This window comes from Nannobrachium achirus (genome assembly GCF_963921795.1).
Source record: "Nannobrachium achirus genome assembly, chromosome: 20".
NCBI lineage: Eukaryota > Metazoa > Chordata > Actinopteri > Myctophiformes > Myctophidae > Nannobrachium > Nannobrachium achirus.
In genome coordinates this window covers 13,052,382-13,124,470 of record NC_137827.1, presented here as the reverse complement: position 1 = coordinate 13,124,470, position 72,089 = coordinate 13,052,382, and the positions used below count along the sequence as shown (strand labels likewise).

At 42.6% G+C, this 72,089-nt stretch overlaps 3 protein-coding genes across 7 annotated transcripts; 2 read left to right on the top strand and 1 right to left on the bottom strand.

Moving 5' to 3' along the window:
• Nucleotides 1-18,137: 18,137 nt before the first annotated feature.
• LOC308305939 (kazal-type serine protease inhibitor domain-containing protein 1-like) lies at nucleotides 18,138-23,641 on the bottom strand (the record flags this gene model as incomplete). Its single annotated transcript, XM_080750838.1, has 5 exons — nucleotides 18,138-18,241; nucleotides 19,968-20,115; nucleotides 21,481-21,641; nucleotides 22,207-22,381; nucleotides 23,336-23,641. The coding sequence occupies 5 exons, from the start codon at nucleotides 23,639-23,641 to the stop codon at nucleotides 18,138-18,140; spliced, it is 894 nt and encodes a 297-aa protein (XP_080606964.1).
• Nucleotides 23,642-36,303: 12,662 nt separating this feature from the next.
• Nucleotides 36,304-51,450, top strand: gale (UDP-galactose-4-epimerase). Of its 3 annotated transcripts, none has more exons than XM_080750148.1 (11): nucleotides 36,304-36,469; nucleotides 39,159-39,315; nucleotides 39,874-39,983; nucleotides 41,830-41,943; nucleotides 42,882-43,058; nucleotides 44,144-44,257; nucleotides 45,659-45,725; nucleotides 46,814-46,899; nucleotides 47,590-47,667; nucleotides 48,523-48,637; nucleotides 51,017-51,450. In XM_080750148.1, exons 2-11 carry the CDS (start codon nucleotides 39,189-39,191, stop codon nucleotides 51,079-51,081), a joined length of 1,053 nt encoding a protein of 350 aa, XP_080606274.1. In that variant the 5' UTR covers nucleotides 36,304-36,469; nucleotides 39,159-39,188; the 3' UTR covers nucleotides 51,082-51,450. The 3 variants fall into 3 exon arrangements, with proteins under 3 accessions (XP_080606274.1, XP_080606273.1, XP_080606272.1); XM_080750147.1 differs by having other exon boundaries at nucleotides 39,871-39,983; XM_080750146.1 differs by having other exon boundaries at nucleotides 39,868-39,983.
• A 975-nt stretch (nucleotides 51,451-52,425) lies between these two features.
• Nucleotides 52,426-63,205, top strand: zbtb8a (zinc finger and BTB domain containing 8A; the record flags this gene model as incomplete). 3 transcript variants are annotated; one of them, XM_080750161.1, is made up of 7 exons in its annotated part: nucleotides 52,426-52,545; nucleotides 56,016-56,364; nucleotides 56,737-56,996; nucleotides 59,282-59,458; nucleotides 60,150-60,316; nucleotides 61,653-61,822; nucleotides 62,849-63,205. In XM_080750161.1, the coding sequence occupies exons 1-7, from the start codon at nucleotides 52,493-52,495 to the stop codon at nucleotides 63,203-63,205; spliced, it is 1,533 nt and encodes a 510-aa protein (XP_080606287.1). In that variant the 5' UTR covers nucleotides 52,426-52,492. The 3 variants fall into 3 exon arrangements, with proteins under 3 accessions (XP_080606287.1, XP_080606285.1, XP_080606286.1); XM_080750159.1 differs by having other exon boundaries at nucleotides 59,270-59,458; XM_080750160.1 differs by lacking the exon at nucleotides 52,426-52,545 and adding an exon at nucleotides 53,067-53,153 and having other exon boundaries at nucleotides 59,270-59,458.
• Nucleotides 63,206-72,089: the final 8,884 nt, after the last annotated feature.

Below are 72,089 nucleotides of genomic sequence, written 5' to 3'. Positions count from 1 at the left end.
ATGGACAAACCATGGATCTGACTGACGCCGTTCTTATTAAACTCAGTGGTGTTTCTGAATGGATTTAGAACCAAAAACGATCAGCGGCCATTATAACGGCATCAAAGGAGACCAGGCGTCCCCTTCCGTCCCGTCCATCCCCCTCCGTCCTACACATGCTGTTGGACAGTTTTGTCCCCCAAAAAGAGGACGGATAACTTCTTGATGGGACCCGTCGAGATCCGCTCTATTATCCGTCAGTGACAGCAGGACCCGTTGGAGGGGACAGAGAGGTACAGGGTCGACAACGCCCCAATCCATCTCTGTCTGCCATGGCGATTGATTGTGATTTAGTGGGGGGTGGGTGTTGGCCGTGGGGGTGCCACTCTGATGACTGATAGAGGGGGGACCCCTTTGACTCCCAGCACATGGCGAGCAGAGGCAGCGGGGTCAGGGGCAGCTGGTGGGGGGAACGGGGTTGGATCTGGGGGTTGGCTGGGGGCGGTATGTGTGTGTGTGTGAGTGTGTGTGCGTGTGAGTGTGTGTGCGCGTGCGTGTGCTTGTGTGCGCGTACTTGTGTACTGGTGTTTTTGCGGGCCAAATGTCCCTAATGAAGTACAATTTGAGAAATAGTGACAAATTGTGATGACAATTCTCCTGGTCCTCACAAGAGAAATGGTGGCTTTATGGTTAAAAAAGGTTTTGAGAGAGAGTTTTACAATTAGAAGGATTAGGCATTTATAGGTTAGGTTTAGGGCATAGGGCTTAAGTTACAGTATACCCGAGTTATACTATATATCGTTGTTGTCGGGTGGAAACCTTGTATGTCCAAAACCGTTTGTTTTGTATTTATCATTTTTAAAATTTTAAACTAGTGAAAACAGCCGATCTACAAGCACACAACGCCTCGCACCGCTAGGCGTTGTGTGCTTGTAGATCGGCTGTTTTCACTACTTTTGTGCGACGGCCTTGTGTGATGAAGCAAGGCCTTACTTTGCGAAAAGATTTACAAACTTGAAACACACTGATGGTTACAGATAAAAGCCCGGAATTCAAAATGTGCGTGAGTAAAAGTATGAAAGTTTTGGCATCAAAATGTACTTAAAGCACCAAAACTAAATTGTACAAAATGTTTGAAAATAGCAGATCTACAAGCTCACAACGCGTCACGATTCAGCACGTTGTGAGCTTGTAGATCTGCTATTTTCAAATAGCCAAGGTATAAAATAAGATTAAAGTGGTTTGTGTATGTTTTATAATATTATAATGTATATCTGCAAAGTAACTAGTAACTAACTTTTCTATATAATTTATAATATTTGCCTCTGAGATGTAGTGGAGTAGAAGTAAAAGTAATGGACAATGGAAAAGTACAAATGTACCTCAAAATGTTACTTAAGTACGATACTTAATGTATAATAAATAAATGTACCTAATTACGGTACTTTACACCACTGGCTGATGTTGTGCACCGGCAGTGTGTAGGACCTTTTTGTGTTATCCCTTTAGCCTTAATGTGTGACTGTATAGGCCTATCTACATTTCTAACTAATAAAGTATTCAATCAATCAATAAAAAATACAACATAAAATAGATGATCTATACAAGCTTGAAGATCTGCAGAATCTTCTTTTTCGGCTATATTCCTCAGCTATTTTCAATGCTGTCCTAAAATGTTTATGATCTCGCGTGTGTGTGCGTGTGTGTGTGTGTGTGTGTGTGTGTGTTGGGGGGGGATGTTCCCTGGATGGATCACAAGATAGAAGGTGTCAGAGATGCGGGACAAAGCCCCCCCCCCCCCCCCAACCAACCGCCCCAGTCTATCACTTGGCCCATCCATCACCCCGCCGGCTTTGTGGTTAGCCTAACGGTTGCTAGCTAATCGTTTCATCATCGGGGGGATAATAGAGATGACAGCGAATACAGACTGGCCCTACTATACCAGCCACGAGGCAACTCCTCCTGCCCACTGTGTTCTAGGAGATGATATGGCCTACCAGCTGCAGGAAATAAGTGACCATGTCCCCGTCCCTTAAAAAATGTGGGTCACTGGCTTCCTTTACAGAGAACTCACCTTTCAGGAGGCCAAAGGCCGGGGGACGTAATTATCACTTCTTATAGACAGGCAACCCCCCCCCCCCCCCCCCCCCCTTCTGACGATATTGCATTATTTGTGTTATTTTTGTATTTGTTGATGAATTGGACTACATAGGACCCCAATGGAAACAAGGTGTTTTTTGGTGTAATTCTTTTACACCAAGTGTTTGACTTGATCAAGCAATCAATCAATCAAAGCGACGGGTTGTGAGCTTGTAGATTTTGGCTATTTTGGTGTGTGTGTGTGTGTGTGTGTGTGTGTGTGTGTGTGTGTGTGTGTGTGTGTGTGTGTGTGTGTGTGTGTGTGTGTGTGTGTGTGTGTGTGTGTGTGTGTGTGTGTGTGTGTGTGTGTGTGAGATGAAGCAGTGGCCCCTTATACATATTTTATATACCTTTTCTTTAAATTCAAATATTAATAGACTTGTGTAGCATTGTGTTGGATTCACGTTGATGTGTATTCTCCGACAGTTACACACAGACCTCCATATACAAGCTCACGATCGAGCATGTCGATCTCATATTTTTGGCTAATGTTCCCCCTCGAAAAGGGTTGCTTTTGTGTTCAAGAAGTTAATGTAAAACACAAAGTTCCTATCACGCCTTGGCGGGCCCCCTGTAGTAACTCCGAGGACCCCCAGTTGAAGACCCCTGATGTCATTATTTAAAGATACGATCTTGGACACATTCCATTGCTTTAACCTACAGTATCTGAATGGTAGAATATGTTAAGCACATCTGCAGTGGTTGGAGGTGGTCTCTCTACTCTTCCATTGATAAATCTACACCCTGGTGTCAACCAGTAGTCATGCCAGTAGATTGACATGGTCAACCTGCTGCTGGTTGACAATGTCAATAAAGTTATTTGAAGCAATTGGACTGACAGTTATGCACCACCATCTTTATTTGTTGCTCAGGCATCGTTTAAATGACATGTCTCACATCGGTATGCTGAGTATGGATGGAGCTCGATACACAAACCTGTTAGATACTCGATAACAAATGTAATGAGTACTCGGTATCAATAAGATATCGAGCATGTAGCGTCCCATGACATCATGTTCAAACAATCAAGACAAGACATTTTTACAGTACTATTTCTTTTATCCACCTGTTTCCGCGGGAGTTTACTGGAGATTATTTGGACCACACTTCCGGTTTAACAGCAGACATACAAGCTCACGTCGCGTCGCAGATGCAGCCGTTGTGAGCTTGTAGATCACACTCGGCTGCGGCGCCGGAAGCTCGGTACAGCGTCTGCGCAATGCACTATGGGGCGTTGGAAACTTGTGGATAAAGACACTTATTGCAAATGTTTTTACTTTTGTTAATTGTCATCTTCATAGATGGTGGCCAGCCACAAACTCACAGTCACAACAACTGGCCAATAACAAAATATACCAGTTCTATTCAGAATTTGTCATCTCATATCTTTCCACAACATATTAGAAAATGCTCAATAGTGGGCTCGATAAAAGCCCGGCTCAATAAGCAGGATGGATAAGGTGCTCATTATCAATAAAACTGAACAAGCTCCATCCCTAATGCTGAGGCATAAATCTGACCTCTGACTATAGCGATAAGAACTTGTTTAGCATTGAGAAAACAACTTGGTATATCCTCTCTGCTCTCCACCTTTCCAATATTCCCCAACTCTTCCAAACATCTTCCCATGGCAGACATATACATTTCGTTGGGTGGAAGCCAAAAAAAAAAAAAAACTTTTCAGATTACGAGCTTGCGGACCTACTGTACTTTTGATGTTTTTTTTTGTGACACTGTAGTATGATCAAGTTGGCAATGTTGTTTTTGATATCAAATTTTGATTTAGTTTTAGTCATAGTCTTTTGAATAAAATGTCTTTTAGTTTTAGTCATAATTTAGTCACCTGAAAAGTTTTAGTTTTAGTCTAGTTTTAGTCGACTAAATAGGCTATACGTTTTTAGGCGACTAATTCTACAGTTGATTTTGTCAACTAAAATGTATTTTGGCAGGCCTTGATGGCATTGTAATGACTGATTTTACACTTGGTTGCGTGCTGAAAATAGCCGCTCTACAAGCTCACAACGCATCGCGCTGCGAGCTTGTAGATCTGCTATTTTCAGCACGCAACACCTGAGAGCAACCAAATGACTCTCTTCTCCATTAGTCCCTCCCTAACATTTTAGTCTAGTTTTTATTTTGTTAACGAAATTGTCAATATATTTAGTCTTAGTTTTAGTCATCACAGCTTAGTTTTTATTTAGTTTTCTTCTGTGAAAAAAATAAATAAAAAATAAAATCGCAGTCGACAAACATTTTTCGACGAAATCAACACTGCAAGTTGGGCATTCATTTACAAAAGAAGCACAAAACGTTAGAATATGGAGATATGGATATTTCTACCCGACAGCGACGGTATCCTATCCATAATTTAGCTGGGGAACCTCCTGAAAGCCCCTCAACGACCCCTGGCCCTGGGGGCCCCCCGTTACCCCACTGTGACAACAAGCTTTGGGTGTGGTATTGGATGCAAGCTGTCCTTTTAAAGGTTGTTAAGAGCAGGGGTGTCGCAACAAATTCTGGTCCCTGGGTAGGTACAAGGATTCACTGCAGGTCCCCCATGAGTGTTCTTCATAGGGGGAGGGCGTTTAACCTATTTAGACTGGGAACGCATTATTTTGTGCGTTAACAATTGAAAAATAGCAGATATACAAGCTCACAGCGTGGCACTCGGTGCTGCAAGCTTGTAGATCTGCTATTTTTGAAAAATCTTGAAAAGTCTTTGAATATTTCAAATCCTTCTGAGGTTTTTTCGAAAAACCTATGTTTTTATGTCAGTGGTGCTCAAACATTTTCATGTCAAGGATCCCCAAAATGATATGTATTTGGCCACGGACCAACATTTAAAAATATTTAGTTCCAGGGACGCCCTCAGAAGCAAAATATGAGTTACAAATGTTCGCTTAAATATACATATATTCAAAGATTTGCACATATGTTCACGACTTTTCAAAAATAGCAGATCTACAAGCTCGCAGCGCGGCACTCGGTGCCGCGCTGTGAGCTTGTATATCTGCTATTTTTCAATAGTTAAAGCTTAAAATAATTAAGGCCCCTCCACCTTGGGCCCTAGTAACTCAGTCCCACTTCCACTGCTAATAGCTTAGCCTCCTTAATCGCCTCGAGAGGCCTCATTAGGGCCATATTTGGTCTTGAAAACAATGGACTGAATTCGGGCCGGAATATTGTTGCAAACGCAATGTAGGATCTGCTTGTTTGTTTTGTTTCTGTTTATGTGTGTGTCTCACGCACACACTATTTGAAATCGTATCACAAGTCTCACATACCACAGCAATTAAAGGGAACCCAGCCAATCAGAATCAAGGAATGGAACTAGCCGTTTTAGAAAGCTAATTTAATGCTTATATCTCAGGTGAATAAGAAGAAATGCCAACATATCCTGACGAAAGCCTATGATGACATACAGCCTGGTTGTGCACAGAGAGCAGCATGAGGAGACCTAGCAGCATATTGTCACAGGCAGGGGCGTCACAAGGGGGGAAAAAGTGGGACTGACTTACTAGGGCCGAAGATGGAGTGGCCTTAATTATTTTATACTTTAGCCATTGAAAAATAGTAGATCTACAAGCTCGCAGCGCGGCACCGAGTGCCGCCCTGTGAGCTTGTAGATCTGCTATTTTTGAAAAGTCGTGAAAATGCGTGCAAATCTTTGAATATATGTATTTTTTTAAGCGAACATTTGTTACTCAAATTTTGATTCTGGGGGGTCCCTGGAACTACATATTTCGAGATGGGGGTCCGTGGCCAAATACATATCATTTTGGGGGACCTTCACATGAAAAAGTTTGAGCACCACTGACATATAGAAACATACAATAGGTTTTTCAAAAAAACCTTAGAAGGATTTGAAATATTCAAAGACTTTTACGCATTATTTTTGCTTTAACTGTTGAAAAATAGCAGATCTACGAGCTCGCAGCGCGGCACTCGGTGCCGCGCTGTGAGCTTGTATATCTGCTATTTTTCAACAGTTAAAGCAAAAATAATGCGTAACTATGCTAAATGGGTTAAACCCCCTCCCCCTATGGAGAACATTCATGGGGGGCCCGCCGCAGTGAATCCTCGTACCCAGGGCCCAGAATTTGGTGTGACACCCCTGAACCAGCAGCAGCAGCATATTGTCGGCCACAGGAAGTGGTCGGTCGCCAGGTGAGCGTGTGTTGGCTGCATGGTAACCTGATCTGCATGTTGACAGAGTGGAACAGGTGTTCCCGGCCTGCTAATCCATACGTCCACGCAGGACACAGGTGATCCATTAGGGCAGATTGATTCAAAAGCTTTAAAAGGCTCTCCTCTCTCCTCCTCCTCCCCCGTCCCCCGCCTGCATCACGGGCCGGCTTTAGCGCTGCCCGCCGGTTGCCACGATACCTCATCTAGCCCATTTAGGCCCAGAATTATTTCATGCTTTAACTATTGAAAAATTTTGATTTTTTTTTTGCAAGTCTTTGAATATATATTTTTAAAAGCAAACATTTGGAACTCAAATGTTTGCTTCTCCGTGGTCCCTGGAACAACATATTTTGAGATGGGGGTCCGTGGCCAAATACCTGTTATTTTGGGGGTCCTTGACTTGAAAAAGTTTGAGAACCACTGCTTTAGAAGACATTTATCCACCTGTTTCCGCAAGACTTTACTGTAGCATTATCTGTGGGACACTTTTTGGTTAACAGCAGACATACAAGCTCACGTCGCGTCGCTGATGCAACCGTTGTGAGCTTGTAGATCACACTCGGCTGCGACGCCGGAAATGCCGCTCGCCTTCTGCGCAATGCACGATGGGATGTTGGAAAGTTGTGGATAGAATCGGGTCAAAAATATTCAAAGACTTGCACAAATGTTGACGATTTTCCTAAAATAGCAGATCTACAAGCTCGCAGCGCGGCACTCGGCACCGCGCTGTGAGCTTGTATATCTGCTATTTTTCAATAGCTAAAGCATAAAATAATGGTTAAAGTGGTTCAAATCGAACATGACACAGATTTGCCTTCAGGCCTAACTGGCCTAGTCTGTGATTCAGGATTGGCCTTGCCTCGAAAAACAGGGAGAGGAATGCTCCAGTGTTTGCTCCGCTAATGCTGGAAACATTTTGTCACACAAAGTACCCGCGCGAGAGCCGAGGGAGGAAATCGTTCCACGTTCCTGGAAATCCTCTCTAAAACCTTTTTAGAAAGGCATGAAATGGCTAGACGGCTTGACCTTCTCCGCGACACAGGTCGTCGTGTACTTTTGATTTAATTGAGGTTTCCTCTTTTAAAATCTTTTATGGTGCATATGGGACTCGGGGGAAGCGACTGTGGGAGGCGATACCGACTCGTACACTTAAGCCCCTTTTCGACAGCTTTAGCACCACACCACACGACACCACACCACATAACAATATCCACATTTTCCATTACACAAAAGTACCCCTACCGGTAAGACCCTTTTAACTGTGATTAAGATACAATATAAATTTGGATTACAACTATCCTAAATTATAATACACTATAATGGATTATAACTGTGATTATTAGCCTGACACTCAGCCTTAATTGCATTTTGTTTCACTCCATTATTCAGTACTGAAAGTGCTTCCTACTACAGCAGTTTCTGGGATGGGCGTTGCCAAAGAGGCAGTCTTCTGCGATTGGTTCACCGTCTGACCAACACAACAGTAGCAAAGCAGATGACGTAGTGTTGTTATGTGGCTGGCTGTTGCTTTCTAGTGCTACTTGCTAACCAAAGAAACAGGCAGAATAGGAGCGCTACAAACTAGTAATCAAACACAACATAACATGTCTGCTACTGATGTTTCATAGCGAGATCGATACGATCGCATATTACCGCGACGGGCGACGCAATGTTTATGTTTGGGAATGTGCGGTCCGGTCCGGCGGCGGCGCTGGGTTACATGGAATCACACATGAGTTCTTGGAAAACCCCACCCACGCTGATCACAAGACGCTGATTCACGACGCTGATTCGCCGTAAGGATTTCCTAACGAGGAAAACCTCTTCAGTGAGAGCAACACCAGACTCCCTGAATCGTCAAAACAAATTTTTAAAGGGTGTGGCTAGCGATTCAGCGAGTCTGGAACCAGGCTATGTGATTATAATACACTATAAAGTATTAATGTATTACTATGATAATTATAATACACTATCTATAATAGATTATAATAGTGGTTATAACACAATAGAATCTATTATCATGTATTACAACTATATCCTGGTGGTCTAAATGAAAATTCAGTGAGTGATCGGTCATTATGAAGTGTTTGGCCCTGTTTGGCCTAGCTCAGACCTACTCTAGATTGGATACTTTTTAGTACCACGTTTAGTACCACTTTCACTTCACTCTACCCAGGTCCTTGTAGTGGAAAACCTGGCCCAAGTGGGCGGTGTGGTGTGGAGTGGTGTGGTGTTGGGGCTGTGGAAAAGGGGCTTTAGAGTGACCGCCGGTAGGTAATAATCCCATAAGTAACAATGAAGCAACTGTGGAAAGAACAGCCAACGGTGATTTATGTTGACACGCTGTCATTATCAAACCAACACTCCCCTCTCTCCTCTTCTATTTCGTTGTGTGCCATGCACGCGGTTCCCCCAAATGCCATATAAAGGTTTACAGGCCCGGGCGCCAGACATCTGCTGCTTTCCGATTGGCCAAGGGGACCGGCCGGCGCCCATGCAGGCTCACCTGTTATCCACAGCCCAGTGCATGATGGTAAACACCCCTGTGCTCGGACCTGTGGGAGATAGAACCCCATCTGGTCAGCAGCGTTAACAAGCAGCCCCTTAACAATGACTTCCAGCAGGGGCGTCACAAGGGGGAGGGGGGAAGTGGGACTGAGTTACTACTAGGGCCCAAGGTGGAGGGGCCTGGAATTGTTTTATACTTTAGCTATTGAAAAATAGCAGATCTACAAGCTCACAGGTGCCGCACTGCAAGCTTGTAGATCTGCTATTTTTGAAAAGTCGTGAAAGTGTGTGCAAATCTTTGGATATGTATTTTTTTAAGCGAACATTTGCAACTCAAACTTTGCTTCTGGGGGGTTCTTGCACAAATTGTCACAATTTTTCAACAATAGCAGAGTGCCACGCTGCGAGCTTGTATATCTGCTATTTTTCAATAGTTAAAGCACAAAATGTGAGTGAATCCTTGTACCCAGGGCCCAGAATTTGATGTGTGTGGCACCCCTGCTTCCAGGGAACAGCACGAATAAGGGCAGACCGGGGACCGTATCAGCCAATAAAAACAGACCGTGCATGACATTTAAACGCCTGATGTTGTGAGGAGGGCTTAAGCTGGTGTACAGGTCCCCCTGGCCTGCTGTCCGCGCTCGATCTCTCTCTCTCTCTCGCCCCCGTAAGCAATAAAACAAAAAGGCAATCTCAAAAAGCGGAAGATGACGCCTCATGTAAAACCGGTGGGGCCGCGACTGTGGCTGTCTTGTTTGCGTTTTGAAGTGTACAGTTCAATGCAATAAAGTGGGAGTCATTTTCACGTAAATTTCAAGTGCAAATAGACAATATTTTGGCTAGGACACCTTCATAATGTCATGAAGGGGTCATTGGGGGGAGAGGCTCGCATCACACCGAAATATTTAAATAAGGGAAAAAGCAGTTTGATGAAGTGTAAATATGACATTTGAGATAAATGAGGAGGGGGGCGGGGTCAAGTGAGAGGAGAGAGTAAGGAGCTGTCCAATCAATGGTGCTGAAGACAAAACACTGCCATCTTGTGTCACATAAAACTACCCTGATACAGTTCACTTTACAGCATCTTTAACACTGAGGACTTTACTCAGTGTTGCCATGTCCGGTTATTATAAGCGACTTTGGGCTTATGTTTCTGTAAAGTTGCTTGTAAATATTGATAGTTGCGGGTTGCATTTTTTGGGGGATTGTTTCTAAACTGTAGTTCGGGTTATTAGAAGCCCAATTGTTTGGGCTTGCTTCCAACTGTTTTAATTATTAATTAAACCAGTGCATGGTTCTCAAATATTTTCATGTCAAGGACCCCCCAAATTAATGTATTTATTTTGTCCCTAACCCCCCAGACCCGTGGCCAGCCTAATCAGCGCTCTCTGCCAGCTCTCTCGAATGCGCCTCTCTCCAATCGCGCGCACGCAATTCTTTCGGGTTTTGGGGTGTTTTTAGTCGGTTTTGGGTCGGTTTGGGTGGCTCATTAACTGTCGGCGGCGCCCCCCTTGAGATTGCGCTCTAGGCCGTCGCTTATACCGCTTATACCGCTTATACCTTATTTACATGGGGTGGCACTGTAACACCCCATGTAAATAATGCTTTGTGCCAGGGAGCCCTCCGTACCATATTTGTATTTCGGAAACCTTCCAAACATTCCACATTTTATTTCGAGATTTCTTTTGAAAATAGCAGAGCTACAAGACCACAGCGCGTCGCGATTGTGAAAGATCATCTGTTTTCAAATAGCCGATGTACAGTACCACACAGGTTTAAAGGGCCCACTGTACATAATAATCACTTCTTTTGGGCTTGTTTTCCTGGACCTGGTTGCTTGTTTTTCTGCGTATCCAAGGACCATGGCTGCACTACACAGTGCAAACAGCCAGGCCTGCATCTGCAGCAACGGGTCAAAAAAAAACCCAGAGGAAATTAGATATGTGATGGGGGGCTCTGGCTCTGTTTTTCCAAACGCTGAAACATGGCAGTCGTCTATACATAGCGTACACAAAGATGAGCACAATAATGTCTCTAAATGAGCTGTGTGGGGGGATAGAATATAAAGGGAGATGCTGAGTGAAGGAGAGAGGCTTGGGCTGTTGGGGTGGAGTTTGAACAACAAGCGATGGGCTCTCTACAGCTGCTGGCTCTAATGAGCCTAATTACCACAGTAATAACATTAGCCTATCTGAGGGAATGGAGGGGCAGGACAAGTGGTTGTGTGTGTGCACACGCGTGCTCGCGTGTGTATGTGTGTGTGCCCAGGGGTGTCACAACGGGGGTAAGTGGGACTGAGTTACTAGGGCCCAAGGTGGAGGGGCCTGGAATTATTTTATACTTTAGCTATTGAAAAATAGCAGATATACAAGCTCACAGCGCGACACCGAGTGCCGTGCTGCGAGCTTGTAGATCTGCTATTTTTGAAAAGTCGTGAAAATGTGTGCAAATCTTTGAATATATGTATTTTTTTAAGCGAACATTTGTAACTCAAATTTTGCTTCTGGGAGGTCCCTGGAACTAAATATTTTGAGATGGGGGTCCGTGGCCAAATACATATAATTTTGTGGGTCCTTCACATGAAAAAGTTGGGGCACCACTGAAACCTTAGAAGGATTTGAAATAGACTTGCACAAATGTTCAAGATTTTTCAAAAATAGCAGATCTACAAGCTCGCATGTGAGCTTGTATATCTGCTATTTCTCAATAGTTAAAGCACAAAATGTGAGTGAATCCTTGTACACAGGGCCCAGAATTTACCCCTGCACACACGTACGTGTATGTGTGAGTGCGTGCGCCCAACATGCAAGCTCCTGTGTTTGCGTGTATCCTTTCGCGCACACATACATGAAAGTGTCTGTGCATGTGTGTGTGTGTGTGTGCGCGAGCAAGCGCGCCGGTTCATTCTGTCTCACTTGCAGTCCCTCTGCCTCATTCCCCGAATCTCAATATCTCTTTGTTAGCCCACAATAATTCTATTTGGGCCTCATATCCGCCATATCAGATTGTAGTTTGTACAAGGTAATTAGCAGAGGAAAGGAAGCCTCCACACCCAGGGGCGTCACAAGGGGTAGGAAAGGGGGACTGAGTTACTGGGGCCCAAGGTGGAGGGGCCCTATAATAACTTTATCTATTGAAAAATAGCAGATATACAAGCTCACAGCGCGGCACCGAGTGCCGCGCTGCGAGCTTGTAGATCTGCTATTTTTGAAAAGTTGTGAAAATGTGTGAAAGTCTTTGAATATATGTATTTTTTAAGCAAACATTTCTAACTCAAATTTTGCTTCTGGGGGTCCTTGGAACTAAATGTTTTGAGATCGGGGTCCGTGGCCAAATACATATCATCTTGGGGGTCCTTGACATAGGTTTCTTGCACACATTTTCACGATTTTTCAAAAATAGCAGATATACAAGCTCGCAGCGCGGCACTCGGTGCCGCGCTGTGAGCTTGTATATCTGCTATTTTTCAATAGTTAACATTCATGGGGGGCCCGCAGTGAATCCTTGTACCCAGGGCCCAGAATTTGGTGTGACGCCCCTGTCCACACCAGCAGGCAGGAGGGGGGGAAAAAGAAAAGAAAAACGCCCCCGGTGACATCATCCTGACTCCACAGCCACCCTCCTCACTAGTTTTCCTGTCCTTTCCTTCTCTTGGCCCTTGTCAGAATCACAACCTTTTTTCCAATCTGTATGGTAGAGTATGTTTTCAGGCCAGGGACCCCTTAGTTGAGAGAGAGATGAAGCAGGGACCCCCACAACCTTCTCAGAGATTCCATAGTTTCATTATTTGACCGCACAATCGTCAGTGTATATTGGATTCATGTCAAGTTGCGTTTTCAGATATTTAACCACTTGAACCGTCAATACTTAACAAACTTGACATTTCAGTCTGCTCTTTTTCCCCCTGTAGTAAAACTGGGGACCCCCAAGGAGTCCCGGACCCCCTGTTGAAGACCCTTGACTTATACAATCTGTATAGGGTAGACGGTAGAGTATGTTAATAAAATATACTGTAACTTATACAATCTGTATGGTAGAGTATGTTAATACAATATAACTTATACAATATGTATGGTAGAGTATGTTAATACAATATAACTTACGGTATACAATCTATATGGTAGAGCATATTAATACAATATAACCTATACAATCTGTATGGTAGAGTATGTTAATACAATATAACCTATACAATCTGTATGGTAGAGTATAATACAATATAATTGGGGTGGTTGTATTTGGTCTCCTTGCTCTTCTATACTGAGACGTTTAGATCGTCTCAAAGGTCATGTCTCACCCATAGACACAGGATCTGACAGGAAGTTTGACCCTGATGCTCAATATTAAATTCATCCCCCGAGCAAGCAGGCAGGCTCTGTCAGCTCAGTGGGAAACATTTCAGCACTTGCAAATCCGGGGTAGAAAAGGAAAGTTACATATTATGTGACGGAGAGAGTCGCAGCCCCAGCCTGAAGCCTCAAAACTCTAGTATCTCCCCCGTAACCAAAGGGATGGCTCTTTGGTCTGTGTGGTTAAGATGTTAGACCAGTGTTTTCAACCACTGTGCCTGGGGACCTTTGGTGTGCCCCTGAGAAGGGTCAAGTGTGCCCCTTGAAACTGCTGAAAAGCCAGTATTTATCATTTTAAAAATGATTTAAACTAGTGAAAACAGGCGATCTACAAGCACCAAACAATGTTTGGTGCTTGTAGATCTGCTGTTTTCACTTCTGTTGTGCGACAGCCTTGTATTATGAAGCAGGGCTTTACTTTGTGAAGAAACGTACAAATTTGAAACTTGGAGATACAAGGTTTCTTCCCGACAGTGACGATGAAAAGTGTGCCCATGCAGAAAAAAGGTTGAGAAACACTGTGTTAGACACTCAGGCGAGAGGCCCTGGTTCGAAGCCCTGCCATTACACATAGTGCAGCTTTAACTAACATGAACCATAGCGTCCCTAGCAGGGCAGGAATTTCAGGTAGGCCATGAAGGCCATGGCTGTCGTTGCCCCACAGTTTGGCCTTGTGCCCCTCAAACCAATGGCATGCCTGAGGCCACAGTGGCCTTAATGCCCCAGCAGCTGACTGTACGTATACTTTATCCTCTGTCTCTGTCTTGTCAATATGTAGACACCAGTGTCTCTTTCTTGTCATGTAGACACCAGTGTCTCTTTCTTGTCATGTAGACACCAGTGTCTTTTGTTGAGTCCCCATTTTTAAACCAATCCAGTATCTTTGATTTGTGCAGGGCTGAGCATGAATCACATTGTAAATACCAATTTATTTATTTCACAGCAGATAGTCTACATATTAAATTTAAAATCCTTAACCCTTAAATTAAATTAATTATTTCAATGGACTAAAATCTTGTTTTATTTGATGGCCTTCCTGCCCTGGCATTTGGCCTTTGTGCCCTCAAGAAATGGACAACACCAAAGGCCAAGTGGCCTTGCCCCTAAAATGACGAAATTCCAAGCCTGGTCCCTAGTGTAGAGGGCAACAATGAGGAGGCCTACTGATAGACCCGAAAGATTTAAAATAATCCTTTCGTTTTATGTTCATTGTCTTCTTCTCCCGACAGAGATTGGTGTTTGCAACTATGTCGGTACTACAACATAGATGTCGGCACGTCTACTGTACCTACTTCGGTGCGGCTGTCTGCTTCAAATAACTTTATTGACATTGTCGACCAGTAGCGTCTAAATTCCACAATGGAGAAGGGAGGCCACCCCCAGCCTCGGCAGATGTACTAGTAGGCTTTCTGAACTAGTAGACCAAATGGTATATTATCATGAGCAACAGTGATGACCAGATATATGAAGATAAGGTTGAAAATGGGTGAAGTCGTCCTTGAAGGATGGGACGATCTGAAAATTCATGTCACGATTATGTGACCAAAACAATTCCCAAAATCCATTATCCTGGGGCGGAACATTTGCCCCAAAATAGCCGATCTACAAGCTCTACAAGTGGTACCGGATATGCAGCTCGGCAAATAAAAGGTGAATTGATCCCAGTGAATGACAGGGGACGATTTCACGATAAATGAAATCTCCACAATACGATTATCATGAGTGTTTGTATCACGATAAACGCTAATAGCAAATATGGTCCCATACCTATAGACATCCCTAGTCTGCATCATGCACGCTGCGACACGCTGTGATCTCCTATAATATAGGCTATTTTGGAGAAGAGGTTTGGTGAAAGAAAAGAGTGTACCAAGGCCCGATTTAAAGACACTATAGAGGGTTTTTAAGCGGTTAAGATCAAAGGAAGGAAAGAAAAGGGATTCCTAGGGAACAGCGACGATGACATTGAAAACAAAAAGCGAGGTAGAGTTTTGGCCTTCAGAGGATTTGGGGATGTAAAGGAGACAGAGAAGGTGGTTTAGGACATCATGTCAGGCTGTCTCTAATCTCCAATCAGCAGAGACTTAAGACCTGGGAGGAAAGTTTCCAGCCAATCAGGAGGAGACGTTGTATCCAGCAGGGAATCGGAGGGGGATGAGGGGGATTAAATGGCACTCAGCTAGAGAGATGAAGAGGAACCACACGTGTGTGTGTGCGCGCGCGTGCGCGTGCGTGCGTGTGCGTGCGCGCGCGCTGGCACATTCTTTTTTTTTTTGTACCAAGGCCAGTGATTGGGGTGTGGACCAAAAGATATGACATAATCACATAAAAGTAAACTGTTTATAAGGTGATCACGAGTAACAGTCAAAGACAACAGCAGTGGTATAACAATATTACTCAACTACAAGTGAAAGTTGCTGTATTGAAATGTAAAAAAACTATATATATTTGAATGAGGGCTTGTTAGTTAATTCATAATGTAGCCTACCTTTCCTCCGTTGTCTTTAAATGTACTGGAGTGAAAGTAATTAGTCTAAAATGATCAACTAACTACAGATACTCAAATGTACTTAAAGGGGCACTCCACCACTTTTCAACCTATGTTCATATAATTGGTACTCACTCAAAAATAGCTTTTTTTTTTCTCTCAGAGGAGGGCTGTGGGCAGGTCAGAAACCCATCGTCTTGTGACATCATCGATTGCCAATCCAGCTTATAGAAACTGCAGGGTTTCTATTCCTGAAAAGTTGCAATTTTAAAGTGGAAGCCATTGTTCTCGCGATAATAAAAATCGAAATATTTTTTTCAAAAATATTGATAAAATGTTTTTTTTTTTTTAAATGATGATGTCACAAGACGATGGATTCTGAACTTCCCACAGCTCTCCTAGGAGACTTGGACTGAGTAGAAAAAAAATTGTGATATTTTATCATGAACATTAGTGAGGACCTATTATATGAAGACAGGTTGAAAAGTGGTGAACTACTCCTTTAACTACAGTACTCATGAAGTGAATGTGCTGGAACAACAGGGTTGTGGGTGGGAGAGCAGTGGACTTCCAACTGGTGACAATGGACTGGGATGTGGCGCCCACTTGTGTCATACATGTGAAACTACATCCAACATGTATGGGGCTGTTAAGTCTGATCATTTTGTAGGCAGAGGAGAACTTTTGGGGCCAAAAGGCCCCAGCGCCCGTGAATCTTTTTACTATTTTTACTATTTACTCATTTTTCTTCTCTTTGTTGTTGAAAGGAAAGTGGTAGAATTATACTTTAGTCATTATTTTTGTCTCGAATCTGTTGAAATAGCGAGGGACATATATTGATAGATATAGACAGATATTGGAGGTCTGACTACAAAATGATGTCACGGCTTAAAAGCCCCATACCTTCACTCAAGGAGGCTAAGTAAAGGGAACATTTTGTATTGGCTGTTAGTATTCAGTATTTGAATGCATTACTTTTATTCTAAAACATACAACATTATAAAAAAAATAAAAAAATAAAAAACACACACAAAAAAAAAACACTATCCCATGCAAAGAATTGGCCATGTTAAAAAATGTAAGCTGGCTGAATAAGTACAGTATATTTTGATTGATTGAATACATTATTGGCCAGAAATGTAAACAGCATGTGCTACAGTAAGACATTAAAGCTAAAAGGATACATGAAAAAGTCCTATATGGAGACTTTCCATAGGGGTCCTGTACGCAATTCATCAACATACTGTAGCATACAAAATGAACACAATAGCCCAATACATGTCATCAACAAAGACAAATGCAATGTGTACAAAAGAGATTGGTAAAATTACATTTACCTCCCCTTTTGGTCTCCTAATAGATGTGTTTTCAGGCCAATTTTGAAAGAAACCTTTTAAGCGATGGTGTCAGGGCATTACACATTTTGGTGGCATTACACTATAGCAGTAGAATTATGTTTGTTCTAACGTATGTTTGGGAGGTACCAGATCATGGTCGCTCCTAGCCTCGTAAACCAGCCTCCAACAGGAAAGCTACATTCCAATTGAAAATCGAATCAGAATTTCAGAAGGAAGCTGGTTTAGGAGGCTTGGTCGCTCCCTTTATTGTTGTGGCTGTGGGTGTCACTTTGCCTGGCGTTGCCAGCCTCTATCACACACTTCGTTTTGGGAAGAGAGTCTGGGATTTCAGGAAGAGTTTTAATTTCTAGGGTTTGCCCCAAACCACTTGCCCCAAGCCTACAGAAACCACGTGCCCCAAGCATACAACCCTGATTGGCCAACCCTTGAAGCTGGTTGAGGAAATAGAATCTCAATGGATCGGTGCCAGACCGTACTACAACACCACTACCACCAGGAGGTGTTGTTGTGTTCGGTCTGGTTTATTAACCAGGCAAGGTGTCACTCACTTTGGCGAAGTGGTGCGACAGGTATGAGGGTATGCATATAATAATGATGATGACAATAATAATAATCTTCATTTTTATAGCACCTTTTATTTTTAGGTTATTTTGTGGCTTATTTTCTGAGCTTTCTGAGCTTACTTTAATAGAAATACTCACAGACAGAGTAGTGGTTCGGCCAGGCAAGTATAATGGAACCGAGGACTGTCAAGCATTCAGAGGCCGTATGTGGTACCACTCATCTGTCTGGTCGCCCTATTACACGTTAGAAAATACTTGACATAGAAATCAAACGAATATAATTGAAAGAAACATGAAACATTATATCGTCTCTGTCGGGTGGTAACCTCACATATTTCCAAAGCTGTTACATTTTAAGATTCAAATTCAAAAATAGCAAATGTTGCGAGCTCTGCTACAAAAAAAAGAGAAAATAAAAAGAAAACACAAGTTAAAATATGGATATAAGAGGTTTCTGCCCGACAGCAAATGTATAATAAATATGAGAGATAATAATTTTCCAGTCATTATATCTGATCGCACTTGGCTGTGTCTGAGGTGTCTTCTCGGACACATAATACTGTGTTCATTGCAGGTAGTCTCCAGAAGAGCCATCGTCACCACCATCATCATCCTCCCAGACGTCAAAGTTCTGCTCTTCATCCACCGTCGTCAGCACCACTGTGCTCACTGGTAACGAAGATGAGGAGGTTTGTGTTGTTGAGTTGAGTTGAGGCAGAGCAGCTGTGTTAATGCATTGGGAAAGACATTGTATTGCCAAGTTAGCCTGGCAAGCCAGCCCTGATACTGCACTCACTCATTCCTTCCTTCCCCATTATCATATTGTGGGGAGGAACGAGTGAGTGAATGCACAGCATGAGGCTGGCTTGCCAGGCTATTGCCAATTACCAGTGGGGGGAAGAAGTACTTAACATCATAATTTCTATTATTAATAATGTAAATCTGCAAAGTGACTATAGAAATAAAGCAGACAAATAATTTTAGCGCACTAAAATGTACAACTATGTTCGGGGCCGCGAGTACTGATTTCACCATGACTTTGAAAAATGGTGACGCCCCTCCTGGCTCAGGACGCGGTAGCAAACAGTGGGCTCTATTTTGATTGTCTTAACCGCCACGCTGCCGCGCCGCCCCGAAAGTACCAGCTCTTATGCCTTAACTTGGGGGCGGCATAGCTCAGGGGTAGAGAAACCGTTATTAGAGCACGAAGGGTTCCCGAAGGGTTCCCAGTTCAAATCCGGGCCTGAGTTAATGTTGAAGGGTCCTTGAGCAAAGCAAGACTCTGAACCCCTAATTGCTCCCAGTGAGTAGGTTGGTGCCTTGCATGGTTTCCTCTGCCACCGGTGTATGTGTGAATGGGTGAATGTAATGCACAATCTATGTAAAGCGCCTTGGATAAAAGCGCTATATAAATGCACCATTTACCATTTACCATTTTAAAGGCCTGTCAGCGACCACCAGACTTTTCGTCGGAAAGGTCCGGTTCAATTACAAAATGACGCATCTTCTGAAAAGCATTACCCCGAATTAGAGTTCGGAAAGCTGCACGTCGGAAAGTCGGAACTCCCCGACGAAAAGTTCGGTGGTCATAGACAGTATGGACAGGCCTTTAAGTTAAGGCATAAGAGCTGGTACTTAAGACAATCAAAATACAGCCTAGCATTTAAATGGGGATTGGGGAAACTAACAGGAGGGACCAAAACAAAGTGACGCCGCTTCTTCTTCCTTTTCCCGATCTTATTTCCGGTTTAGGCCACGCCTTTAGGCCCGTTTAAAACGAATACCAGGCTTTCCTCCGAGGTGGAAAGTCTGGTGATGCGAGGTTAATTATGAACAGGCTATACTTAAAGTTGTACTATGTAACTTTTTTTATAAAACAAATCTTAAAATTCTCCTAACTATTAAATCACAAAAGTTTTAGAAGATCCGCGCCGTGAATTTCAGCCTGTAAAGCCTTCTCTGTATGTAAACTGAGATCCTTGCCGTGGACCGGATCTCGCGCCAAAATTGCGTCATCACACTACCGGCCAATCACAGCGAGGGTTATACAACTGCCGGCCAATCACAGCGCATCTTGAAGTGGGGTCGCTATGGCAGCCATATTTGTTGTCGCCCGTTTGTACCATCCCTTCTCTAGGTAATTTCGCCTACCAGGCAGGGTGAAGGAGTCCGTATCTCTGGAATTACTGAACGCACAGGAACAAGGGACCCCTTAAAAGATAGATCTCAGCGAGGTGGAGGCAGACGCGGGGGTCTGAAGGTACGAAAAACGTCCGAAAGACGCGGACGCGACCGCGGTTTGCTATAGGGCTAATGACCACTAGTTGGGCATCTTACACAGTATGGCTTTAAACTTGGACCCATACAAAATCACATTCCCTTCACGGACACTCACCCCGTCTCATGACAGTGAGTCGTGCATGTGCGGACGTCCCTCCCAAGGCATTGTGGGAGATGCAGGAGTAGATGCCAGCATGAGAGAGTTGGAGTTTCTGGATCTGCAGCCAGCTGGACGTGGTGTAGCGCTCCGGCCCGCCACGGAGCTGACAGGGACATACATACATATGTACTGTAGTTCATTTAACCACGTGACATGAACCCCAGTGTCCCAATTCTTGTTTCAAAAATATAGCCGTTGTCAAAGTTAACAAGTCACATATAGTGAGTTACAGCCGAATAGTCCAAAAACCTAAATGGGGCTTAAAGGAGTAGTTCACCCACAAAATATTTCTTTCCTATTGATTACTCACGCCATGGAGTCTTGAGTTCAATAATATTTTTTTGTATTTGTCGCATTCCTAAAATAATAATTTATATTATAATAAATGTATCTACATTGATTCCATCCGGAATCAATGGGCATACAAAGAATCTCCTCAAATTATTGGCTTAGGAATGCAACAAAAACGTTTTTTATTTATTGAACTCAAGTCTCCATAGTGTAAGTAATCAACAGGAAAAAAGTTATTTTGGGGGTGACCTACTCCTTAAAGTGATTAAATTGTTCCTAATCTTTGCAGGTGACCTCCTGGAACCCCCTCAAGGACCCCTGGGGGTCCCCGGACCCCATTTTGAGAACCATTGGTGTTAGCATATACATAGAATGGTTGACGCCTCTTCTGGCTCTGGGGAGTGTGTACAATCAGATACCTACGGGACTCCCTCTTTCCCAGAGGCACTTGCTATGGTAATGTAAACGTTTGTTTCCTCATGCCAATAAAGCTGCTTTGAATTTAATTGAAATCCCGGAAAAGATGATTGGCCAGTATAGTCACTTTGAGTGGCAGCGTCATACAGTAGACAATAGAAAGGTAGACTCCTCCTCCGACTCAGGGGCGTTGGTAAAAGAGGACTGGCAAGCTTCTGGAATTCTGAAGGATGCTTCCTTGTGCGTCACAGAATGGGATGCTCGGTAGGCCAATCAGATGCGGGACTCCCTCTTTCCCACTGCAGGGGGCAGCAGAGTGCCTTCCACAGTTCCGCACTTCCGCCAGTCCTGTTTTACCAGTCGCTCCAAAGAACTGCAGCGGCGGATGAGGTATCTAGCTTTTTATATCTATGGTTTTTAGACGAGTATTTTTTGCAGGTCTTTAAGTGTATAAAAAATGCACCTCGGTTAAGCACCGCTGTTCCGACCAGTTTAACATTCACCAGGTTAGCATTCACCAGCGTCGGCAGGTTAGCATTCACCAGGTTAGCATTCACCAGCGTTAGTTTCACTGAGGTTAAGGTTAGGGTTAAGGTTAGGTTTAGGTGTATCTCCGTCCCCCAGACTTTTGTCACCTCCGCGCAGCCAATCACAAGCTTCGGTCTGCCTTAACCGAGGTGCATTTTTGATACACTCGGACTTAACAACCTGCAAAGAACACTCTCCCTCTCACTGACACTGACTGATGACATCATCAAACCTGGACAGAGATGTGAGGGTCGTCCCCTGGCAGGAAGTAGCCACTGCCCTTCTTCTTCCAGCTGAGGGTTGGCAGCGGGTAGGCTGAGACTTCACACCCAAACACCACCTCGTTGCCCGTGAAGTTGGACACGTCTCTGGGCAGCCTGAGGATGCGGGGAGCTGGTCATAAGAGGAAGGAAAAAGCAACCGAGGAATAAGGATGAAAGAACACTGACAATACGTTGAAACAACTGGAAACTATAACAGGGGTTTCGATAACTTTTACCCCAAATATTCACAACCCTTGGCCCCTCTATTGTGAAATGGCAGAGAACAATGTATTCCCATTCAAGCTTTCTTTTTGCATTTGAAGACAGCTGTGGAGGAGTTTTTCTTTCAGTAAGTTGGGGCCCTTGTTTGGTTTTCTCCTACGCACCTGTCACCTTTTGTAGGTATGCAAAAGACTTGCTTTTTAAATAAAAATAAGGGAAATTGGCAGAATTAGCCATTTATATCTCCCCATCCAATTGCCCCAATTCCTTTTTATTGGCAACATAATGAATATACGTATGGTTCATGCTGGTACTATTTAATTGCACATAATTACAAATAACGTCCCTGGTTCAAACCTGGGCTGCAGATGTGTGTCGCATGTCGTTCTCGACCCTCAGCTATCTGTCTCTCTCTACACTCTAAAACTGCCTGGAATTAAATATAACATGAACATCAAGCTGAACAGATGCACCTGAGTAGCATGGTCCTTGTCCGGTCAGTCTGAGTATGGTCTTGCTCCGGCTGGCAGCCTCTCTCAGTTGACACACGTTGGTGTAGGTCCACCCGTCAGAGCCACACACCGGGCCGTCGTCCTGGCACACGCACGTGGGCTCCGGCTCGGCCCTGTCCTTGGCCCTCTGACCTCTCTGCGTTGTGTTATGGAAAAGGTATATCTCCACACTCAGGGAAAAGAGCATGAAACAACTAACACAGCAGGATAGCCAGAGAGGCCTCGGCATGCTCGACTTTCCCTGTGTCATATCTGCCTCTCTGTGCTCCTCTCTCCTTACTTCTCTCCAGGAGTGTTTTGGTCGCTTTATACACGATACTTTGCAAAACAGGTTCACCGGTGAGCGTCCTCATACATGCATATGACATTTTTAAAATACTGTTTCCCCGAAGGAAAAAAAGAATCACCAAACCACTGCTTCTCTACATCACTGTTTCCCAAACACTGGGTCGGGACCCATTTGTGGGTCGCAGACACATTTTTATGGGTCACGAGTAAATATTCCTTTATTTCTTGTTTCCTAAATTGAGTTTTTATTATTATTTCAAAGCATAAAAAAGGAAAGAAAATCTAAAAAAATCCATAAATTAGAAAAAAAAAAGTAGTGAAAATAGACAATCTACAAGCTCACAACGCGTCGCGATGAGACGCATTGTGAGCTCGTAGATCTGCTGTTTTCACCAGCTTGTGTCAGAAATTCTCTTTTGGGTCTCCAGCTAAAACGTTGCTCTACATGACCTCAAAACTATCCTTTTATACAATCTCACAAGTAGGGGAAGGTCATATTGAGAAGTGAGTAGCTAGGCCCAAAAACCAAGAGTTCACGCAAAGGAGGACTAATTAAAGAATGCCCCCCCCCCGCCCCCCTGGGCTGGGCAACGGATAGAATGCATGCAAGCAAGTTTGTCTTGCTTGCATGCCTTTGAATGTTGGGGTAGCCTACCACCCTATCATTCTGGCTGGACAGGTCTGGACAAAGAAATCGACACCTCTGCCTCGGGCTATTTTGTACATACCAGAGTGAGCGACTGATAACATTTGTTGGAAGGCTTAGAATAAACAAATATTAACATTTGATATTTACCACCACAGACGCTTTCCTCTGGCAGACGAGACCCAGTCCGCAGCGCCCGTAGAAGTTCTGCGCCCCGTCGGGGTCACACTGCTGCCCCTCCACGTTGGCACACTGCTCGCAGCATCCGCAGTCGTCCCGCACCCGCCCCGCGGGGCAGCCGCCGGGCGCCCGGGGGCAGAGGCTGAGGTTGCACTTGCCGCAGCCCGCCCCTTCCTCCCACAGGCGCAGCCAGCCGCGGTGCTGGGGTGGGACGCCCAGGGAGACGCCGATGCACGCGCCCAGGTAGACGCAGGCACACAGCCACGCCGGAGCCGACGGCATTGCCTCGGCCTGTCACACTGAAGAAGGTAGAAGCCAGACTCTTTATCTTCAAAAATAATGACAGATAGTGTTGACAATAATTAACCTTGGCGTACCTTGGCGTACCTTGGCGTACGTGACAGGGCCCCAAAAAGCAGGTTCGAAGCGCGAGACGTTTGCCACTTGTGAGTCCAGAGCGCAGACTGCCTCATAACATTTGGAAAGATATCCCTTTTCCTGCCGGACTCTGAAAGTGGAGTGGCCCTGTGTGTGACGTTCCCCCTCTGAGGTTTAAATGAATCCTTCTGTCTTCTGGGCCTCACGGTCTTCTCCTGAATAGATGTTTTTCTTTTATTATTGTTACCACATAACCGGTCACATTGTATTCCCGCATCACATTTCTTCATCAGCTGTGGCTCCCTGGTAAACAAAGTGACGAGTAGAGTAAAGGTGGTTGCAAACTTCATCTCCTGAATGTCCACCTCTCGTCTCCTTCCGCCTTCTCACAATGCTGTTGCCTTTCTTCGTGTGCCAGTGTCTCTGGGCAGTGCCAGTGTCTCTGTGAGTGGGCAGGAGCAGGGGCGTCACACCAAATTCTGGGCCCTGGGTACAAGGATTCACTGCGGGCCCCCCATGAATGTTAACTATTGAAAAATAGCAGATATACAAGCTCACAGCGCAGCACCGAGTGCCGCGCTGCGAGCTTGTATATCTGCTATTTTTGAAAAATCGTGAAAATGTGTGCAAGAAACCTATGTCAAGGACCCCCAAGATGATATGTATTTGGCCACGGACCCCGATCTCAAAATATTTAGTTCCAGCGACCCCCAGAAGCAAAATTTAAGTTAGAAATGTTCGCTTAAAAATACATATATTCAAAGATTTTCACACATTTTCACAACTTTTCTAAAAATAGCAGATCTACAAGCTCGCAGCGCGGCACTCGGTGCCACGCTGTGAGCTTGTATATCTGCTATTTTTCAATAGATAAAGTTATTAGGGCCCCTCCACCTTGGGCCCCAGTAACTCAGTCCCACTTTCCTACCCCTTGTGACGCCCCTGGGCAGGACTGGCGAAAGGGCTTCAGAAATGACACGGCATATAAAAGAATCTTACTCAATATGTCACTCGTGTAGGTGTTAACCGCATGAACCCCAGCGTCCCTATTCTGTGGTGAAAATAGCAGATCTACGAGTTCACAACACTACGCCTATAGTGAGCTTATAGATCATGGCTATTTGTTGGCGAAGAGATTTGGTGTATAGGGAGAAATACTAGTGACCCTAGTTAGGGGGCTCTGGTCAGCTATAGCAGTGGTCCTCAAACTTATAGTTCAAAACCCATAAATATATTCGACATTTGCCTGGGACTCAAACTAGTGAAAATAGCAGATCTACAACCTCACAATGTGTCATGAAGCTTGTAGATCGACTATCTTCACTATTTCTTCTTTTTTTTCTCCAATTAATGGAACTTTTTAGATCATGTGTTTGTTTGTTGGGGGTAGGGGAAAATAGTTTGAAATATAATATGTGGGAAACAGTATATAGGGTATTAGTGGTAAATAAACAGACTTGCTACTGCTGTCTACATGACTGTGAAAAGCTCTTCATATCACTAAAAGACATACATGAGGATGTAGGAATCAGGATATTGCAAATACTGGTTCTATTGTGTGAAATACGGCTTTTAGGCCAGTCATATGATGTCGATTATGGACTGGGAATCGGCTAAATTGTTATAAATGTAATTCCACTTCCAAGGCACTCTAAAAGGTCCCTAGAAACACCTCCCTTAGGGTTCGCACTGTACTCGATGGAGAAAGTGGTTTTCTGGGCCACGCCCACCTGGAGCGTGGGAAAATTCGTAACTTTGCCCAGGAAGGGAGTAGAAAGGCAAATGAGGGCACCAAAATGTGTGCAATCGTCGCATTAGTGGGGGTAGAGCACATAATTGAGTCGATATCTCGAAAGATAATTAAATTAATTGGGCCACGCCCATCTGGAGCGTGGGAAAATTGTGAAATATCAGTAAGATGTTACAAAAGTAATGCAATTTTTGTTTCGTAGTGATCGTTGAACATTCTTGTAACTTTCTTTTTAGCTTCTAGTCATGATGGACAATCGCTGTTGTATCTGTCACGGGGAACATCTTTGCCGAGCGCACTGGATGTTGGAAGTCCTATCTGCAGAGTGTACGACTGATGTTACCGTACATGGCTGCTGCCAACCGAAGCAACTACACTAAAGTACTGAGGTGGCTGCTTGATGAATTTGACCAGATGCCAGAGGCCGTAAAGACACAGTTCATGGAAGGCGGTTTCGTGGTCAGGACTTCCACAGAGAGCATTTATGGCTGTCAACATGGTGACTACACCATCGAGACCTTCTTGATGGACCCTTTTAAGGGAGTTGAAGGACTGACTAGAGGGCGCCGGCTCGATGCTTCCACTCGGATGATATGGATACTGACCCGCCCAAAACTGGGTGAAATCGACCGGAGAATGAGATTGATGGCTGGATTGTTACTGGACAACACTACATCCCGTCACCTCAAGAAGCCTGTAATTGAGAGGGAAAATCGATGGACAGATGAAACGGTCGAGTTCTTTGAGGCAAGGTGCGTCCTGAGACGAGAGTCAGTGTCACAGTTCCCCAAAGTGATCAACATTGGCTCGGGGTACGTGGCTCCTGAGTCTGTGAACGTTCACAAAGCTGTGGAAGTCGGCACTAAGATCCTGGAACGCATGAACGGCGTCGCTGTTGATGGGCAGTTTAAATGGAAGAAGAAGGAGTGTGCCATACAGATGCCGTCAAAACCTCGCATCAGAGCCACGGCTGATGGAAAGAAGGAGACTCGATTCGACACAGAGCTGGCTCTTCAGAGACTCATGATCAACAAAGAGTCTGCTCTGGAAGCCTTCAACTATGAAATGGCCGACTATCCGCCTGCTCTTTTCAACGCCGATGGCCTGATGAGACCGAGTGGGAAGAACAAGTTCTCGAACTACCTCTGTGACACCTGGGGCAAGGGTTCAATTGTCGAAGAAGCCACCCTCACTAACCCCAACCCCGTGATCGTCTACGACGGAGGGATGTTAATCCAGAACCTCACCAGCCTTTGGACACGGGGAAAGACGCTGGGTGGCATTGCAAATGAGTACGTCTCTCACCTCACCCGACAAACTAGAGACTCTCAGGAAATCATCGTCGTGTTCGACGGGTACGAAGAGGAGACACCGAAAGGATACATTCAGCGTCAGAGGAACCCCACTAAGACCCTTGATTTCGTAGTCCAAGACGGGACTGTACTTGATCTTGAAGCAACGGTGTTTCTGACAAACCCGAGCAACAAGCAGGGGTTCATCAACCTCCTGAGTGATAAGATCAATGCAAAGCCCAGGCTAACTGCTAAGAAGTGCACTGGTGACGCAGACAGGCCTATCGTCGAGACCGCGTTGGAGACACTCAAACTCCACAAACCCGTACTCCTCAAAGCTGATGACACTGATGTGTTGGTGATGTGCCTGGCCGAGTCTCAAACCACGGGCCTGTACCTGAAAAGGGGAGGAAAACTGTACAATGTCGAGTCATTCCAATTCAAGATCGAGCCTTCGGTGGTCAGGCAGAACTTACTCGTACTCCATGGGTTCTTTGGGTGCGACTGCACCTCAGCATTCTTCTATCACCCATCCTACACCGCTCTGACGAAGAATTGGGACCATTTTTCCAGGGATCTGGCAGTCTTCAGGGATAAAAAAGCCACCATCCCCGATATACACGCGGCTGGTATAAGGCTGGTGGCCGCGATGTATGGCTGTGATACCGACCTGAACGGGGAAAGAGCGCAGATATTCATGGATCTCTGCAATGACAAGAAGAGGAAGAGAAAGGTAACCCTGGATCGTCTCCCTCCAACTGCTGATGCAGTGGGGCTGCACGCTCAAAGGTCCTACCTCCAAATCCAAGAGTGGAGTGGAAACTCCCTGAGGCCTGAGTCGTACGGGTGGAAAAAGGTTGACGGTATTCTGGAGCCCATACCGATGGGTCAGGAGCCTGCACCACCCTTCTTAATGGAGGTGAAGAAGTGTGGATGCACGTCAGGCTGCAGAAACCGGATCTGTAGATGTGTTGCAGATGGACTAGCCTGTACTGACAAGTGTAGCTGTGGGGAGACCTGTGAGAACCCCAAGAACTCTGAGAACAATGATGATGCAGATGATGAGGTGTTTGATGATGCACATAGTGAGAGCTCGGATGAAGAGCGTGACTGATGTGCGGACTGATACAATGATAGAGTGTAACTTACCTATTATATACTAATAAAACTCAATCTGTACTACAGGCTGTAAACTTGAATTTATTTAATTTATGAATGCAGCGAGTTTATTGCTCCAATACCCCCTACCCGTTTTCCTAATCTGGCCCTGTGAACATTCCCCGATTCTGAAACGAAAATTGCAAGATTTATGTTGTGCAACGTAAAAATCGGCCTAATTAGCCAATTAATTAATTAAATGGGCCAACTATCGATCACTAGAGGGTTCATGTATCCCATAAATAATCGACCAGCGACTGCTAGGGGTTTTTAAACCATTTGCTGCACTCATTTGTACTCGTAGGAAACATCTTACAGATATTTCACAATTTTCCCACGCTCCAGATGGGCATGGCCGAATTAATTCAATTAGCTTTCGTGATATCGACTCAATTATGTGCTCTACCCCCACTAATGTGACGATTGCACACATTTTGGTGCCCTCATTTGCCTTTCTACTCCATTCCTGTGGAAAGTTACGAATTTTCCCACGCTCCAGGTGGGCGTGGCCCAGAAAACCACTTTCTCCATCGAGTACAGTGCGAACCCTAAGGGAGGTGTTTCTAGGGACCTTTTAGAGTGCCTTGGAAGTGGAATTAGATTTATAACAATTTTGCCTTTTTCGCGGCATCATATGACTGGCCTATTATCTACTCCATCTAGTCTGTAGCTTGTGGAGTGGTGTGACATTCCTGGCTCTGGAAACAAACATTGTTGAGTATAAATCTGTCTCAGGTTTGGAGAATGGACACGATTAAAGAAACCTTGAGAAAACAATGATGGCCTTGGCATTAGATCTTCTATGCACAACAGTGTGTGTGTCTGTGTGTGTGTGTGTGTGTGTGTGTGTGTGTGTGTGTGTGTGTGTGTGTGTGTGTGTGTGTGTGTGTGTGTGTGTGTGTGTGTGTGTGTGTGTGCGCGCGCAGGCCCACGCGCGCGCGCAGGCCCGCGCGCCTGTTTTCTTGCAAAATGTGCAATGTCTGGACCTGTTTTTCAAAATTGTACCAGCTTTCAGGTCCATGAGGAATTATGACCCTATAACAATTCTCTTAGTATCCACATAGTATCCATGTATGACATATCATGGCGTGTTATGACATAGCATGGCATGATATCGCATGACATGGCCTGAGTTACTGTAAGTTTATTTGTTTTATTGGGCGAATTCAAAGTGCTTTAGTTTACATAATAGGCAGGGCATGCATTGCATAGGCATTAAAAGCACAACAGAAGGAATCAAATAGAACATGACATTTTGTCAGGGTTAATTTGTGCTTTTACTCATCTTAACACTGTGAAGAAAATGTTTTATTTGTGTACAATATGTGAGACTTAGATAGATTGAATTTCCCAAGGGGGAAATTCAGTACTTACTGTAAATGTGCCAAAGTTGAATCTACCCCTGTTCCAGGATACTACTACTCCCCCTACAGGTACAAAGACTATTGGTACCAACCTCTTTAATGGAAGATCATGTTTATTTTGGGTGTCCTTTGGCCTACTACAACACAGTACTCTATCAGAAGCAACAATACACAGCTTAGATTCTAGGCCAGGGTTGAATTACTTGTCTTTCCACACCCAGAACCACACAGACATCCATAGAATTGTACATTCTTATCATTCAGTACCATCTCAGGGAGTTGTTTTTGACTGGAAATAATAGATGTCTATTCTTTGTGCTCCTGGTTATCTATCAAAACGTTGAGTAGCGTATGTCAGTTTAACTCTTTCTCAGCCCCCTTAAATCTGGCTCTAAGTCTCTACTGCCGGATTTTTCACTCATTTTGGGGGACGATTACGCATCGTCTGTAGAGTGTATTGCACACCACACCCATATGACTGGAAAGGCCTGCTCGCGCTCTTTCCGATACATCAAACTAGAAAATCTGTATCTTGTTCTATAGTCTAGTAAATGGCAACTTTATAAAGATTGTTTTGCTATCAAAACAGCCTTTTTGCATAGACATTTTGAGATAAACGACTTTTTAGTATAATAAATAGAATATCTATTCATTCTACTGTGAATATACCAACTTCCATATACGTATGGAAAGATCAATTCGCCCTCTTTACAAATCCGCCAAGTAGTAAGTTGCTATCATTTTCTATTGTTTAGAAATAGGGCTGTTTGTAGGCGATGTAATCACCAAAACAGCTTTCTGAATACATGTTTTCGAAAGGATGCTATCAAACATAACTCTTTTCAGCCTTCTATTTTTGGCTTCAATGATGCATCAGGCAGTATGTTTTCAAACAAATGGGTAAACAAATACGTGTTTTACAGACTTTTCAAGTATAAAGGCACATTTCAGCTCAATCCCTCAAGTTATGTGGACAATAGACCTATAAGGGCTCTGGTCCATAGCAGTGGATGCAGGCCTAATATTATAACTCTATGATGCAGGCACGCCTGTCATCCACACGGCGGCGCTGTCTATCTCAGAATGCAGTCTGATGCATGTCTTGAGTTTACATCAATAAGCACGCAACGTGCATGTGTTTACGTTGTGTCACTGTCTCTCTCTCTCTCTCTCTCTCTCTCTCTCTCTCTCTCTCTCTCTCTCTCTCCCCCCCCCCCTCTGCAACGTGCAACATGCATGTGCACGCGAACATGGGCATGCGCACGCACACGTGCACTCTTACTGTTTTCTTTTTTGTTTTTCTTTACATATCTACTGCATAGTACTGTGTTCTATTTGTCTGTCATTCAATGTTATATAAGATATATGGTTTACTATGGAAATAAGCCTAGTATTTTCATGGATCTCCTTTTAGTAGACCTTGTACCAGTGAATGAAACTGTACCTTTTCCTATGCAAACTTCTAATAAAGTCTTCAATCAATCAATCAATCAATCAATCAATCTCTCTCTCCCCAACTTTCTCTCTTGTATCACGGCTGTAAGGTTTATTCTAATAAAGCTCGGTGGTCCCTGGTGGCCTGGTCGATGAACCATGACGATCCAGTAAAACTTTTCAGATCACGTAACGGCTGTAGAAGTATAGTCCTCAGTAGTATAGTAAAGCACTAAACTAAACCCCCCCCCAAAACACATGGCTGATGCTTGCCGTGATTGCCGTCCATCCAGCAAGTCCTCAGTAGTAGACTATAGTAAAGCACTAAACTAAACCCCCCCCACCATACACATGGCTGCTGCTACGTGAATGCCGTCCATCCAGCAATCCCAGGCCTGGGGAGGACGGTCATGTACCAAATCACCATGGTAACACAAGGTAACACAAGCTGATTGGCCACACAATGGTAACCATGGTGATTTTAGTCATTCCAGGGCCCAGGACGGCTGAATCCAAGCGTCAGTGATACATATGCTCCTAATCTTGTAAAGACATTCCAGCGTCAACCTTAGCTTTTTCTGAACTGACGCCGCTGAGCTAAACGCCCTGCTCGATCGGCGGTGGTCCGCGGACCACGGCCGATCGAGCAGGGCGTTTAGCTCAGCGAAAAAAAAGGTATGGCAAAAAAAAGGTATGGCAAAAAAAAAAAAAAAAAAGCTGTCTTTCACGCGCGCGAGGCCCGGCGTGCAAGACACCAGTCATGTTGCCATACCTTTCCAACAGGCACGATTACAGTACATTTTATTATATTCCCCCTGTAGCCAAGGTATGTGAGCTGCCATAGCTTGCCATACCCAATTGACGCCTCTCTTTTAGCTTGGCTTGTGAGACCTGGCTCACACTACCAACAACAACACTGGATCTTACTTTTACTACTGTCTGTTACTACTACAAACTATGGATGGACTATACAAAAGGTAAATATAATTATGATGTGTTTTTCTGTGATCTGAGACAGTTTGTTGTGTTTGGGCTGGTGATTTGAGACTTTACTGTGACGATCACCTCAAACAATGTCAGCTGTTGGGGAAAAAGAGAGAGAGAGAGAGAGAGAGAGAGAGTGGTCGAGAGACATAGAGACACGGGGAGTGAAAGATTGCTTACTGAGAGAGAGAGAGGGAAATTAGAGCAAGAGAGAGAGAGAGGTGTAGCAGAGCAAGTGGTCGAGAGACATAGAGACACGGGGAGTGAAAGACCGCTTACTAAGAAAGAGAGAGAGGGAAATTAGAGCAAGAGAGAGAGAGAGGTGTGGCAGAGCGAGTGGTCGAGAGACATAGAGAGTCTGCTACACTCTCTCTCTCATCCTGGGCCCTGGAATGACTAAAATCACCATGGTTACCATTGTGTGGCCAATCAGCTTGTGTTACCTTGTGTTACCATGGTGATTTGGTCCTCCCCAGGCCTGGGATTGCTGGATGTACGGCATTCACGGCAAGGATCAGCCATGTGTTTGGGGGGGGGGGTTTAGTTTAGTGCTTTAGTATACTACTGAGGACTATACTTCTACAGCCGTTACAAAAAGTTTTACTGGATCGTCATGGTTCTTACTTTTACTACTGTCTGTTACTACTACAAACTATGGATGGACTATACAAAAGGTAAATATAATTATGATGTGTTTTTCTGTGATCTGAGACAGTTTGTTGTGTTTGGGCTGGTGATTTGAGACTCTACTGTGATGATCACCTCAAACAATGTCAGCTGTTGGGGAAGGCTTTGAAGTTGAAAAAAAAAAATACTAGCTCTTTCTCTTTTTTCCTCTCCTCAAACACACACACACACACACACACACACACACACACACACACACACACACACACACACACACACACACACACACACACACACACACACACAGTGTCTCTCAGTGTCTCTCTCTCTCTCTCTCTCTCTTTTTATCAATCAGCCATCTCAATTGCTCTCACTCGGCTAGAATGCCAAGACGGTTCCCACAGCTCTTGTGTCTGGTGATTGTTGTGGTAATGTGATGTGATTTTCTCTGATCTGAGACAGCTGGTTTGTGTTTGGGCTGGTGATTTGAGGCTTTCCTTTGATGTGGTTCACTCCAAACAATGTCAGAAGTTGGGGAAGGCTTTGAAGTTTCAAAAAAAAAAAAAAAAAAAAAGTGCGTAAAAGTGCGTGTCGGCTGGGAGGCTCTTGCGCAAAATTGCGTAATAGTGCGTTCAGGCTGAGAAAGAGTTTAAGCTCCATTTCATAGAAATAAATGTTCAAATTGCTCTTTACTATAAATAAATATAGTATATGCAAATATTTACTGTACATGAATGTAGATTGAGCAAAACTTTTGGCCATAAATATTGTCTACTTTATACACACATGGGACAGTGACTGAATGCAAAAATTGTGTGTGTACAGCACGGGTGGAGGGAAATCACTGGCACACTGGCATAAGTGTGAGAGAGGTTTTTTTCTGTTAAAATTAAATATTCAAGGGGTGCCCGCTGGCCTACTGGTCCGGGCGCATACCACTTAGGCATTGCCACATAGGCATTGATGCCTGGTGGTGTCTAAACCCTCAGCACTACAGAAAAATCAATGACCATACATGAAGCTAGTTAGCATTTGTTTTTAGGTTTTTAGAACTTTGATTATATTGTGTTTTTTTCTAGATAGATATCCATTTGCACCTGTTATATTGCTGTTGATGTACTGACTTATTATCTTGTGATGTTTTGTATCTGCTTATTGTAAATCGCTTTGGATTAAAAGCGTCTGCTAAATGCCTAAACAGTAAACTGTAAACTGTGTCACCGGTTCGATTCCCGAGCCGGACAACCTTTGCCATGTGTCACTCCCCATCTCTCTCCCCATTTCCTGTCAGTCTACTGTCCTATCAATAAAGGCATAAAAAGCTCAAAAACAAATCTAATTCTACATTCAATCCAACTCCTAACTCTGACTGGTACGGAGTATGGGAGATGATTTTCTGATGTGAAAATAATTAAGTAAATACATGCCTATGATGCCCTATAGACAATCAAAATCAGTTGGAATTATTTAATGTTGAAGTGGTGCCATAATTAAACTTAATGTTGATATGGCACACTGACTATCAAGAAAATGAAAACTTGACACTTCATGTCAAAAAGGTTGCTGACCCCTGCTATATACACTGTCATATACAGCAGTGGTTCCCAAACCTTTTAGCTCGAGACCCAAACGTGTGTGAAAACAACAGATCTACAAGCTCACAACACGACGCTTCGTGCAGCGTTGTGAGCTTGTAGATCGGCTATTTTCACTACTTGTTAAAAAAAAAACTTGTTTTCTAATTCATGGAATTTCTTAGATTTGTCATTTAGCCTATTTATTAATGATATTACTAAATTAGAAAAATCTTTGATTCTTTTTTCCATGAAAATCTTAGCTTTTTGGGTAATGTTTTTTGAAAATATGTTTTGAAATATAATAGCAATTACAAACTAAATGTATGAAACCTATAAGGGACCCCATGGGTCCCAACCCAGTGTTTGGGAACCAGTGCTATACAGTGTAGGCTATTAGCCCTGAAACATGGCTAACAGTGGATAGGCCTATACATATTTTTTTATGAAATAATTATCATGATACATTCAAGATGCCATTTAATAGTAACGTGGCACAGTGGTAAAAGTGCACATGTGGCTTCAGTCAGCACTCCTACAATAACTGCACTGTTCGGAATGAAAGGCGTGGTTGTTGGGTGAGTGACTTCTGACGTCAGAGCATGTGAGCTCTTCCTGGTTTGACGTCAGCAGCAAACACCGAAGGAGCCGTCAAGTCGTCGTTCGTGTACAGTTTCTGTATCCGGTATCGCTTGGCAAATAAAAGTCTCACATGGTGTAATTCCGAGAGAAAGAACTGTGGTGGGAAAAGTACTCAGTTCTTTTTTACTTGATTTTAGAAATACTCTGTTACAAGTAAAAGCCTGGAATTCAAAATGCTGGGTATTTGAGTAAAAGTACAAAAGTATTTACTATTGGTATAAAAATGTTACAAAATGTTTGAAAATAGCAGATCTAAAAGCATTGTGAGACTTGTGAGCTTGTATAGCCTAGCTAGGTGTAAAATATGGCTAAAAGTGGTTAATGTGTGTTTTGTAATAATTTATATCTGCAAAGTAAACTAAAGTTTTCAAATAACTGGAAAATGGAAATACTAAAGTAAAGTGCAAAGACCTCAAAATTGTAGTAGGGGAGAGCCGCCTCAATTGTAACGCTTCATAATTGTAACAAGCACATTATCTCCTGATTGGTCAATGCCATCATGACGTCATCGCATCAGTTTGTGACCAGGGCCGTAATGAACGTCTCCAGGAAGTAAGAACTATTTGTATCCAGCCTAGACCGAGTTATTGCAGAAAAACTGGTATTTCTCAAAATGCGTAAAAATTTTCACCTTGAGTATCTTTGGTCTGCAAATCTTTTCTTTAATGTTGCGGAGATAAAATCTAGATGGCTGTCTGCATGTATCTGTTCTTCATTAGTTTACATCGTTTTAACTTGCTATGCATGTTAGTTCTGTTCTGTAGGCAACGTCAAAGCAGGGGTGCCAAAACGGTTCAATTGTAACACAATTTAACATGATAATATCATATTGAAATATTTGACATATTGGCCAATATTGTGTTCAGTCAGCTGACATTCAATTACAGTGTATTTTAAGTCAGATTAGGGATGTATAACATGTTGCATTAATCAAACTTGCTATTTATTTAGGTAATCAATGTATTTTCCCATGGAATTCACTCAAACGCTTAAACTGGTACATCTTGTAATATTTAATATTTTCCTAAAGTATGATATAGTATCTTATCACACGCTTGGCATGAAAACAATGTAAAAGAGTTGCTTGAATGAAATATAATTGATTTAAACAAAAAAATATTTGTTTATTAAGGTTCTTTAGCTGTGTTACATTTGTAAATCATGCTGTTACAATTAATCCTGTGTGGGCTTCAAATGTAACATCGGAACAGCGTCCACTCTCGGTTTAATAACTCATGACCCGTTTTATCAAATGAAAAACTTGAAGTGGTTTATGATAGCAGACATGTGTAGGTCCTTTGCCTGAAAATATTACATATGTAGGTGAAAGAATCTCTGAGTAAAATATTGAAATGTGAAAAACGTTACAATCGTGCAGGCTCTCCCCTACTTGAGTAAATGTAGCCTACTTATTAGTCACTACAATAATACACCACTGCAAAGTACAATTACTTTAAATTAATTAATTAATTGTACCAGTGAACTGTACTGCCATGAAACTGTACCTTTTCCTATGCAAAACTTCTAATAAATACGAAATACCTTGATCAAAAATAATAATAGGTCTAATAATAAAAAAAAAAACAACAACCAGACTTTCTAACCAGAAATATAATGTGTGCTTTTATTTTGAAAGCAACCATCCAGGACGTTATGGCTTAATTTGGGTGTCTTTCCGGATCCATTCAGTTCCACGTCTCCCTCCCAGGAAGGAATGATGTTCAACTATGTGTTCAACAGACAACTGAGCAGCTCTGCTCAGATTCAGAAGATCAATCATTGGTGTGATTGATAGACGCACACTGGCATCTCTCGAGGTTTTTTATTTATTCTGATATTCACGCTTTCTGCGGACGCACGTCATTCTGGCTTCATCTCTGCTGTGAAAGAAGTTGGGACGAGTTTGAGTGAGTAACTGACTTATCCTGGCATTTAAAACCATATACATCAGGGCTGTCACGATTATTATGACATTTTACATGACGATTAGTTGTCACTCAAATAATCGTGATCAACGATTTAATTGCGTTTTTGGCGTTGACAGTTACATTTCTGTTTGGCTTCTTGTAGGCTTTGAAGTTGCACATGCATGGCAGATATGACACATAACCTAAATATAGAGCTACAAAGAAATTACTGACATATTTGACAACCTTATTAAAAAGAACATTGATAGTGGAAATAGCAGATCTACAAGCTCACACGGCGTCGCGTTGCGATGTGTTGTGAGCTTGTAGATCTGCTATTTTCACTATTTTTGAAAATGTTTGATTGTTTTGATTTGTATTCCCCAGTTCGCTGTCATGTGATGTTGTCTGTTCAGTTTGATATGAGCAGCAGTTCTCTTATCTTCAGCATTCAGTGTTCCCCTTTGCCTTGAACTGCAAATCACAATAGAAGTAGTCTGATATCTAATGGTAGGCTACTCTTCAAATAGACTGCTGCTCTAATAAAAGAAACATTGTTATTTATGTTGCTTTTCAAAAAAGTGAGACCACTGAATTACCAGACAGTGTTTTATTTCTTTCAGTCTATTTGAGAATCTCCCAACCGATGTTGCTTTATTTGCTTATAGCCTTCCAGTTCCAAGCAAATCCGGATTTAATTATAATTAAGCACAATGTAGGCTATAACATAGCTTGTAGTTATGGGAACATTTGACAAGACAGTTGACATGGTGGGTTAAAGGATGTAGGATTAGATAGGCCTACTTGTTGGAGTTGATTGTACAGTTTTTAGAAGTGAGATGGTCAACATTCTATTTCACAGCATTAATATGACTATGCTGACATCAATATTTAAAGGTACATATGAAAAACCTGAATATTAGGTTCGTGTGTGAGTATGATTTAATCATTTATGTTGATGATTGATGAATATTTATAAACAAAAGTTGAGTATTGAGTTGAGGATTCTCAGTTGACCATGTCAATATTATTGAGGACAGACATGTTAAATCAAATGTAATGTTTGCAGTAGTTACATAATCTTGTACAATTAATATTCAGGTACAGTAATAGAGTGCTCCAGATGCCACCAAATGTGATCTGTAGTGTAAAATTCACATAGTCCATCTGCATCCAGCCCATGCTGTGTCCCCCCAAACAAGAACATCAAGAAAGACAAAGCAGTAAGCCGAGGGAAATCACTGGAATGTAGACCGTCAACATACATTTCAAAAACTATTATGATTTAGACCAGTGGTTCTCTAAAATGGCAGATGTACAAGAAAGAAAGAAAGAAAGAAAGAGAGAGAAAAAAAAAGAAGAAAAACATTGTTTTTTAACAAAATATTCTCTTCTGGGGGTCCCTGGCACTAAACATTTCAGATGGGGGCCAAATACAGTACCAGTTTGGGGGGACTGTGGCAAGAAACAGTTTGAGAACTACTGATTTAGAATTCGGCTAGGTCTTAATGGGTTAAGAACTGGAGTGCATTGTACTCTTTGGTGTAGGCCTACTATTGTAGCACAAGGTCTCACAAAAGATAAAGAAGTGCAACAAGAAGTGTTCTTATTTCCCTCTATATTATCTACTAGTACAATAAGCTGTAAAGTTTCTTCTGGTCTGACAGGTAGAGTTTACAGAAGGTGTGGTGGATCCACTTGTGCGCCTATTGATGGGAATACGTGTGGCCATATCAGCTTCTATTATGTAGGATGTAGTGAGTCAAACAAACAATACAGCATATCCTGTTCACCTCTGCACCACAGACAGGCCTACATACAGTACATGATGGCTTACTTAGTCTGTTACAGGTGTTCCCAAACCTTTTCAGTTTGAGACCCAAAACAGAAATTTGGTGTATTTCCGGAACCCAAGCTTACAAAATACATTATTTTCAATTCAATTCAAACTTTATTCCAGACACACAGGAGGTCCATAGAGTACATACCAATCATATCACACATAACAAATTGAACAATTAAAAAAAAATAAAAGCATAAAATCATAGTCTGTTTACGGAGCCTGTACGAGAACCGGAGACAGCTCTTCCCAGGATTGACTATCCTCAATTATACTGATACGGGACTCATCCAGGCGAGACATGAATCCATTTAAGAGAGCCTCACATGTGTGGATTCCACTTCCCCCTTTACAAACCAGTGACAAGCTGGCACTATGCCAATATGCCATCTAACCTTAAGTAGTATCCTCAGGGCATCATTGTTGGCCAAATAAGTCTCTGCATGTGCGCCACAAGAATGCTGTATATACATTGGAGTGCAGAATGCTTAAAAGGTGCACACTTGACAGGACATGAATACTGTACATACTACATACTGAACCTGCGAAGCAACATATTGATTATTACTTGCGCCAGCTGAGCACGCAAGTACTGTGTTCGGTGGTGTATCTGTCTGTGTTCGGTACGCCGGTGATGTCGCCATCAACAGCCAATGAGGGACCAGCATTCTTGGTGACGTCACCCTCAACAAGTGCGACCTTATATAAATAACAAGGCGCGCTCTGCTGGCTCACAAGTAGGCCATACATGGCCACCTCGACAGAGTGCAGACTAGTATTTATTATTATTATTATTATGAATTAATCACTCAAAATATATATTTCTGTCTTTTTTTCTTTTTTTCATAGGAAAGGTTCAAAACCAGGAACATTACTCACATGAGAATGGCAGAGAAGGTCCTGGTCACCGGTGGAGGTGGCTACATCGGCAGTCATTGTGTCGTGGAGCTCATTGAAGCGGGCTATTGTCCAGTTGTCATGGATAACTTCAGCAACGCCATACGAGGTACAGTAAGTTCCCTTTAAGCATCATTTATACTCTGTAGAGTGTAGATCGATGGTGTCTGTTGCCTGAAAGAACAGATCTTCAAGCTTTCCTAACAGAACAGTCTTGTCTAAAAGAACAGTTCTTCAAGCTTATTTAAGCTTGAAAATCCGTTCATTTAGGCAAGCGACACAATCGGGTGATTGAGTAACCGTTGTGTGCCGCCAGACCAAGTACAGGTGTGCCTTGGGATATTGTGACGACCACACATTAATATTGCAATATGTACCTCTATACAAAATGTTATGAATATCCTTTTTTAATTCTTCTTTTAATGTTTGCCTTTGGGATACATACGTTTTTTGGCTGAGAGAACGGAGGTGTTCCTTGAGATTTTGACTTGCCCACTGGAGTGCCTTGGGCACACAAAGTTTGAAAGCCACTGATCTAGGCAATCTGCGATTGTGTTTACTTTGCGCTGCAATGCAGAAAGCTGTTAAACACTATAATGTGCCTGTATTTAATACATAATGTGTTTGTATATTAATATTCTACATCCTGTTCTTTCTGGAGGAGAAGGGGATGTCCCTGAAAGCATTCGCAGGATAGAGAAGTTCCTGGACACCAGCATTGAGTTCCATGAACTAGACATGTTGGACCGGCCTGGATTAGAAAAGCTCTTTAAGAAGGTCAGAACGGCACTATTTTATTCTATCCAACTGGGCATAATGCTGTTACACTATGATGTTTTATGTTCTAATTCATTTCAAATGCATCAAATGACAACAGTCACTCCTTACCACAATGACAAGACTCAATATGTTATATCATTTAAGTGTATTATCCAATATAACTAGTATAATTTCCAAGTTACTAGACCTGGAAATGAGGTCTGTAACCTCGTTTCCAGGAACCTCCCAAAGAGAGTAGCCTGAGGCAGAACGTGTCTATAGGGCGGGACTGTTGGTTGTACAGTATGTACTATACCTGAACAGTAATTATCCAATATACATGGCTGCCTGCAAGAATGTACTATCCCCGAAAGCTGTCCTTTTCGACCAGTCGCAATACAGGTTTCCCAATCAACGCAGGTTTCACACCCAGAGAATGTTAACAGATCTGCAAAGATCTGATTAAAAGATTAAAGTAACTTCCTTGAGCGGTACTTCCGGTTAGACACTCTCTGTCATACAGTAGATACCTCATTGGCTGCTGCAGTTCGATGGAGCCACAACTGTCAATCACGACTACTAGCTAATCACAGCACGTCCTAGCTGGGTCTTCACTGAATGGATTCACATCAAATATAGCGCGAGGCAAGTTGCAAGCTGCTGCGTTTGCCCATTATGATTCCCCCTCCATATTATGGCAATCACAGTGACATGCAGCCCTGGAATCCAACAGGGTGTCTACCTCTGTAGGTCTATGCTCCCTGTAGCAGGTCTCACCCAGTGTGGGTGTGTGGTAGGACATCTACTGGTTGACAGTGTGGACACGAGATGTGTAGCCACATCTTTATTGTAGTTTGGACATGGCTGCAATGATCTCTTTCCGTCAAGAGAGGGAGACTAAAACCTAGGGTTTATAGCTTTGAGATTTGCTTAAAGCTGCACTAGCCACTGTATAACTTTACTCTTCTACTACACTGGATTGGAACCCCTGCTTCTGAGTGTGAAATGTGAGGCATACCGCAGGGTTGAGGTCATTTTATTACTTTTTTATAGATTTGTACTGAAAAGTGCTGTCATTTTACCATTGAGCTAATAATGGAGCATCTTGGCTTGCTCCGGGGATAAATGTAATCTTGACACAGGACCTGACACGAAAAATGTGTGTCAGGTGAGACATGGCGTTTCATACAATCTAAATGTCTCAATAGAAGGTCAGGGATACAAAATGCAATCACCTCAATTGTATAAGTTATATTAATATATTTAGTCAGGGATATTTCGCTTTCAAATAATCAGGCTTTTGTGAGCACCCGAGAGTTGCTTAATTCAGTATTTAGATATTTGATATTCAGCCCCCTTCCTAACCCATTGTAACTTCAAACTAAATTTTAACCATCCCCATCCATCCATCCATCCATCTTCAACCGCTTATCTGAAATCGGGTCGCGGGGGTAACAGTTCCAACTGAGACTTCCAGATTTCCTTATCCTGAGCAACTTCCTCCACTCCCTCTGGGAGTATACCGAGGCGTTCCCAGGCCAGTTTGGAGATATGAGTCAGCTTAGGTGGTTCGGGCATCTAGTACGGATGTCCCCCGAACGCCTTCCTAGGAAGGTCCTCGATGCACGTCCCACTGGGAGGAGACCCTGTGGCAGACCTAAGACCAGATGGAAGGAATTTTAACCATGATAGATTCAATGAAAACTCAGTAAAAAAAAGAAGAAAATTAGCGTGTAGCTCCATTTATGAAATATTGCTTATATATGATGTACATGGTGCTCTTTCTTCCCCCATTGTGAGCGAATTACATTCTGCGAATAAAACTCTCCATTGTGTTCAATGTGTGTATCTCTGCTTCCCGTAGCATTCGTACAGCGCTGTGATGCACTTTGCTGGTCTGAAGGCTGTCGGGGAGTCTGTGGACAAGCCGCTGCACTATTATCATGTTAACCTCGCTGGCACCATCAACCTGCTGCAGGTCAGTGTCTGCCTGCTGCTGGTGTGATCTAACACATTCCTTTAACTGAAATATGCAGAGAAATTACTGACATTTAATAATGTTATACTTTCAAAAACATGTTTAAAAATAAAAATTGTAAATTATCTCAAATAATTTCAATTAGATGATTATGTAATAAGTGTGACAAGCCTAAGAGCATGACAACTTGTGTGTGTGTGTGATAACTTGGTGTTATGCTAATTAATTAAAGTACTGCAAAATTGGTAACCAACTAACATGCGAGTTGGGCTTGCAATTACCCAGAAACTCACCCAGGCTGTGTTTCTGCCAAGGTGTGTATGTGTGTGTGTTAGGGCATTAACGACTTGTGATTTTTGCAAGTTGACTCGACTCGTTGAAGTCGACTTTATCGTTTGATGACGTCATCACATCACACTCAACCCCCCAATTATTTTGGGGGGGTCCTCAGATGATTAACTTAATGTGAAACATTGTTTTCCAATTTAAGGACTTTTTAATTGTCCAAATTGTCAAATATATAGACGCAGATATTGTGAAAATAGCCGATCTACATGCTCACAACGCCTCGCATCGCGAGGCGTTGTGAGCATATAGATCTGCTATTTTCACAATAGAACCATGTTATGCCAAATGTAGCACTGTAATATTGGATCATTCCGTTCTTGACTATAAGCAATCCTACTGCTTGAATGCTGTAAAGACGCACACATGGCACAAAAATAATATTAGAAAAAAATACAAAGGATTATTATTTTTTTACTTCAACTTTCGAATTTCTCTGGTGGGAGTCAACTTGTGTAATGAAGTCGACTTGTCGACTTTTTCGTTAATGCCCTAGTATGTGTGTCTGTGTCTGCTTTAAACTACTGTATGTCAGCGGCTGCTGATTGTGCGCATTTGTGTGGTGTTTTGTGTGGCATGTGCACGTGTCCCAGGTCATGCAGGCTCATGGCGTGCACAATCTGGTGTTCAGCAGCTCGGCCACGGTGTACGGAGACCCACAGCGCCTCCCCATCGACGAGCAGCACCCGGTGGGCGGCTGCACCAACCCTTACGGCAAGACCAAGTACTTCATCGAAGAGATGGTCGTGGACCAGTGCAAGGCTGAGAAGGTGCTGCTCAAAACGCAGAGCGTGTTTACACTAGAGTTGTTCCCGATAACGAAACCAGTGTCGGAAAAGCTGACGATACTGCCTAAAATCCTGGTATCGGCGAGTTTGCCCGTCTATTCCATTTATCACCTTTTTTCCCATTTATTGAGATCCCTTATGTCATCAATATTAAGCCCATATCTCGGAATGCCCATATCTGGACATATTGTGTCAGTCTCATGATAACCAGTGTGGTTGTCGCAACGCGAGTCACACTTGCAAATGAATTCCGTCCATGTCCCTTTTATCCCCATACATTATATGGAGATCCCTGATGTCAGCAATATTAAGCCCATATCATGGGAATGCCCATACTGGACATATTGTGTTGTGTTGTTTCAAGGGCGAGGTTGTTTCTCCCCCATAGGGAGTCTTACTGATATAGTATAGTATTGACTTCCAATAACCCTATCCTATTGATTTTATAGTTAGATAGAAAAGGCAGCATTGTAAAATGTGTTATCAATCTGAATATACAGTTAAATCCTCAGTGTTACTAGGGCTGTCACGATTATGACATTTTACATGACGATTAATTGTCACTCAAATAATTGCGATTAACAATTTAATTATGTTTTTGTCGTTGACAATTACATTTCTATTTGGCTTTAAAGCTTTGATTTTCCACATGGCAGATATGACGCATAACCTAAATATACAAAGAAATTACTGACATATTTGACAACTTATACTTAAAAAACAACATTGATAATGGAAATAGCCGATCTGATGCGACATGTTGTGAGCTTGTAGATCTGCTATTTCCACTATTTTTGAAATTGTTTGAAAATATATGAAACTCATTCAACATGGAAACGATTATGACGATTATGACAAAATAACTGCGATTATGTCAAATAATTGCGATTAGACGATTATGTAATAATTGTGACAGGCCTCAAATGGAACCAGATGCAGGTTCCATTTGTAAACTCTTGTAGTTAAAATGAACACAGAGTATTGATGTCGTTGTTGATAATGATGACACAGTTGTGTAGTGTTAGTGGCAGAGATCCATGACTTGATTCTTCCCTGTGTGGAACCAGGACTGGAATGCAGTGCTGCTACGATATTTCAACCCCATCGGAGCTCACGCCTCGGGTCAAATAGGAGAAGATCCACAGGGAATCCCCAACAACCTCCTGCCATATGTAGCCCAGGTACAGCCTCTAAGTTTGTGGTGTGTGTTCCTCTTGGTTTAGTATGTATTAACTCATTTACTGCCATATACAGAGTTATTCCCGTTGTTCCAGGCCGCCACGCCTGAGTTTCCCAAGCCATTAAATTAATTAGATTTAATTTAAAACAACCAAAAATCGGATCGCCGATCAGTCTTTCCTAAATACGGGTTTGGGACCGGAAACGGAAACGGGATATGCTTTTTTGGGGGGGGCGTGACAAAACTTTCCAATGTGCCAATCTCTCCTCCATTCACTTCCTTGTTAGATAACGCTGTAGCTGCTGCAGCAATGGTGGCATGAATTAAACAGTTATTTATTTATTTTGCTCCACGTTAAAAGTTAAGAAAACGGCGGCGGTCAACCCCGAAAGTCGCTGTTTTTTTTAATGCCAGTATGAGTTAATACTTGGCATTCTGTTATAAAAAAAAACGCTTAAAGTCAGCATGGCATAGGCCTGTGTATTTCCTCCTTGAAAATGTATAATAAAAAGTAAGCATTTAAAGTGTTGTTAGTGAATCCAAGAGCTCCATATGAAATACTGGTTTGGACTTCACAGGCCCTGAGTCTCACATGGATAAAATACACCAAAGTATAAAAGACACGCTGTTTTGGATCAGTCCACAAAGAACATTTTGAAACGGAACACTGCTCAGTCCATAGAGATCTTTCGCTTGGTCTGGTATGGGTCCGCGAACAATTGGGTGATAGGATTATCATTCTACAGTATTACAGTCCAATTACTTATCTTCATTTGACCCATGCTAATAATTAGGATCAGCTGCAGTGGGCTGCCACCATGGAGCACTTGGGGTTAGGTGTTCATTGTCTTGCTCAAGGACACACAAAGCTATAGTAGGATCCGGGGATTGAACCAGGGACTTCCTGTGCCACTTCCCAATAACGCCACACTTTTGCCATGCAGAAAGTTACTAGCTAATAGTAGTTAGGGAGGAGCAGAGGCATAATTAGCGCTCTACTGTTCGAGGAGTGGGTTGTTTGAATTACCAATTGAATACTTTGGAAGAAAACACATGGAAGTGTTCTTGAACGTTGTTGTAGTCTAGAGACTACTGATTACATAAAAGGAGGAGAAAAAACAAATTGTGGCACCAGGTCTTTAAATTAGCTGTTTAATAGAGAAAGAAACAAAACAATCGAGTTCGGACAAAGGAAAGTTTTGTGTGGTAGCCTTGTTCCATGCTGGCAGGAACAACAGAGCTCAGCAAATGAGACATCTGGGACAGGGACAGCAGGCCATTATCGAAATGTGTGCACACATAGGGTAGGGTTAGGCCGTTAGGGTATGTTTCATCAAGTTTGTTGACTGCCGACTGTAAAAGACAAAAGTAAATCGAACACTGAACGTCTGACTTTACTTAGGTTGCCATCGGAAGAAGAAAGCACCTCAACGTATTTGGGAACGACTACAACACAATTGATGGAACAGGTAATACAGTTTCTACTTCTGTTCACCAACAGTTTGGATGTTTTACTCTTATCTTTTCATTATTATTTTATTTTTTGGGCAGAGTGATCAGAATTACAAGGTTTAAAAAGCTGAAAACAATGTATGAACCCCACTCGCTAATAATATTTTCAGTGGTGTAAAGTAACTAAGTAGATTTACTAAAGTAGGGGAAAACCACCCATTTTCAACTATGACAACTATGTCATTAAAGGGGAAGACCACCCATTTTCAATATTGAACTATGGCATTAATATACCTTAGAGGAGTTGTGTGGAAATAAAAAAAAGGTTCCCCCTTTTCTGTGTTGCCTATAACTGGAAGATTGATTTTGGGGTTTGTATTGTAAAGTACAATGTGTGATGTCATCAAGTTGTGATTTGTAATACAAACCTCAAAATCAATCCTCCAGTTCTAGGCAACACAGATGAGGGGGAACTTTTTTATTTTATTTCCACACAACTCCTGATGACATAGTTCAATATCGAAAATGGGTGGTCTTCCCCTTTAATATACCTTAGAGGAGTTGTGTGGAAATAGAACTTTTCCTAGAACTTGAGGATTGATTTTGGGGTTTGTATTGTAAATCACACCGTGTTGACATCACACCGGTGTGATTTACAATACAAACCCCAAAATCAATCCTCCAGTTCAATATTGAAAATGGGTGCTCTTCCCCTTTAAGTACAATTTTGAGGTATTTGTACTATACTTGAGTATTTCCAGTCTTCAGTACTTTTACTTCTTACTTCTCCACTACAATTATTTGAAAACTTCAGTTACTAGTTACTCTGCAGATATAAATGATTATATTATAAAACATACATGCACTTTGGCCCACTTTATACCTAGGCTATTTGAAAATAGACGATCTTGTAGATCTGCTTTTTTCAAACATTTTTGCACTTTTACTTTTGGTACTTTAAGTTTATTTTGATGCCAATACTTTCATACTTTTACATTTCAAACTTCTGACTTTTACTTGTTAACAGAGCATTTCTATACTTTTACTTGAGTAAAGAAATGTGAGTACTTTTTCTACCTCTGAACATTTTGCTCTCTTTGACCAGGTGTGAGAGATTATATACACGTTGTAGATCTGGCTAAAGGACACATAGCTGCTCTCAAGAAGCTGAAGGACAACTGTGGCTGCAAAGTATGTAGAAATAGATTCACTCAAGTACTTTTAAACCTTCTTTAGTGTTTTGTTCCCCATTCTCTCATTCTTAGGCCTGTCACAATTATTACATAATCGTCTAATCGCAATTATTTGACATAATCGCAATTATTTGACATAATCGCTATTATTTTGTTATAATCGCAATTATTTTGTCATAATCGTTTCCATGTTGAAAAATGTTCATATACTTTCAAACATGTTCAAAAGTTGTGGAAATAGGCGATCTACAAGCTCAATCACGACGCGTTTTGAGCTTGTAGATCGCCTATTTCCACTATCAATGTTCTCTATCAATGTTTTCAGTATAAAGTTGACAAATATGTCAGTAATTTCTTTGTACATTTAGGTTATGTATCATATCTGCCATGTGCAACTTCAGCCTAAAAGTCAAACAGAAATGTAATTAATTGTTAAAGACAAAAACACAATGAAATCGTTAATCGCAATTATTTGAGTGACAGTTAATCGTCATATAAAATGTCATAATCGTGACAGCCCTACTCATTCATTGCATGCATTTGTGTCTATGCAGTATATTATTTATGATGTGTGTGTGTGTGTGTGTGTGTGTGTGTGTGTGTGTGTGTGTGTGTGTGTGTGTGTGTGTGTGTGTGTGTGTGTGTGTGTGTGTGTGTGTGTGTGTGTGTGTGTGTGTGTGTGTGTTAGGTGTACAACTTGGGAACGGGGACGGGTTATTCTGTGCTGCAGATGGTCAAGGCTATGGAGAAGGCCTCTGGGAAGGAGGTGAGTGACAGTTGGGCCGTGTGACAGCAATGCCAGGTTTATACTGGGTCGCGTGCCGTGGCTCGTCCCCGAAAATAACATACTTACAAGCTCCACAGTAGTAGCCAGTGGCCACAGTATACTGATGTGGGAGAAATGTATTGATCCAACCTTTTGACACAGTCTATCAACAGTGGCGTCAGTTCAGAAAAAGCTAAGGTATGGCAACATGACTGGTGTCTTGCACACGTGCGAAGGCACGAGTGCAAGACACCAGTCATGTTGCCATACCTTAGCAACAGGCATGATACATTTATTTTAAGAAGTACATTCTGTTTTCCCCCCGTTTCTACGGTTTGTTCAAGTGCAGCTAAACTTGGCATAAAATGCTAAACGTGACACAATTAACAATAATTGCATCTGTGCAGCTGACCTGCAGAACCTGGGAATATACCATTTTGTCAAGATGGGGAGAATAAAAGTGTGGAGAATATAATCATAATACCTTGTTAAAGTGACCATTTTGTTAAATGTTGCATTTGTAGTTATTTTAATGTAATTTAACAACATAACCAGCACAGATAGACAAAAAGACATTCATGGATTTATATTTAAAAGTAACTTTTATTCTCCCCCCTGGACCCAGGGTTTGGCAGCTGCCTTCCCCATGCCATACCCAATTGACGCCCCTGTCTATCAAACTGACAAATCATTACTGAGGCGCTTACTGCGTATCCTATGACTTGAGAGGCTAATTAAACTACACTAATTGGCTCTGGTCCAGAAACATTCTCTAGACTAGTATTTTTAGCAGCGTAAGTGGGCTGCGTCAGTCTGTCACATTTGGTTTCGTCCTTCTGAACGTGTGTCCATTAGATCAACTACCAGATCGCCCCTCGAAGAGAAGGGGATGTCGCCGCCTGCTACGCAGACCCTCGCCTGGCCGAGAAGGAACTGGGATGGAAGGCCGACTTTGGCCTGGAGAGAATGTGTAAGGATAGCCGCAGACACACAATATTATATCCATTCACAATGTGTCGGGTTAGACACACAATATTGTATCCATTCATCAATCTATCCATCCATATAGATAGATAGATAGATCACACCATTGAAAGTAATATCTGAAACACTCACAAGATGGCGCCACCTATCACTCATTCTTGATACACACACACTCGCTCGCATGCATATACCGGTACATATATTCTGTATATCTCTGCTGTCGGGCTGAAACCTCAACGTTCATTTTCGGGAAAATGAGCTCAAGTGGAGTTAGGAGGTTATGACCGAAGGGCTTTGTACTACTTTCCATTGGTTCAATATTATTTAACCAACACTCAGATGTAAAGGGTGTTCAATAGCCCTGATTTATGCCAAAAAATCTAAAACCTCAAAAATGGAGTTAAGAGGTTTTGGCCAGACAATAGTGACTTTAAGCTCGATGATTTTCAGGACGGCAACGCCAGGCGGACTACGGCTGCTATGACGTAATCGCCGTAGTGGTCAAAATGGTTAAGTAAAGCCTCGGTGGTGACGGGTTCCCACCCCTTTCACCGAACGCTTTGGTTCCCATGGCGACGCATACACGCAGCAAGACGGAGTAGGCGCTACGTGGGAAGGGACCTTCTGCCGTAGTAGAGACGGCGGCGGCAGGTTTATCTATCGAGCGGGGATCATTTCCGGTTACCATTGTCATCTGCCGTTGCCGTAGCGTTGCTTAATGTCGCTAGTGACGATATACTACTGCACCTTGCAGATACATACGTATGTTTTGATGTCTGTAAGAATTCATAAAATGTGCACAAAGATGGATGAAATTAACAAAAGAACGGACAGAAGTATCCGTAGTGTGATATTTCTTCTCATGATGGTTGGGTTGGCTTGAGTCTTTGTGTGAAGGCAGTGGACCTGGTGGTCAAACAATCAGGTCTTTTATAAAGATGGCTTAGTTTACTAGAAGGATTACATTATGAGAAACGTGTTGTGGGTATTAAGAATGTTTTGTTAGAAATTGGGCTAAAACATGGGCTGTCCATTCAAAACTTGGTGTTCAGTTTGTGAACAAAGCACTTTCAGACACCATTCAAATAGTGATAGATACATTTAGCCTTATGTTTTCTTATTCCACCTGCTGTTAGGTAACCTGCATGACGTCCTTCGTGATGTCATGCAGGTAGCGGTGGTTTATCTTTGAAGGGAGGGAGGGACAGACTGATGAACTGACACAGAGACTGTACTAGATGCCATTGCGTGAAACACATTCCTGTAATTCCACTCAGGGGGTGTCATAAGTCTCGCACGGTAATTGTGTGAGTAAGCGAGTTTTATTTTTGTTCTCCAAAACTCAACTGACATGACAGTCAAACCATCCTTAATAATGTGACGGCAGCATTCAGTGGTGGCACCAGTGAATTTGTATTGGCTGCGCTGAGGGAGATCTTTAATCAATGCTACGGCAACGGCAGATGACAACGGTAACCGTAAATGATCAGGGCTCGATGGATAAACCTGCCGCCGTCGCGGCTGTCTTTACAACGCCAAAAGGTCCCTTCCCACGTAGCGTCTACTACGTTTGCTGCGTAGACGCGTCGCCATGGAAACCAAAGAGTTCAGTAAAAGGGGTGGGACCCCGTCGCCGACGGCTGTTTGCTTAACAATTCTGATCGCTATGGCAGCTGTAGTCCGCCTGGCGTTGCCGTCCTGAAAATCATCGAGCTTAAAGTCGCTATTACCAACACACACACCCTCCCATGCAATCGGGCGTGAGCGTGACAGAGTAAATTCCATGCAGATAGTTACTGTACATTTCACAAGCAGGCTGTTCACACACAATAGAACAAAGGTATCAGACTGTCGCTCAGAACAGCACACCCTGTACACTGAATACAGACAGTCAGTGACAGAAACTCCACCTCCAACCCAGAGTTGTAGGTGACCAATCAGATCCCACTATTCAAAGTGGGACATCATTTGCCGTGAAGTTTGGATCTGTTTCTAAACGCCCCTTGGAAATGAATCTTCCACACCGAAGTTCCAGACTAATCTACACAGTGATATCGGTCTGGCCTTGCCAGGCTATGGCATCATTGCTTCCAAAAGTGGCAGAAACTATTTGATCATCCCATCGTCATTTTAGAGCCAAGTTTAATTCGGTTCGGTTCAGGGACCCGAACCTCTGAATGATGTCATATTGTAGTTTGGACAGAGCTCAACTGAATTAAACTCTAAAAGCGGAGTATGCATCGGGCCTTAACGTTGATTGATGTCTCACCTAATCTCACTTTATTTCAGCATTTTTATGATTCCTCTCCGCGATCTCATTTGACATGGTGAAATCTTTTCTTGTACGCACTTGTGCATATTGTAGGTGAGGACCTGTGGCGATGGCAATCCCAAAACCCCAATGGATTTAACAACGCCGTCATCTCTTGATGAAATGCCAGCTTCACCGAGTTGAATCACATCTTTCTCCAAGTCACCAGACCAAAACAAACCATGAAGTTCATCCTTTTTTTCATTTTCTTTTCATTTCATTTTCACATGGAACCTCAAGACAAACTGAACACTTTACACTATTTGAATGTCTTAATATTATCTTGATTCCAGACTGATTATTATTATTATTATTATTATTATTATTATTATTAGCTACCTGAACGTACTGTTTAGATGAACAGAAAAACAAATGTGAAATGTCCAATCTCTGTCTTGTCTCGTCAGTGTCGGTCATAAACATTTGATCTGTTATGTAAATGTGTAAGGAACTCAGAAGGGAACAAAATGAATATTTTCTAATGTAATAAAAACAGTGTCTATTATGTATGAAATGTGTGATCATTTGTCATTAGTTTTTGACTAGTAGGTGCCCAGAAATGAATGGCATGATGATGAAATATCTGGATAAAGATCTTAAAATGGACAGATCTAGATAAGACATGGCATTTGAGACAGTTTATTAGATAGAGCGTTGTTGATCTGTGTGGAGAAATGCAGGTGCAGTGCGCGACAACAGCAGTAACCATGACGGGACGCGTTCAGGTAAGAGTATAGCTTTTCTGATTGAATACTTTATTAAAAGTTTATACAATGATGTTAAAAGGATAACACAAAGCCCAGAGGGCTTCTTTCAAATGTGGTCCTACTAAATTCATCAAGAGACTATACGGTAAGAGTGGACAGATATATCGTCATTGTCGGGTGGAAACCTTGTATGTCCAAAACCATTTTCTGTTTATCATTTTGACACATGATTGAAACTATAGTGAAAATAGCCGATCAACAAGCACAGATGTGTTGTGTGCTTGTAGATCTGCTATTTTCACTAGTTTTGTGCGACAGTCTCGTGTGAAAATACAATACACTTCAGCACTTTGCCAAGCTGATCTGAAGCAGGGTTTTACTTTACAAAAAAAAAAAAAACATTTGAAACTTGTAGATAGGAGGTTTCTGCCTACCAGTGACAATATAAAATATTTAATTAAAAAAATATATAATTTACATTTTTATCCTAGAAATCTACACATTGTCAGACTGAGTGCATGTATTTCTTATATGCTAGTCTAATGTCCCAGTCTACCAGAGCAGTAAATATATGCATGAACTTGTCTATATTGGAGAGGCACACTAGGGCTTTAAATGGCACCTTGGCCCCGGGGCACCCAGTTCAACACCCACGTCAGCAAGAGTCAGTATTTTCGCTCTAAACGGGTTTCGGTCTTTAGGGCTGAAAGCAGGAAGTGCAGCGACTAGACTGCGAACCCTGGACGGGGGGAGAGAAAAAAAGGAGAGAAAAAGGGTGGTGGTGGTGGGAGAGAAGATTATTATTATATATGAAATATAAAAGATGGATCTGGGGACGAGTAGGCTGTACCGGGCACCGGGTGAACCAGGTCACCAGTGAGTATCGATGATATACGTTTTGTCACACGGGGGGAATCGGGAGCTGTTTGGTAAAGAAGAAGGAAGGAGGGGAGAGGAGAGCGGAGCTTTAGGGCGTAAGCGGGTCCTCGGCAGATCCATGCCCGGCAGAGGAGGCGCTGGGTCCCGCAGCGGGCAGGCGCAGCCTCTCGGTCCCCGCCGATCCTTTCCTTTGTGCTCTGGAGCTCCGCTCTTTTTAAAGGGAGAGTGATCTGACGGGTGCGGTGTTTTTTTTGGGCGGCGGAGGGGGGACGGGCGTTGATGGTTCATTCGTGCACAGTATTGTCTGTCTGTGTGTTTGTGTGGATGTGTTTTACAGTGCGTTGCTTTCATTGTGCCTCTTCGTGGGTCTATTGTGTTGCGTGTGGAGCTGCCGTGGGTCTTTAAAGTGGGCGTTCTCTTTAGGATCTCTGCTGCTGCTGCCCGCTTTTACACTGCTGTGTGTGTGTGTTGCTTCTGCTGGACTGCAGTGATCCTTGGAAGGTCTGGGGGAGATTATGTCTGAATCTATGAGCAGAAATCACCAGGAACAGATGAGAGATGGGAGCCCTGCTGTGTCCTCTTCTTGCGGGTGTTCAGGCTGAATGGTGATGCATATGATATGCACCACGTCGGGCGTTTTTGTTTGGGGCAGCATTCGTTTATTCAAAAGGAGGAAATAAAATCAACACACACGGATTAGATGGATAACTGATGAATAAAAACAATTCTGCTACTCGTGTCATGATCACGCGCCTGATATATACTTTGAGTTCACTGATTTATACGAAAATTGCCGATCTACAAGCTCCACAAGCATGACAGCCTCAATGCCTTGTGAACTTGTAGATCGTCTTTTTTTTGTGCGAGACACAATGTGCAACCAAGTGAAATCAGTTTACACTATACTGTTGGGTTGCGGCAGAAATGTTCACATTTACTACAGTACAGGACGGATTGTTGGATCATATTTCTGTGACATTTCTCTGTCTGTCACCGGATAAATTCAACCGGTTTATTGTCCATCCCCACTGGCAGAGAAGGGGGTTGTTGTCACCCTATGTTGTCTTTTACAGATTAGTCACTTTGTCACCCGATGTTCTTCTCTTTTGAGTCGGGTGTTGCCTCGCAGCCCATCAGGGGGGGAAAGTGGTAGAGGTTGATTGAAGGCTCATCCAGCCAGTCACAGCTCGGGAATGCGTTTAGTGGGCGGTGTCTCTATGTTGTAGGCCTAGTCCTACTGTAGAAACAAAGACTGGCTACAGGAAGACTGGGCACCTGACAAGTCTGGGCACCTCAGTGTGAAAATAGGCAGTGGTGGAAAAAGTACTCGGATGTTTTACTCAAGTAAAAGTATCAATACTGCAATATAGAAATACTATAGATATAGGGCTACTGCAATATAGAGAGATATCTACTTGAGTAAAAGTATGAAAGTATTGGCATCAAAATATACTTAAAGTACCAAAAGTAAAAGTACAAAAATGTACTTACTTGAGTAAAAGTATGAAAGTATTGGCATCAAAATATACTTAAAGTACCAAAAGTAAAAGTACAAAAATGTACTTACTTGAGTAAAAGTATGAAAGTATTGGCATCAAAATATACTTAAAGTACCAAAAGTAAAAGTACAAAAATGTACTTAGTTACTTTACACCACTGGAATAGGCCACGTTTCCTATTAGGCCTATGTTGAAAAAGTATGCTTTGGAAAATTATCTGAAATAATGTAGCCTAACAGTAGCCTATAACTGATTTTGAACACTACATTATCAGACCTAAATTGACCCTTCAACTTCTTGTTTATGCCAATTAAATGACTGGCTATCCACTGGTTTTGTAGCAATTGTTGAAGTATTGGGCCTTAAATGGCCAATCATGTACAGTTTATAGGCTACTTTACCTTTCAGTACCTCAAAATTAAATTACAATACTGCTCTCAAAATGCATCATTTCAGGTTCATTTATGTGGGGGGGAGGTCTGCCACCCACCCCCAGTCAGGGGTCCTTATGTGGTTTCTAGGAGGTTTCTGCAGCTAAATTATTGATCATGAATCAAATGGACTGTTTCAGATTTGTATCTCTCAGAGTTATGGCCCTTGGCCTATAATGTGTAGCAAAAGTTTGAGAACCAATGATATAAATCTTTGTGTGATAGGAACTTTATTTTAACATGAACCACTTGAACCCTCACATCCCTATGAGGGATTAGCCAAAAAATGCGATCGATCTACAACTTGTAGAGCTGTAGATCGGCTGTTAAACAAGGAGGTTTGGTGTAGAAGGATAAAAGAGCAGACCAAGTACCGAACCAAAGGTCAGGTTTACAAGTTATTGGGGATTTAAGTGGTTAAATGTCTGAAAACACACATAACATTAATTCAATATGTAGTGGGGGTCCCTGCTTCATCTCTCTCTCAGCTAACGGGTCCTAACGCTGACAAATGTTGAAGACCCCTGAATTGAAGCAAACATGAAAAAAGTATTTCAATTAACAAAAAACATCCTGCACACCAGACCATTTTTTTTAATTGACAGACCCAAGTCCCACTAGACCTTCATCAAGAGTGTCTTGAAGGTTGTGTTGTTGTGGTTGTGCTGTAGGGATGGGACGATAATCGATATTATTGTTTATCGTGATAAAAAACACTCACGATAATTGCGTTGTGGAGATTTAATTTATCGCGATATCGTCCTCCGTAATGCACTGGGATCGATTCACCTTTTATTTGCCGAGCTGCATATCCGGTACCACTTAAACCCTCTAGAATTGGTAAAAGGTACTTATAATATATGTACTTGATAGTCTTTTTTTCCACTCTCTATCAAATGTATTTGCCAAAACAAATGCCGATTTACAAGCTCACAGCGCGTCGCTCCGCCCCCAGTATAATGGATTTTGATTATGGCGATAATAACTTAAATCGCGATTTCTTTTGTGACAACAATCGTGATATGAAATTTTCATATTGTCCCATCCCTATTGCAGGTAGGGGTGGGCGATATGGAAAAATACAATATCACGATATTTCCCCAAGCTGTATCACGATTCTTTTTCACATTGGTTTTTATGGTTATTTTTCAAGTTCCTGACAAAAACTAGACTCTATGGGTTCCTTTTGGGAGGCCTAAATTGAACTTTACAAGTATGTAACTCTGACAGTATACAAATGAAACCAAATGGACCTGTAAGGGTCCATTTGGTTTCATTTGTATACTGTCAGAGTTAAGTGGAGACCTTGACATTTTAAAGTTTGAGAACTACTGATTTAGACCAAAATGCAGGTTAAAATTGAATTCGTCCATGAATCTCTGTATTAGCGATTAAACAGGATTTTTTACAAGGCTCCCTCAATTGTATCACGATATATACGATATCTCTGAAAAGGCATATCGTGGAGACATTGTATCGTGGAGACATTGTATCGTCTCAACGATAATTATCACCATATCACCCGTCCCTATTGCAGGCATCAGGCTCAGCGGTGGTTCAACACGTCGGACATCACGGCGGCCCACCAGAACAGCCTGCTGAAGCAGCTCAACCAGCAGCGGCACCAGGAGCGCTTCTGCGACTGCAGCGTGCTGGTGGAGGGCCAGCTGTTCCGCGCCCACCGCAACGTGCTGTTCGCCAGCAGCGGCTACTTCCGCATGCTGCTGTCCCACCAGCAGGGGGCCGGCGGCGGCGGGGAGGGGCTGGCCGACGACGTCATCACCGCCACCGCCACCTTCGACGCCTTCAGCCCCGAGACGTTCGCCGTCATCCTGGACTTCATCTACTCGGGCCAGCTGGAGCTCTCGGGCCACAACGTGATCGAGGTTTGGTTTGGCCTCGTCCCATAAAATGAGACGTTCTAGGACTGGTCTTAAAGGAGTACTTCACCCCCAAAATGATTTTTTTTTCTATTGATTACTCACCCAATGAGTTCAATAATATGTTTTTGTATTTGTCGCATTCCTAAGACAAAAAATGTTTTATAGAAAATGAAAAATACATATATTCAAAGATTTGCTAACTTTTTTTTCAAAAATAGCAGATCTACAAGCTCGCAGCTTGTAGATCTTGCTTGTATATCAGCTATTTTTCAATAGCTAAAGTATAAAATAATTAAGGCCCCTCCTCCAACTTGGGTCCTAGTAACTCAGTACAACTTCCCCCCCCACCCCTTGTGATGCCCCCTTGTGGAGCAGGTGATGTCTGCGGCCAGCTACCTGCAGATGAACAACGTCATCAGCTACTGCAAGAGCTTCATCAAGTCCTCGCTGGACATCAGCATCAAGGAGGAGGAGGAGGAGCGCTGCCTGGGCCTGCCCGAGGTCTGTGGCTTCACAACGCCCCCTGGTGGCGGCGCGGGAGACGACGCCTCATCGGACCACCAGCAGCAGCAGCAGCGGGCCCCGTGTGCCTCCGTCAGCCCCCCGCCCGCGCTCTGGACACACGACAACAGCAGGTAGGTGCTGTCACTAAAGGTTCAAGGTTGTACTTTATTGTTATGTCGTTTGTACAGGCAGGGGCGTCGCACCAAAATCCGGGCCCTGGGTACTTTAACTATTGAAAAATAGCAGATATACAAAAGCTTGTATATCTGCTATTTTTGAAAAATCATGGAAATTTGCAGACTTTAAATGTTTCAAATCCTTGTATGTTTTTTTGAAAAAACCTATGTTTCTATGTCAGTGGTGCCCAAACCTTTTCATGTGAAGGACCCCCAAAATGATATGTATTTGACCACGGACCCCCATCGCAAAATATTTAGTTCCAGGGACCCCCCCCCCCCCCCCCCCCAGAGGGCAAAACTTTAGTTACAAATGTTCGCTTAAAAAATACATATATTCAAAGATTTTCACATATTTTCTCAACTTTTCAAAAATAGCAGATCTACAAGCTCGCAGCGTGGCATTCAGTGCCGCGCTGTGAGCTTGTACATCTGCTATTTTTCAATAGCTAAAGTATAAAATGATTAACTCTCCTACTGCCAGATTATTTATTTATTTATTGGGTCTGGTGCCATCAAAAAGCGGCTTACCTTTGCGACGTTATAGTAGATAGATGGACTTTTTTTTTTTATTTTTTTTTTTATTGTGCAATAGTGCACTTTGGTCTGCCAGGCAGCAGAGTGCGGCGTCATGCGAGAATGAATGTGAATTTGCCTGTTATGTGTTGCCGTACATTCAGACCAGTCACTGGCCACAGAGCCTCCGGGCCAGAGGAAATCAACAAGGAAGTGAATTGGTCTCCGTTGATGTTAACGCATAATGGATTTTTTACACCATCACCGCGGAAAATGTGTTTACAGTACACGGCGCCGCAACCCCTCATCAGCTTACAGTCATCAGACGAGGTAAACGAACGAACGCGAACGAGCGCCGTATTGGCGCGGAGGTCTCTTGAGAATTGGGGCGAACAGGAACGTCCAAAGCAGTATAAGAGTTAAGGCCCCTCCACCTTGGGCCCTGGTAACTCAGTCCCACTTTTCCCCCCTTGTGACGCCCCTGTGTACAGGTACATAAGAGTAAAACTTGGTTGTGTTTGGCATCCTTCAGACAATGCAGTGGTGTATATATAATAACAGCAAACAATTATAGCAGCAAACAACAACATTTAAAAAGATGATAATAAAGATATAAAAAGATGATAATAAAGATAGTAACGGAGAAAGTTTTTTTTAAGAGAAGGCAAAAGAGCAAAGAGAGAAATTAAAAAGAGCATCCTCAAATGTACATATGCTTAAAGTTATATCTACATGCTATAGTTATAAGTTACATGCTATAGTTATAAGTTATATCTACATGCTCTCAACGTCTCGCGTTGCAAGGCGTTGTGAGCATGTAGATCTGCTATTTTCACAATAGAACCGTGTTATACAAAATCTAAATGTAATGCCTCTACCCTTAGTGCTCGTCAGGGTGGGGGGGTCTCAGTTAGGGCGTTGTGAGCATGTAGATCTGCTATTTTCACAATAGAACCATGTTATACAAAATGTAATGTCTCAACTCTTAGTGCTTGTCAGTGTGGTGGTGGGGGGGGGGGGGGGGGGTCCCAGTTAAAATATGATTATTTTGGGGGTCGCGGCCTGAAAAGGTTGAGAACCACTGCTCTAGAGGCACTCAGCCATCAGTGTCCTACCATTATAAAATGAAATGACGATTAATTGTCAATAATTGTTGTTGAGCACTGGAACATAATATGAATAACAATTACATTGCAGTACTGTTTGGCTTTTATGCTTTGAAGTTGCACGGGGTAGAAATAACAAAAAAATCTAATATACAAATGAATGATTGACATATTTAATAATTGTAGATCTGCTATTTCCACAATTTTTGAAATGTTTTTAAAATATATTTTTCAACATGGAAACGATTATGAAGATTCTAAAAAAGAATCGCATTATGTGAAAAAATAAGCCATAGGCCATTATGTATTGTGACAGGCTGTCACCATCATGGCGTTTTAGTTGACATGCAAAGAAATGACCGGCATTGATTTGATTTATTTGGACGTCATGTTAAAAAAGAGAAGCAGATGAAAGTTAGGTCAAGGATAAAAACACATTGTGGTCCTTAACAGTTAAGGACCACAACTGTATAATCAAAATAAATAATGTACTAAAAAACATGACATTCCTGTTCATTTCATCCAGCTGTTTTTTTATACAGACGAATGGAAATGACTAACGGATTATTTGCATTTTGGGGGGCGATTACGTATTAATTGTGACAGGCCTCACACCAGGTCGCAGCCGGCCTTCCTGGTGAAGGACCCGGACGGGGAAGCTCCGTCGCTGGAGATGAAGGTGGAGTCCAACAGCCCCGCGCAGCACGACCTCGGCAGGGATGAAGACGACGACCTGCACGACCCCCACGACCCCCTGTTCACCCTGCCCGGCTCGGAGCGCCGGCGAGGCAGAGGGTAGGGATGGGATGGGACGATGTTCGTCATTATCGTTTAGAACAGTGTTTCTCAACCACTGTGCCTGGGGACCTTTGGTGTGCCCCTGAGAAGGGTCAAGTGTGCCCCTTGAAACTGCTTGGAAGCCAGTATTGTATTTATCATTTTAAAAATGATTTAAACTAGTGAAAACAGCCGATCTACAAGCAGACAACGCCTCGCGATGCGAGGCGGTGTGTGCTTGTAGATCTGCCGTTTTCACTACTGTTGTTCGACAGCCTTGTATGATGAAGCAGGGCTTTACTTTGTGAAGAAACGTACAAATTTGAAACTTGGAGATACAAGGTTTCTTCCCGACAGTGACGATATTTACACCCCCGTATTATGTTGGTGCCCATGGATTCTTGGGACATGAAAAGTGTGCCCATGCAGAAATCTTTTGAGAAACACTGGTTTAGAAACACTAATCGTATCGTGGAGATTTAAGTTTATTGTGAAATCATACTCCGTCGTAATGGTCCAATCATACTCCATACTCGATCTGCTCACAAAGCGTCGCGTGGCGACGTGTTGTGAGCTTGTAGATCTGCTATTTTTTGGCAAATGTTCCCCAGGATAATAGATGTTGGGGATATTTTGATTATCGCGATAATATCGTAAATGGCGAATTTCTTTGATCACAATAATGTTCATCTGGTCCCATGCTCGGCAGAGGGGCGGCTAAGAGGCGGGCGGCCCCCTACTCCTCTCGCTCCTCCTCGGCCGCCCGGCGGGAGGCCCTGGAGCTCCAGGAGGCGCGGGCGCAGAAGGCGGAGAAGGCGGAGGAACTGTACGCCACCCTGCCAACCATCCTGGGCTTCATCGGGAACTTCAATAAAGGTGAGCGGAGGACAGGGTTATGAGAAACTACTTGATATGTCGACTAGAGGTGTGCATTAGCACTACCCTCACGATTCAATTCGATTATGATTCAGATTCACCATGTATGTTTAGTTTAGTTTAGTTTAGTTTTTCATCAGTCAATACAAGAAGTCAGATATACTGAACAACATATTTTATTCATAATTATATTACATATAATATTCTAAATACAGCATTATAATTACATTATGATTATATATTATTATATTTAGGCTTCAATTAACGATAATCGATTATGTCAAGTTGCTGCATTGAATTGAACTGAATTGTGATGCATTGATGAATCGATTATTTTTGACAGCACTAATGTCTACATATTCAAAGGTGTTTGAAAAGAAAAGCAAAGTCCTAGTACTACTTGTGATATTATTCATAAGCCAGTCCACATCCTCAGTTATAGTCAGTCAGCAGGGGTGTCACGAAAATCGATGACAAAATAAAAATGTTTGAATGATCGACACTCAAACCGAACTGTGACCTGTGATCAAAAGTCAAATTGCTATCAACAGCTTCAATACAATGTGGAAATTGATGTGAATGTTCATGCTGCAGTTAAAAGAGGAGCCACTAGATGGCATTAGGATACTTTGTTACAACAGCTTGTGTTTCCTTGCAAAAAGCCAGGATTAAAATGTTGATTTTACAATTTTTTTTATTGGATCAGGAACCTTAAAAATGTAAGTCAAATCAAGAGTTAGAGAACCGTGACACCCACAAGTTATGAGAATTGCAGCTTTACTGTAAGGTAGTTAGAAAAAAAAAAAAAAAAAAAAAAAAACACTTTAAAAAGTATGTGTTAGTATGTTAGTGTGTTCATTTAAAATGAAATCTCAATATTGTGACACTGTCAGCATTTTACGGTGCAAAGTCGTATTTCGCAGTTCGAGTGGGATCTTGTCTTTGGTAGAGTGACAAGTGATACGTCATTTCGTTTCACTGAAACATAATAGAAATCTGGTTTAACCCATTAAGCCCGGGAACGCGTCTTTGTTGCTTTAGATTTTAACCACTTTAACCATTATTTTCTGCTTTAACTATTGAAAAATAGCAGATATACAAGCTCACAGCGCGGCACCGAGTGCAGCGCTGTGAGCTTGTAGATCTGCTATTTTTTGAAAAATCCTTCTTCTCAATCAGTGGTTCTCAAACCTTTTCATGTCAAGGACCCCCAAAATTACATGTATTTGGCCGCAGACCCCCCCCATCTCAAAATATGTTGTTCCAGGGACCACGCAGAAGCAGAGATTTGAGTTACAGAAGTCAGAAGCCACTTTTTATTTCGCTCTCTCCACAGACACCAACCCGTCCATGCGCTTTAAGTGCCCGTTTTGCACGCACACGGTGAAGAGGAAGGCGGACCTGAAGCGCCACCTGCGCTGTCACACGGGGGAGAGACCGTACCCCTGTCAGGCCTGCAACAAACGCTTCACTCGCCTGGAGCACCTCCGAAGCCACGTGGAGACGGTACGCTCGCCTACAATTTACAATCTAGGCATTTAGCAGACGCAAGGTATCAATACAGTAAGGAAGGTAATACATCAATACATCAAATGCAAAGAAATATCAATCTAGAAAAAAATACGTAGGTAGACCAATCACCTAATCAGTAAAAAACTTCATATAACCCTTCATTGAGGGTAGGCGAGTGCTGCGGTAAGTGCTATGGGCCTAGGTGGACACATACACATCCGTAGTAGGGATGGGACAATAATCGCTATTATCGTTTATCGTCTTAAAAAAACACTCTTGGAGATTTCATTTATCGTGAAATCGTCCTCCGCCAGGCGTCACGCACTGGGATCAATTCACCTTTTATTTGCCGAGCTGCTTATCCGATGCCACTTAAAACCTCTATAATTGGTCAAACGGACCTGTAAATAACGTACTTGATACAATCTTTTTTTTGTGTCACTCTCTACCAAATCTATTTGCCAAAAAATAGCAGATCTACAAGTTCACAATGTTGTGAGCTTGTAGATCTGCAATTTTTGGGCAAATGTAAATATCGTAAATCGCATATCCGTAGTGATGTTGAAATGGTATCTATAGACAAGCTTCCGTAGTCCCCCAAAGATATGTCCCAGTGAAACGTTTTGTCTTCCTCACCATTTTCACTTATTTATCCGGGGTGAGGTCTCACTTCTGATTGGATGAAATGTTGTATCCCGACCTGAAAACGTATCTTCTGTTTACTAAAGAGCTGGGTAGACATGGGGTAGACACACGCGCACGCATCAAAAAATCTGTATGCACAAAAAGATCCGTTTTAGTGGCCAAAATCACTGTTTGTGTGTGGATGAAAGCCCCAAAGGCAGAAAAAGATACATACTCGTGTAGCCAGCACCTGATTATTTTGGGGGTCGCGGCCTGAAAAGGTTGAGAATCACTGCATTAGACATACACCAAGAATGATACCAAACCGCGTAGTTGTTTTGTCTACATTTGTTGCTTCCTTCCCCCCCACACCTCCCCACCCCCTGCCTACCACAGATCCACCAGGCCAGGAAGCTGGTGTGCAGGAAGTGCAAGTGCCCGGTGACGGAGGAGACAGGCCACGTGGTGTGCGAGGGCACGCGGCGCTACCGCATGTGCACGGCGTGCGTGCAGGAGGTGGGCTGTGGCGGCGGCGACGACAACGTGCCCGGCATGATGGACGGTCTGGAGGGGGAGAGCGGGGAGGAGCCCGCGCTGCTGCTGGGCGTGGACGGCGAGGAGGAGGGGGGCGGCGGGGGCGACACCCAGGGGTCCTGGGTGGGCGACGACGACGGGGACGACGACCTGGCGGAGGACTCGGGGGCCGACCTCATCATCCAGGAAGTGGACGACAGCGACGTGGAGCTGCAGTGAGACATCCCCCCTCGTTGGGCAGTGGTGGTAGTAAAAAGTACTCCAATGTTTTATTTAAAGGAGTAGTTCACCCTCAAAATCACTTTTTTTTTCTTTTATTACTCACACCATGGAGACTTGAGTTTAATAAAAAAATATAAGTTGTCGCATTCCTAAGAAAAACAATATATATTATAGTAAATGTACCCCCGTTGATTTTGGATGGGGACCCACATGCATTTTTGTTTATTAAATTCTAGTCTCCATGGCGTGAGTAATCAATAGAAAAAAAGTCATTTTGGGGGTGAACTACTCCTTTAAAGTGATCCCTGACTAATACGACAAATATGCCTTAATACATTATAATTACATTTGGTCATTTGGTTCCCGGCTGGGTCACCTGGGCGAGGGTGTATGATGTTGCGAGACCCGAAACACCCGTCGACCCCAGGCTACATCACTGATGATACGTCCCAGCTGCATCCTTGTGATGTTTTTTTACACTATTAGTTCTATTTATAGTGGCTCATAGGAATAGACTATGTGACAACCAGGAATAGTTTGGTGACCACCGGAGACTCGGTTGACGGCCGGAATTTAGACGGCACCCGGGAGCAGGTTGGGTTAGCGCCCCAGCCTGTGTCTTCCGTGAGGAAGAAGCCCAACAAATCCACGGTGAGGCCTTTAGGAGGGCCATTCAACTGCAGCAGCTGAATGGAATGTTTGGATTGGGGTCTGGTGCAACGCACAGGTTCTGAACCTGGTGAGAGCAGGAGAGGACCTGGTAAGACGTAGGAGGAGCCCGGCCAGGAGTCAACCCATAGAGCCTAGTTCTTCCACGCGCCAGAATGGCTCCCCAATCCTGGCAGAGTAGTTCCGGTGCTGCACATTGAGTGACCCTGTCTTTCCCTAATAGGACTGATCGTGGATAGCTACTGGGACGTAAGTCGGGACTTGATCAACCCCGGCTGGGTCACCTGGGCGAGGGTGTATGATGTTGCGAGACCCGAAACACCCGTCGACCCCAGGCTACATCACTGATGATACGTCCCAGCTGCATCCTTGTGATGTTTTTTTACACAATGTAAAATTAAAAACACCTTAAATATTTTATTTCTTCTAGAAATAGCTAATCTTTCACTCAATAGGGGAAATGCCTGTCGCAAGTTGATGATGTCATAAATGTAATTTGTGATCTATCCCTATGGAATTTATGGAATGCATGTGCAAATAAAAACAAACGTAATACTTCCTATGGTTAATATGAGCATCAAATCAATATTTCAAATGTGTTTGTGGTTTATTTTGCACATGCATGCCATAAATTAGACCACACATAACATTTATGACATCATCAACTTGCGACAGGCATTTCCCCTATTGACTGAAAGATTAGCTATTTCTAGAAGAAATAAAATATTTGAGATGTTTCTAATTTTACATTGTAGTTATTAGGGATGGTCCGATCAGGTTTTTTGGAACCGATCACCGAGCACCGATCACAAAAGTTTGATCACCCGATACCGATCAATCACCGATCCGATCAAGTTATTATTTATATATTATTTATATTTTCAGTTTTAACTTTAATTAATTAATTCACTCATGAATTCATTTATATATTTGCCTTATAGTTATTTACCAGCATTACTATGTATTTATTATCATAGCAATTAATTATTCCTTCAGCACTGTGGAAATCAATACCCCAAAATGGCCTCAAGTGGGCATACTGAACGGCTGGTTGATCGGATGCACCGATTGGATCGGATCGGTGAATTTACCTTTTGATCTAAACCACCGATTATCGCCGATCACGCTTTGATCGGCCCGATCCGATCCATTGCCGATTGATCGGTAACATCTCTAGTAGTTATAGAGGACAATTATAATGTATTAAGGCATATTTGTCGTATTAGCCAGGGATCACTTTAAGTGAAATTTATCAATGCTGCAATATAGAAATACTATTGTTACAAATAAAAGCCTGGGAATTGAAATGTACTTTAGTAAAAGTAGAAAAAGTATTAGTATCAAAAAGTACCAAAAGTAAATATACTCATTATGCAAAATGTATCTTCAAACTAAGTCTTTTGAAAATAGCAGATCTACAAGCTTTGCAGCACCATGAGCTTGCAGATCGTGGAGTAAAAGTACAATATTGGCCTCTGAGATGTAGTGGAGTAGAATAGTCCAAGTATTGGAAATTGGAAATACTCAAGTAAAGTACAAATACCTCAAAATTGTGCTAAGTAACTGTACTTAACACCACTGCCCGTTGGGGACGGGGAACCAAAGAGCTGGGGCGTGCGTGAGTGGGCGTCTGCAGGGACATGCATGCTGTTGGCCTGGGTGGAAAGCCATGATTTATGCAAATTAAATGTATGCACAAAATAAATGCTTGTTCAATATTGATTATGTAAATTTGCAGATTAATATAACCATTTAAATGCAGCAAGTTAGTCATCATTACAAGCAAGGTAAACTGTCCACATTGCCAGCTAAATAGAAGGCTTTTTTTCTTTTCTTTTTTTTTTCTTTCTTGTGTCGTACGTTAAAGAATCGCAGTATCCAAAGCATACTGTACATCTTGCATGCATTTTCAGTGTATTCATTTGTTTGGATAGATGATTACGTAATATCTCAAAGTTATGTTTTTCACACGCATGTTAAAAAGAAAAAAAAGTGTTAAGGTGATGCTGCTTAAGAGACACGTTGAAGTGACGTTGAAGGCAAACAAATCGTCTCTGTCAAGTTGAAAACCTTGTGTCCAAAACATCCGTTGCTTGTCGGGAAATGGAAAAAGAATTGCAAGCTTGTTTATACTTTTTGATGGTTCAATATTTATAAAGCCCACAGACTTACCTAACCACTTTGACCATAGTTAGTTATAGTTCACCCAAAGAATGACGTATTCTCTATCAATTACACACCCCATTAAGCCCTGAATTCATGAATATTGTTTTTGTCGCATTCCTTAGACAATAATTTGATGACCGACGGAGTCTCCTAAGCCAGTGTTTCTCAAAGTGCATTCCAGGGACTGTGGGTTCCTTTAGGGGGGTCTAAATTGACGCATACAAGTCTAACTCTGACAGTGTACAAATGGAACCAAATGGTTCCATTTCATTTGGTTCCATTTGTGCACTGTCGGAGTTAAGGGGAGACCTTGAAATTTGAACCTTTGAGAATCACTGTCCTAAGCCATGTTCATCAAATTGGCTTAGGAATGTGATTATTGGCTTGAGAATATGAACAAACATCTCCATGAATTCAAGACTTCACAGCGTGTGTATTTGATTTGGGTGAACTACTCTTGTCCGGTCAACCATATGGGGTTTAAGTGTTTAAATAAACTAGTTTAAAATAGGGTATTTTTGCTACTTGTGCATGACATTGCTGTACGACATAAGTTGGACATTCATTTATGAAAGAAATGTAAAAAGTTGAACATTTGAGAAATTCAAGGTTTCTGCCTGATAGCAAGTATTCCGTGCCAATACTTTTTGCTTATGTCTTGTGCTGTTTCTTATTTTATGATGCTCGTTTTGATATGCGCTACGGTATGAATGATATGAATCGGCATGTATTATTTATTTTCTTTTGTACTTTTTCACAAGATATATATATTTTTATAGATTGATTTATTATGGTCTTCCACTTGCATTGTCATATTCTCAGAGGGCAAGCTTACATAATTACAGTCTCTGAACAATAGATGGTGTTCTCTGGTGACCCCAAATCAGGCGGAAATGTTGTGGCTTGTCATAATAAAGGAAATAACAAATTAAATAACAATTCAATTTCTTCTTTATGTGTCCTTGGAACTTGCAATAGCAAAATGTATTTTTGGCAAGGCATTTGGTGTGTGTGTGTGTGTGTGTGTGTGTGTGTGTGTGTGTGTGTGTGTGTGTGTGTGTGTGTGTGTGTGTGTGTGTGTGTGTGTGTGTGTGTGTGTGTGTGTGTGTGTGTGTGTGTGTGTGTGTTGGGTTGTTGGCTAACTCTCTGCTTTCTTTCACAGACTTTTTGCTCGCAAGTTCTTAAAACTTGCGGCATGAAACTGAGTGATAATATATAATATTGACATGTCTTTTTTCATATATACATTTCCGTGTATATTAAAATACAAACAAGAAAGGACCGGTATACTTGACTGAGGGCGCATTTATCATGAAAGGAGGAGATCAACATCAAAGCCCAGCACAGCTCGACAACACTCCGGTAGGCTGAACTCTGGATTTTACGTTTACCGAATTTCCTTTCAGTTGGGTTTTAATTGTCGGTAACAGAAAAATAAACGAACAAGTTACTTTTATTAGTGGGTAACGCAGTAACGTAGCGGATTCTTTTTTAATGGCAATAACGCGGTAACTTAACAAGTTACTTTAAAAAGTAACGATACCCAACACTGATCAAGATGTACAGTAAGACTCGGATTTTTCATATTCAATTCTGATTGGCTGTGATTGACTAACAAAATGTGTGGGCTCTGGTTAGCCAACCCTGGCCTTGCAGAGATACGCGCTCTCAGGACTTTTATCAGCATGGATTGATGCGTGTGTGTGTGTGTGTGTGTGTGTGCGTGTGTGCGTGTGCGTGCGCGCGTGCGTGCGTGCGTGCGCGCGTCCACAGAGCTCACACTCAATGCATAGGGCAGGTGTAGCTTCAGCTTCCTGTCACCCAGAAAGATGTGAATTTCTATCGAAACCACGTGATGAAGATGAAGAGATACAATGAGTGTCGATCACAGTCACAACCAGAACCAATCGGTGCAGAATCTGCAGATTGGCGAAGTTCCAGTCGAGAATCCAGTGAGTGAATCCAGTGTCGGTGAATCCAGTTTACAGTTTAGGCATTTAGCAGACGCTTTTAAGCCAAAGCGACTTACAATAAACAGATAAAACATCACAATAATAAAAAGGATAATAGGATAATAATCCAGACATGTATCAAACAGGGATCATGTTCCTCCTTCTCTTGAGCTCAGGTAAACACTATATTTTAAACTCTTCAACCCTGTCTAGATCAGCGCTAAGTCTAATCATCTAAATTAAGTCCCCTTCCTGTATACAAATTACATCCTTTACATCATTTTACATTCATTAAAACTCCTAACTCTGACAGGGAAGGGTGTCTTTGAGATAAATTGGGTTATTGTGGGTTATTGAGTCTGATGATTCTGATGTGAACAAAAGTATTTCTAAAAAATAAATAATGAATGTATAATGAATGTATTTGTATAGCATATTTCTAGACTCACACAATGCTTTACATGCAGGGTAAAATAACATCATGAGCATTTAGGAACTACTACAACACAAGATCAATGCTAATACTAAGACACCTGAGGGTGACATGCGACCTCAGGGTGACATGCGACCTCGCCGCGCCAATTATTGATCTGGCCAACCACTGGCCAACCACAGCGTTTCTCTGACGATTCTAGTTTGTTCATGTTTTTGTGAGGGTATCAACTCTAGGAGACACGGGGAGAACATGCAAACTCCACATAGAAAGGCCCTATCGCTCACACCCTAGGTGGGGTTGGCGATAGGGCCTTTCTGTGTGGAATTTGCCTAAACATGGAGATGTGGTACAGAATGACTCATATATGGGCATAAAAAGTATGTCATGTGACATCACTTCCAGTACAGACAGTCAGACAGACAGCCATTGACTCCGGCCTAACAATGGCTACTGTCTATGACGGTAGTCCCATATGACATGATGGACTGGACTATCTCCATATATTGTGTTCTCCACATCTCCATGTTTAGGCCAAACAGGTTCGCTCCATTTCTCTATGTATAGGTCCAAATGCCCAACGTTGAGCTTGACAACGAAACTTTCTTAACACAGCCGCCCCCATATTTACTTTAGAAAATATATATTAAATTCTAAGAACGTTCCACCTCCTCGTTACATTTTCTTTTCTCCAGGTGGATGGACATTCTTTCATGGACATTCTTTCATAGGTGATCTAAGTCCAGCCGCCCGTATCAGATCGGAGGAGGATACCGCACATTGTACCTCATCCACCCTTTCTTCTCTCTCCTTTTGGTATCTTTATCCTCCTCCTTTTTTTTTTATTCTTCTCTTTATTTGTCTTTCTTAGTCTTGTGTATCTTCTTCTCATGGGAGCATGTGGGCATGGACATGGGTGGCTGGGGATCCTGCTCCATGTTCACGCGGCGATGAACTTAAGCATGTTATCAACTTTCGCTTTGCCATGCAATCAACTTCAGAGCAATTCAGGAGGGATTTAAAAGATTACACTGATTTTGCAAGTCTAAGGTCAACAGCAAAGGGCATTCAAAAGCTTAAAGGCCCAGACTGCAAAAGCCCGGCCACCTTTTTTAACAAGGGTTAATACAGGTTATGTGTAGCCTATGGACATTATTTTGAATTGATGTGTCATTTAACTTAAAGTTGATGCATATGTCACACTGATTATCAAGAAAATGAAAACATGGCACTTCATGTCAAAAGGGTTGCCTATACTATTCTTTTCCTTTCTTTTTCTTCCGCCTACACAAAATGTGGACATTGATGTGGATTTGAAAAACATGACGTTTCAATACATCACTACTGCCGCTGCATGTTAATGTGTGTGTGTGTGTGTGTGTGTGTGTGTGTGTGTGTGTGTGTGTGTGTGTGTGTGTGTGTGTGTGTGTGTGTGTGTGTGTGTGTGTGTGTGTACAGTGCATGTTGTCATCATCATGGACATCATGACAGCTAACGGCAACAGAAAGTATTCTGCTCATTTGTTACTTTTTAAAGGTTTTTTTTTTCAATAAAAAAATCTAACAAAAACTAATTCAACAAGGAATGTTTTCTTTTCTATTTTTATTTTCTAAAGCATTGGTTCCCAAACATTTCTTGTTGAGACATCAGAGACGAGGGATTGCCCAGAATTGCATCTTAGTTTCAAGAGTTCTGATATACTGTAAATCCCATGGCTCCTCATTCCCACCCTGTGAATGTCAAATAACGTTTTTCTTTTTTTTAATCCTCAGCTCTACAGGCTGAACCAACACACAACACACCAGGTAAGTCTCTCTGTCTGTCTGTCTGTTCGTCTGCCTATCTGTGTGTATGTCTGTCTGCCTGTCTGATTGTGTTAAAAATGTGGGATGACACCATTACAGGTATATCGCAGCCCCCACTACAACATGTCTTGTTACAAAACACTTCATATTTGAACTAGTGAAATATGGTGATATTTAGAATTTAAAGTGAATAAAAAGGTCAGTCAGTAAATACAGCAGTGGTGTGTTTGACAAAGAGAGGCAATACATTACAACATTTGAAAAGTAAAATGAGTATGTGTGAACAGTGACGGCTGTCCGTCCGTCAGTCAGTCTGTCAGTCAGTCTGTCAGTCAGTCAGTCTGTCAGTCAGTCAGTCAGTCAGTCAGTCTGTCTGTCCGTCACGTCACACTTTTGCCCTGCCTGCCTCCTGTGAATTGTTTTATTTTATTTTATTTTATTTTATTTTTATTTCGTTATTTCTTTAGCATCAAAGTTAGCGCTTCGCCTCACAGCTAGAAGGTCCTGGGTTCGATTCCTGCCGGGGGACGCTGTGGGTGCTGGGGGCATGTTCCTCCCTCTGCATCATCAGCACCCACACCGTAGGTAGGGTTGGCCTTTCTCTGTGGAGTTTGCATGTTCTCCCTGTGTCTCCAAGGGTTGATACCCTCACAAAAACATGCAGTAATCCTGGCCTGTATAATGCCTCCCCCTGGCCAGCCGGGGCGCCTGATGGAGGGAAAAGGAACTGGTTGGAATAACGTGTTCCTTCCACGCGCTACGTCCAAAACAGGGAAATCTCCACTGTCAGGTGAAAAGAAGCAACTTGGACTCCTCATGCATAGAAGGAAGCATAAGGTTTGTCCGTTGTCTCCCCAGGCGCGGCAGAAGGAAAGCAGAGCCCAGGATTACATAGGCAATTGGCACTGGGTGAAAATGGGTTACAAAATCGTGGGATAAAAATTATATATATATAAAAAAAAAATAGTAAGCATCATCTCCATAAAGCTTGTCAACCTACGGAAGCACAAAGTGCTCCAAAACCTTCGGATAGATCGCTGTGTTGACTCTGAACTTGATAAAACGGTCAACACAGCCATCTACCCAGGGATTTTAGAGCACTTTGTGCTTCTGTGGGTTGACGAGCTTCATGGAAAAGATGATTCCCTTTAGCCAGAAGCACTTGGCACCTGCCCACAGAGCCAACACTACTAGTAAAACTATTTGTACTGACCATGGTATTACTAAGCTTAACTGACCAGAAAACTTGCCTGAACTGAACCCTACAGAGAATCCCAAAAAATACAAATAAAAATCGGTCTAAATATCGGTCAAAATTAGCCAAAGTTCTGACACATTTTGGCACTAATCATGTTCATACTCCGCTTTTTGGTGGTGAGAACTGTACGCTAACTTATACAATTTATGGATTGTGTAGTTGTGCAGTTATCATTTATGTTGTCTGTAAAAGTTGTGGTATTAAAAGCTTGTGTATTTATATGTGCCGCCCTTGACCCGACAAGTCGGTAGAGTATCTGCGCACACGCTGGTTGTGGGGGCTGGTCTGGCCAAGATGCCAGGGCTGAATTTTAGGCTTGTATGTGTCTACAGGACGGCATGAGGCAGATCGCCCCCCGCTACCCCCGCCTCCCCGTTTTTCGCTCCCAGACCACGCCCCCCGACCGTCGCGATTGGCCGGCTGTACTCAGCTGTACTTCCTGGCCGTGTCCTGTGTGTTCTGTTGCTGTCACATCGCTCTAGTGTGTAGAAGGCTACGCATGCCGTAATACTTGCTGGCGACAATGTTATAGTCAAAATGAAAATGCGTGTGATTTACAACGCGGCCGAGCGACGATGAAAATGTTGTTGTTGGACCT

Coding starts and splice junctions, on each gene's coding strand:
- gale (XM_080750146.1), top strand. CDS start 39,189: ATGAGAATGGCAGAGAAGGTCCTGGTCACCGGTGGAGGTGGCTACATC. Junction 41,944..42,881: donor GCACCATCAACCTGCTGCAG/GTCAGTGTCTGC, acceptor CACGTGTCCCAG/GTCATGCAGGCTCATGGCGT. Junction 46,900..47,589: donor AGGACAACTGTGGCTGCAAA/GTATGTAGAAAT, acceptor TGTGTGTGTTAG/GTGTACAACTTGGGAACGGG.